The following is a 70144-nucleotide window of genomic DNA, read 5'->3' on the forward strand; positions in this document are numbered from 1 at the left end:
AAACCAAAATCTATTTTCTAAAAGAACCTCTGAACTACTACATGTTTAAAGGATATCATGTCTCTGTTTGACATTTTGTCATCTAGACTAGACTGAGTCATTGCATTCTCTTGGATCTTTATTGAGTATTAACTTTTTCATTTTGCATATTGTTGTGCAGGGCACAGCTGATGAAGTTGTTGACTGCTCTCATGGCAAGCAGCTTTGGGAACTCTGCAAAGAGAAGTATGAACCCTTATGGTTAAAAGGGGGGAATCATTGTGATCTGGAGCTGTATCCAGAATACATTAAACATCTCAAGAAGTTCATATCCACAGTGGAAAAATCACCTTCCCGGAGGAGCAGTGCAAGGAGAAGTGTAGACCGGCCAGAATATTCCAGGAAGAGTACTGATTGTTATGAGGCTCCAAGGAAGAGCACAGATCAGGCTCCAAGGAAGAGCACGGATCAGGCTCCAAGGAAGAGCACTGATAGGAGAGACAAACCAAGGCGGAGCACTGACAGGCCTGAAAAACTGAAACTCTATGACTACAAGTCTAATGATGTTGACAAGCTTGAGAAGTTAAGAACCTCTCTTGATCAGGTAGAGAGATCTCGGAGAAGCGTGGAATACAATGATAAGTCTCGGAGAAGCATCAACCAACAGTTGGAAAGAGCACGGAAGAGCGTGGATTGGTTGGACAGAATACGTGCCGGATAAAGAGCATTGAGTTTATTCTGTGGGAGGGGAAATTAAAAAAAGAAAAAACAGAATGAAGAAAGAAGAAATTACATGGCTTTTTTTTTTTTGTTTGTTTGTTTAACTTATGGTTTCAGGTTTGTGTGTATTTTTGCTCTGGCTGGTTCCAGAATGACTGTCATGGAATGCAGAGTTTGATATAAACGGATTCATTATCCATATGATTGTAGTTCAATGGAAGTACCCTAACCTCTGTCTTTCATTGTAACCCTTTTAGAAGTAGTGTCATTCTTCGGGTTCAGGGATGTTTTTGTATTTGAAGTGTTTAATTTTTTCCCATTTATCCAAAGACACCATGTTTGCTTCTCATTTGCAGCTGTCCATATTTGGTGAATCAGCATGTACTATAATGGTCATAGAAGCATGTGGCACAATCACTTATTTGGCCACTGAAAAATCTTCACCCATGTCTAGAGTGGTTCCATTTTGGGATTTTTTTCTTATGGGACACAGCCTCTGCTACATTTCCCCCAATGGTTCTTATCTCACGACCAAACTACCTGGAAATCCAAAACTTCTGCAACCTGAGCATCACACTAAACTTTGGCAGGAGATCTTTCAATATAAGAAAACTGTTACATCCATCAAAACCCAAGAAGATTGAAGCAGGGGAGGATATCAGGTAACGATAAAAAATGGGTTGTGTCTCGAAAGCTGAGTTTGAGTCATTTTGCATTGGTAAATTATTCTCGGAATTTCTGTTCATCTTGCATTTCAGTTCCAGCCTTTAATTGGGTTTCCTCTCCGGAATTTTGCTGAAGATGATCTGTAAGACCTGAGATGCAGGGTACTGCTGGGAGCATAGAAGTTGACCTCCAAACTAGCTCATGTTCAATGGAGAAGCAAGTTGGAAAGCTTGGTCAACAAGGTGTTGGATGTTTGCGATGTGTGCCATCATTATTAAAACCAATACTAGGCGAGTGCATAGCTGCCTTTACTTGCAGCTCATATGTATTATAGTTTAAAATCGTCTGTTTGCTTGGGGTCCAAGCCCACCAATTCTATATCTTCTCTGAAACTTCTGCTTTACCCATCAGGGTTGGAGCTCTTTCCCTTCCTCTGTTCTGCGTTTACTCAAAAGGGTTTGTTGCATTTTCACCTTTGCGAGAGTATCAATACTAATGCAGTTTTCGCATTGAGATGATGGCATTTTGATGTTTCAACCATTCTACATTTTGCAGCTCTAGTCTTAATTATATCTTAAAAAGTTGGTCATCAATCTCAACAAGCTCAAGGACAACGAGTCGGAGAAATGACTGACAACAGCAACATGGAAGGAATTCAAGATGACGTCAAGGATCCATATTCTCCACCAAGAAAAAGGATAAAGACCGATGATGAAGCCAGTGCAAGCCAAGAAAATGCTGTGAACTTCTCTGGATCCTTAGTTCCCACTGCACTCAAATACAAGATCCATGCCCATGAAGGTGGCTGCAGCTCCATTTTATTCCCATTTAATTCTCAAAATTTGATCAGTGGGGGAAAGGACAACACGATAAAGATATGGGACACAAGCACTGGGGCACTTACCAGCCTTCTTCAAGGCTTCCAAGGCTCAGTTTATGATCTTGCCATCAGCTCTGACAACAGCTTCCTTGCTGCAGCTCTCACATCCCGAAAATTGTGTGTATGGGAATTGAATACTGGTCAAATTCGCCAGACTCTCACAGGCCACAGCCAAAAGGTTTGTGCTGTGGATGTGGGCAAGGTCCTTAGCCGCTATATAGTTAGTGCTGGGAGTGATCAAATGATAAAAGTATGGGACTTGCAGCAAGACTATCCTGTCTGTTCTCGATATATCTCCAGTGCTTGCAATGCTATAAGCTTTTCCTCGGATGAAACCACAATTTGTTCAGGCCATGCCAATGGAAAGGTCATATTCAGCAAAGTCAATAGATTTTGGATGAATCATAGCAGTGAAGTTGAGGCTCATACACAGTCTGTGACTTCAATCTGCCCACTTCAAAATGGGAGTCTCATACTGAGCAGTGGAAGGGATAATTGGCACAATTTGATTGATACCCGGACAATGCAAATCTGCAGTAAATTCAGAACCAGGTGCAGCAGAGTGGCTTCTAATTGGAGCCGGGTGTGTGTCAGTTCTGATGACAATTATGCAGTTGTGGGCTCAGCTGATGGATCAGTCTATGTGTGGTCTATGCAGATGGGAAGAATGGTGAATGCTCTGAAGGGGCATACTGCTCCTGTTCTCGCTTGTTCATGGAGCGGTATGGGGATGCCACTGGCCTCTACTGATAGTGATGGAACTATTTGTATTTGGTCTTGAGATGAGATTTTGGAAAGCATTCAGAACAAAAAGACTGAAAAAAAAAAAAAAAAAACAAAGAATTGAATTAATGGTTATTACTTTTATGCTTTTAGCCCGGATAAATTAAGATCAGACTGCAATTCCTTCAAAATTCTTTCTTCTGAATTCCAGCAAAATGTCATCCCAGAACTGCCACTTATCATGAGTAGTGCCATTTAGCCATGAGAGCATGGGGACATGAGGAATGTTCTTCATGCCCATGATAGCATTTTGTGTATATTTCAATTTTCCTCTGATAATGGTTGATTCTGATATCTCACAGCTGCACTACCTGGAACTTCAAAGCTCAAAGCAGTGACCATTCCCATGGACGCTTCCCCTCAACTTCAGCTGCCTTAGCATATCAGCATGATCTTTTCACAAATCAAATGATGTATTTGACATCATCCTTGGTGTAAGTCATTTTGCATCTCTAAATCACTCCTGTTTTCCTGCATTTGAATTCCAGATTGTCAAATGGATTTATTAACAGTGGGTTAACAGAAAGAACTTTTCTTCTCTCTGAATGATGCTCAAGATGATCTTTGGTGGTCAAATTTAGAGGGTACATGCCCTATTTGGACCCATGATGCAGGGTACTCCAGAAAGCATAAGTGGGTGCCAGAAGCTGACCTCCAAACTGGCCCCACATTCATTGAAGAAGCAACTTGGGAAGCTTGGTCAACAACGTGTTGCGGGTGTACACAATAATTATTCAAACCAATGGTGGAAGAGTGGATAGCTGGCTTATTTGCTTGGGGACCAAGTTTACCATTTCCTCTTCTTCTTCAATATCCTTTGATTTGATTCTTAGACCGAAAGGCAAGTGGCAACAGCAGCATGGAAGGAATTCAAGATGAAACCAAGGATCCATCTTCTCCACTGAGAAAAAAAAAAAAAAAACCTACTCTTCCCTTTGGGCTGGGTGAAAAGACTACTTGTTCAATTTGATATTTTGGAGATATGATACCTCCTCAAATACCATAGAATCCTAGGTTGTCAAATAAATAAATAAATAAATAAAAAACCAATTAGGACTCAATAGCAAAATTCAAAACGTGAATTGACTTTAAGATAACAAAAATAGGCTTTATTTTTTTTATGGTCTTTAATTTAAAACTCACTCAAAAAGCCAAAATTAAAAATATCAAGTAAGAAAAATTAAGATAACATATAATTTCATATGTAAACGATCGAATCCTTAGATGTCTTATGAGGTGTTAAAAAAATGGTTAAAATAATTGAATAAGTGGATTACTATGACTATAACCCTTGACAAATTCATTAAAGGCGAAATTGATTTATTTGATGTTATGGATTTTTGGTTATGGAGGGACCATTTCATTTTTGTAGGTGGTCCTATCTATTGCTCTTTCCTTGTGCTTATATCACTTTAAGAGGTTGATTTACATGTATAACCCTTGTAACTTTATGATTGTCTATGAATTTACTAGGTCCTAGTTGGAAGGTTGCAATTTTTTAATTTTCTCGGTTTTTTAACTAGGAAATTTTAGTTGTTGGTGTTAAATAGATGGTTTGTAGACTTTTGTTACTCTTTATGTTATTTTCAAATTATTAAATATCATGTTGTGTTAATTTAAACTTGTTCAATTTGTTTCATTAGGACCTTGTAATGCAATCACACTCTTTGTTTCAATTGCTATTTTTGTTTAGGTATTTTAATTTATCTATTAGGTCAATTTGGTTAATTCTAAGGATTTCATAATTGGACATTGAACCCATTTTATATTATGGGAGTTGTCGATGTATTAGGCGTTACTTTGCCTGGCAATATTCATGGTGATACCACAAAAAATATCTTATTTTAAGATGATGATGACATAGACATTTTAAGCTTTTAATCCAACTTAAGGTAAAGAAGTTTATTCAATGGTCATTACTATCCGTTTTTTATCCCTAATCTTTGAGGTTACTTTTTCTAATAAGTGTTGATTACATTTCTTTATGTTATTTGTAACATTAACAAGTTTATGAGTGAGTGTTCTTGAGTAGTCAGCCCATCACACTTTGTTTCTAGGAAATATATGCTAGGAAGGATCTTAAATTTGAGACTTTATGCACTAAAAATAAATCTTAAATGTGTTAGAAGTTATTAATATATTTAGTTACTATATTAGAATTATATATTTAGTTACTATATATTTATTTAGTTACTATATTAGAATCATTTTCTTTCTTTTTAGAAGTAAGGGTAAATTAGTCTTTATTTTTTTTATTAAGTTTATTTAAATTCTAATGATGTTGTACATATTTTCAAGAGAATTGATAATAAGAAATCCTAGATTTCCTTTTCTTTCTTTTTCTCTCTTCGAATTTATTTTTGGATTTTAATATGGTATCAATGTAAAATTGATTTTTAATGAGACTTTTGATTTGTGATATCATGGAAGAGAGTTTAATTTCATACACTGATTTTCATATGTGTTTGATTTGGAATCCTTTTTTCGTCGTATTTGATCGTAGGATATTGTAATGGGTGGTTGCATTGTTCTTCTCCTGTTTGAACCTAGTATTTGATTTCATATTCATTTCCTTCTATTTATATTTGCTTTCTTTTGTTTGGTGGTTATTCATCATGACCCAAATGATTCCGTTCAAACTATTAGTGTGAGATTGGATGAAAAAAAAATTATTCGTGTTGGGGTTATGTGATAAAATTTTTTTTAAGGGGCAAAAAGATGTGAGGTTATATTATTGGCACTCTACGCAAACCTATGAATGAAAATGATGAAAAATATGAAGAACAATTAGATATTTGCGAAGTAAGCAATTTAAAAATTATTATTGGGATTGACAACTCTGTTGATAATTAGATGGACATACAATTGGCCAAGTATGAAACAACCAAATGAGATTTGTAAACATTTGAAAAGATTGTATGAAACTACCAAGGAGATATGGGAATATTTGGAAAGATTGTATACGCAATTGAATTCTTTATTTATTTGTTAGATATTAATCTAAATTCTTTGTCTCTATTTGTTGAATATGAATCTAAATTTTATCTCTCTCTTTGTTGGATATGAATCCAAATTTTGTTTTTCTTATTTTGTCATGCCCCAAAACCCACTCGTATGATGACCATTTCACACCTCAAGCCCGAATGCTCAAAGTGGAACAATATAAACATTCATATTGTAACTGAAAATTACCAATTACCAAATTCCTGTTCAGAATAGTAAAATAAATGCATTCTAAAATATTCAGATATCGTTTTTAAAAACTAACACATCAATTAAAGTGTTATTGTCCAAATAACTCCAAACTAAAATAATTCAAATGGGAATTAAATTTTAATATCTAAACAATGTCCAAAATAAAGTTTGAACCAAAATTCTAACAAAGAAAAATTCCCTAGTTTAGCCATCACTCCTTGTCCGAACTGAAAGTACTTGAAAAAGTATCAATGAAGGGTATGAACTTAAAGCCCAATAAGAAACATCAATATAGTTTCATGAATCAAACATTTTCAATAAAACTTTCTTATATCCATTTCAAAACAATTTCATATTAAAACCAAATAAAATACATTAAAAATATCTTTACTCTAGTTATTGAATAACAAATGGTGTCCAATTAGGTGAGACTTCACAAATAAGTGACTAGTTTCAAATTTGTTCAATTTAAGGTGAACAAAACCAAATGTCAACAATTATAATCTATTGACTAGGGTCATAAAATCAACTATTATATCTCATTGACTAGGGTCATATAATATCAACTATTATAACCCGTTGATTAGAATTGAAAATGTTAACAATTATAACCCGTTGACTAGAATCATAGAAACTAGAGTCAAATACTTTATTTTATTAATTCAAACTTATAAAACAAAATATCATATCTACATAATTTTCATTTTTCATAAACAAAGAAAATGATCAAACATTTTTTCCATGAAAAAACATATATTTGATTTATGCATAGAAATAAAAATAATATTTTTAGACATTTCAAAATATAATATAAAAAGAAAATTATTTATTTTTACAAAATCTACACTAATTTCCCTTTCATTAGATAAGCACTCAAAAACATTAGAAAATTAATCCCAAAGAATCTACTCCTCTTCTAACATAACATTAAAAGAAAAAAAAATCATCTATTACTATTAACTATTTATCTAAAATTATATATTTGAAAATCCTAATAATTTCCTATGTTATGTCACTTGTATTATTTTTAACTTAATCAATAACAATTTCATTTGTGAGTTTCTAAATTCTTATAAAGTTGGTTTCTTTCCAAAATTTATTTCCAAGATTCTATTAATTTATTATTATTATTTTCTTTTCTCAAACTCTTAACCTCCATACTCACAAATTTGATGTATTTTTCATATCCGAAACTATATTATATATATATATATATATATATATATATAGATCTATTCATTTGAGTAATCAAAATTTGTCAATCTCCATTAATAAATCAAATTATGTTAATAAATTTTTAATCTTTTTAACCTAGAAATTAATTAATTGAACCCTAATAAAAAATAAAGATCCTGCAACGAATTTTTTTAAGTATTCAATACTATTTAACGAATAAAAAAAATGTAATTTAAGAGTTAAAATCTTACCTAGAAAACTGATCTTACCTAGAAAACTGATCTTTAACCTTAAATCTCAAATTCTTCAGTCCTACCTTGCCCTACACTCTTTGATCTTTCTGATATTTGTGTAAGAGGGTTTTCTAAATAAATAAAAAATAGAAAAAATCTAATTTATACCTAAGGCTTCTAAAAGAGAAAAGACTTTTATATCCTTATTAATTTAATTTAATTAATTAATTAATTAATTTTAATTTATGATTTTACCCTTGGTTTTGGGGTATTACATATTCTTCTATGCTGATGGATATGAATGTAATCCAAATTCTGTTTGTCTTTCCTTCTTCTATGATTTTGTGTCTTCTTTTGTCTCTCTTCCTTAATCTTTTCTTGATAGTTTTATGTCGATTTCTATCTCTATTTCCTTTATGGTTTTAATTTTGTGTGTGTGTGTTTTTTTTTTTTTTTTTTTACTATTTCTTCTTCTTCTTTTCTCATTCTTTGATAGTTTTAGTTTTATGTCTTCTATTACTTCTTCTCTTGGAGCATATACCTTTCTATTCTAACTATTTTTTCTTCCTCGAGCATAAACTTTTTCTATTCTTGTTGAGTCTCATAATGTCTTTAAATCTGAACTTATTCGTATTGATCATTTCTTAAATGATACAAATAGTTTTGATGCAAATATTGATACTTTGGTTTTTGATTGTCATGCTCCTTCCTTTCCTTCTATAGCTACTCAAACACCTTCTAAGATTGTGGATTCTCCTCTCCCATGTTCTTCTCAATGTCTTTCAAGTTATGATTGAGGAACTTTATGCTTTGCATTAGATTAATACTTGACATTTGGTACTTCAATTAAATAGTACAAAACTTAACTGGTTACTAAAAGAATTTCTCAACAATATAATTGCAAAATTGTTTACCAAGTCACACCCACTTCCACAATTTCGGTTTTTGGTTGACAAACTATCGATGTTTCTTACAATCGCATTATGAGTTTTGTGAGAAAATGTTAGACGTTATTAATATATTTAGTTACTATATTAATATTATATATTAAGTTACTATAGCCCTGACCTGTAAATGGACCTTTATGAGCCTCTAAAATATCTTTTAGCCCATGACCAATGCCCTAAGGCACGTAAGTTCAAAGCCAGACTGACTACTCCAAGAGCACTCATCCATAAACTGTTAATGGTATGGACGAATCTGTTCCTTCATCCAAATGTGTAAAAGATTCTAGCCGCACTTAAAAGCTGAATACCGAAAAATACAATATTTTTGTTACTTGACCAACCATCAGGAGAAGCAAATACAACGGGGTACATTAATCAGTAAGATTGATGAAGTAGCAATTAATGCAAAAACAGCCAATTAGTTTATTTACTTACTATATCAAAATTATTTTATTTCTTTTTTAGAATCTTTTGGGGATTTCAACAAAATGATCATCTTTGTCCTTGGATGATAGCTCAAGATCAACATCATAAAAACTTTATATTCCCTTCGAAGGTTCTACCCTAATTTATAATTTTATTTATTTATTCTCAAATTTAATAACAAAAATTTTAAAAAATAAAGGTATAATTTCAACCTTTCTAAACAAAGAGTTTAAAATGGGAAATCGACATCTGCTTAAATTTTATTGGATCTAAAGCTTGGAAAGAAAAAAAGAAAAAAAGAAAAAAAGAAAAAAAGAAAAACCCTAAAAGCACCCTTACATATATGAATTGTCAAATCAATGAGAATTGTTTGATTGAACGGATTGAATTCGTTTAGTTAAGTTTGTTTGTTGTAACACATGCCTCTTTTAAAGATTCATCAAGTGGAATTCTGTTTTATTTCCAAATTTTAAATAAAATTGAAAATTAGTAAGCAGTCCATGAACTCAAAACATTTTCCTCCTGTGTAGCATATTCCTTTCGCAGCGGATGCATCAAATCGACGTGTCTTAGTATCTGTGGGCAGTTTTAAATATTTTGTTGACAGCCCTGTGACGTGATCATTTTTGTTTATAAAATAAATCTATTATTATTAATAATTATGATTATAATATTATTAATTTTCCGGACTTCTTTAAAAGCCCTCTCCGCACCCTCGAATCTGCTTGTGAACGAAACTATTCCTTTCTCAACACAATCTATTTCGATCGAAATATGTAAGTACAACTATTTCAGATTTGGTATCTCTTGTTTGGTTGCCGAGAAAACAAAGGAAAAGAAAAGGAATGGAAAATAGAGGAAAAGAGAAGGAATTGTTGGATTCATATGTTTCTTTTGTGTACGGATTGAAAAATCTTAAGTGATTTGGGTGAAGTATTTGTACTTGTGTTCGTTTTACCGGGATGTGATCCAAAATTTTTATTTTTATTTATTTTTCTTTTTTCCGGTGGTTTCTCGGCCACCAAACTGAGCATTAGATATACGATGGAGTCGTTGTTTGCTTGATGATGTTGAATTCTTCAGGTCACAGGATGAGGTGGCGGTTGATGCTATTAAACACGCTCTAAAGGCTCTGCGGAAGCGGCATTTGCTAGAGGAAGGCGCTCATGCTCCGGCTATCGTAGCTCTTTCCAAGCCTTTTATTTATCAGGTTCTCTGTGTGTGTGCATATTTACTATAGTGATTAATCAACTGGTTATTTTCCTCTATTGTCAGTGCTACTAAGTTGAAATTGAACATTGTATTTGTAGTGCAATCTAGGGTAGTCAGATTGTATCACTGTATGGATTGAGTTGTGAACAGTAGAAAATTAAAGGAAGGGGCAATCCTTATGCACACATGAACTATAGAAAATTATGCTCAAGTAAAATAAAACCTTATCCCAATTACTCAGGTTAGGGATGCAAATCCTTAATTTTCAACTTATGTAACTCCATAACATTATATACTACATGTCCCACTTGTAGAAATTCTCTTAATTTGAGAGGTATTTATTATCACCTTTTTCTGTTAGAAAAAAAAAATGTCATTCATCTTTCTTAAATGTATCAATTGCAAACCATTTAAAAAGTCGTGGACATACATTCATCCATCTCCCAAACTTGACACCGGTAAAACTGTTAATAGGATGTCCTTAAGCTTTGAAGAAGGCAGCTGTATGATACGGAAGGTTGTACTCCTTCCAAATTGTTTTACATCCTGTGGATAAGATCTATGCTCCAAACTGGCACATTTCAGAATTTTTAAGTGCCCATGATGGGTGTCACAAGGTGGGTATGGATTATACAGTTAGCTGGTAGCTGGCAGTTGCACTATTAAGCACATCACTGATTACATAGAAGTTCTCCCCCCCCAAAAAAATTGTCTCAATTCTTATGCAGCTATTATGCAGATGGCAATATTACATAGACCTTCATCCACGGTGTTAATAAGTTGATGGTATTGTAGCACATGGCCTAATAATTTGCCAACTCAGAATTACAATTGGCCATTACCAAACAAAATGCAACAATGGATAAGTTACATGGGTTAAGGTAGAAAGATTATGTATCGTAAAAATAAACCTAAACCTTAGTACATGTAACAAGGGAATTTGAGATGGGCCCACTTGGTTCTGTACATGACATGTCCAGATGGTAGCCTCCTTGCCTAAGGCACCTAAGGAAGTTACTTTATCCAGGGCATATGTGATGGCTTTTCCCATTTAGAGTTTCCTACATGCCCCGACTTACCTGTGTGCGTTACATGTGCTACCTAACTAAAACTGCACTATATGCAGACTTATCAAGAGTGCTTTATAGATGAAATATATCAAGGCCCAATGATGGCATTTTCCTGTGGACACTCCTGTAGCACATCAACTAGATGTCATTATCATTGGAAGTTAGAACATATTTGGAATTTCAATCAAATGACTATCAGAACCATGATTTTGGGTGTATGCCTCAATGTTAGAGAGCAAATTGCCTTTAGCGATGTGCTTATTAAATTGTGGCACAATCTTAGGAGTTGTAAGGCATATCTGCAATCTACATGCATGCATAAGTCCATGTAACATACCATAGTATGTCACCCAGAGCATCATAACCCAGAGTACCCCAATATGCCTCTCTGAATACTTGGAAGACTATGTTAATTCTCAGATCTAGTAAACATACCAAGCCTATCCGGTGACATAATTGTTGCTTGAACTAGTTGACCATCTTTTTCCTACCTCAGGGATTATTTTCTCTATTTGATCTGATTGTCTGGATTTGGTGCAGTGTATCTTTTTTCCATCTGATAAAGTTGTGGCACAAAATTTCTACAATGTGTTTATTTGGCATGGTTTCTCTTGATGGATTGTTCTGATGCTGCTGAATTTTAACAATATTTCTTAGTTTTGGATTCTTGGTTTTAATTCCTTTTGACTTTTTCTTGAATTACTTATAATTAGTCTGATTGAGATTGGCTGGTTGATGTCCTTGAAGGGATCTGAATGGAAAGATAAAGCAGAAAATCTTGAAGTGGAACTACAGCAATGTTACAGAGCTCAAGCTAGATTATCAGAACAGCTTGTGGTGGAAGTGGCTGAATGCAGAGCTTCAAAAGCCTTGGTTCAAGAGAAAGAAGCAATAATCAATGATATACAAAATGAGCTTACTAAAACAAGGTTATCTTTTATTCTTATGCTTTAGTCATGTAGAAGGTGTCTTTGAAATTTCAAGTAGTATGAATCGCCTAACTCAATTAAATGCTCCAGGGATGAATGCTTGCAACTAAAAGTTATTGTAGAAGAAAAGACTAAAGCTTTAGAATTAGTTATGAGTGAGAATCAGGAGCTTAAAGCACAGCTACAAGAGATGACTGTGAAAGCTAAGAATATAGAGGCTGAAAATAAGATGTTGATTGATCGCTGGATGTTGCAAAAGATGCAGGAGGCTGAACACCTGAATGAGGTATTTTATGTTATTGTTATGGTTGGGATCAAACACAGAATTAGGTCTAGATGATACTAGTACAAATTGGTATCACTAGGGAGTGACCCAGAGAAATGGCATGATGAGGGAAGAAAAACTTTGTTACCATTCTGTGCTTGATTTTACTGATGATTGGTTGGCTATTATTATAATTACTGGGCAATACATCATTGTTGTCAGATGTATTTTGAATGGGGATTTTTACTCTGCTTTCAGATTTGTATTGATTAGATGATACTCTCCTGATTTTGTTCACTTTTTAATCATCTGAAAGAGAAAAACCTCCTTCCCTTACCTTTTAACTTTTGGACTGAATTTTTTATCTGAAAATTGAAAAGAAAAGTCTTCTTTCACCAATTTTTCACTGTCCAACTGATAGGATATCAATTCACGTGGTTTATATGATTTAGACCTGGTTTGATGCAGCTTTTTGCTGGAAGCACTACTTGATGAAACTGCTTCATAGTCATACTAAAACATTTTAATCCAACATATAACAACTGATAAGATATCTATTTACCTGGTTTATATGATTTAGGCCTGGTTTGATGTGGCTTTTTTCTGGAAACACTTCCTGGATGAAAAATGACATTGGCTGCTTCATAGTTGTACTAAAACGTTTTAATCCAACTATCTAACAATAACATTGGCTGTATACAATATTGGTGGAGATCCAATGGATTTTTTTTTTTTTTCAAAGAAAAGAAAATGAAAAAGGAAAAAAAAAGAAAAGAAATAACAAATACTCCATAAACCATTCTTATACATTTTAGTGTAGGGAGAGATTTAAGTGTTTAATCCTCTTTCAGTTGATTAAGTTTGCTTACTTTTGAAAGAATGTTCATATATTTTTAGTCTCTTTCCATCTGATGGGTTGTCTAACTATATTTTAATTATTTTAGGCTAATGCTCTTTATCAAGATTTTAAAGATCAGCTCAAGGCCAGTGGTATAGCACAACTTGCTCGGCAGCAAGTGGATGGTGTGGTACGCCAAAGTGAAGAAGGTGCCCAGTACTATGGGGAATCAACTGTTCCGAATACATGTAAGCACAGGATCCATGCCCATGAGGGTGGCTGTGCAGCTATATTGTTTGAGTACAACTCTGGCAATTTGATTAGTGGGGGACATGACCGGGCAGTCAAAATGTGGGATACAAACACTGGATCATTAACTCGCACTCTTTATGGTTGTGTGGGCTCTGTTCTTGATCTTGCTATTACACATGATAACAGATCCATAATTGCTGCAAGCAGCTCAAATAACTTGTGTGTATGGGATGTGAACTCAGGTCGGATCCGTCATACTCTTACAGGCCACATGGATAAAGTTTGTTCTGTAGATGTGAGCAAAATTTCAAGTCGTCATGTTGCAAGTGCAGCTTATGACCGTACTATAAAAGTTTGGGATTTGCAGAAAGGTTATTGTATCAACACTATCATTTTCCACAGCAACTGCAATGCACTTTGCTTCAGCACAGATGGACAAACCATTTGTTCAGGTCATGTTGATGGAAATCTTCGATTGTGGGATATTCAGACAGGAAAACTACTTAGTGAAGTTGCTGCTCATTCACTTGCTATTACATCTATCTCTTTGTCTCGAAATGGGAGTGTGGTATTAACAAGTGGGAGAGACAACTTGCATAATTTATTTGATATGCGGTCTCTGGAAGTTTGTGGCACATTAAGAGCGAATGGAAACAGGGTGGCATCTAATTGGAGCCGATCCTGTATAAGTGCAGATGACAACTATGTTGCTGCTGGATCCACTGATGGATCTGTGCATATTTGGTCAATACTAACAGCAGAAATAGTGAGTACTCTAAAGGAACACACTGCTTCAGTTCTAAGTTGTTCATGGAGTGGACTTGGAAAACCTCTAGCCTCCTCTGATAAGAGTGGAATTGTTTATACATGGACATGATCGGTCTCACTTTGACAGTTGTAACTGTGACAGAAGATTCTGTCTCTCTCAATCTCTTTGCTGGCTTTGTGTGAGATACCAAAACCTTATAAGCCATTTCAGGTTGCTTGACCCCAAATCACACTACACAATGATAATGTCCTTCCACTGCTTGGAATCCAGATGTTTGTGGGCTTCTAGTTGTATAGGTTTCTAGTTCAGGAGATGCCAATAATGAACATCTAAAGTCCAGGTGTACCATGACCAGAAAAGGGTCAATATTGTTGAAGAAAATGAGGGTTACTAAAAGGAATTGTTGTGACAGTGCATCAGTGGAGTATTTCATTATTTTTTAAATAAATAAAGGGAACTTGTTTGGTTCTCGGTTGGTAGAAATGCATGCAATGTTCAATTTATATTTCCGTGACTGATAATTTTTTTTGACAGGTTGTTTTCACTCTTGAAGATGTGGGAGTTTCTTGAATTTTGAACTTTGTCCAGCTTCTTCTTATAGGAGCTGTTAAAGAGTTTATATATTGATTTTATGTCTGTTCTTTAATTTTTTTTATTTAGACTACTTTGCTTTTTTAGTTCTTCTTAACTACATTAATTTCAGATTCATTTTCTTTGGGGTATAGATAAAATTTCTGACTATAGGACCTCAAAACAAGGTAATCTGACCAATTGATGCAATGTGTGATGTTACTGCTCTCATATTTTATTTAATGCCCCTCTATTTCCATTTGTTATTACCATTCCATGTTAATGCTAACATTTTATTCTTAAACTGTTTCCCATCACATCATATACAATATGGTAAGAACAGGGTAATCAGTCATTATTAGAAAAAACCAATTCCATGGGTGCAATTGGCAAGAAAAAAAGATGAACTTCAGGTAATCAGTCATTATTAGAAAGTTCTTAATGAGCACTCTTACAAGAATGTAATTGTTCTTCATGAAAGTTTGGGATTTCTTTGTGCTTCTTTATCAAGAATATTGCTATCTGCAGAAATAGCTTAAAGTAGAAGATGTCATCTCTTTTGCGAGAAATGGTTTTTTTATTTTCCAATTAATTTTTTCTCCTTATGCTTGAGTTCCAAAACTATTAGGCAACCAGATTTTCTGTATGACTAACAAGTTGGCTCCCTATGCAATAATCTTGAATCCAAGGGCTTGTAATCTACTTCTGCTGTTTGACAATAGATTTCAATATTGCTAATATGGCATAAGTGTTCTATAATTTTTTTGATAGACTATGGCATAAATGTTCAATAATACTATGTAAGAATCAGGATCATTGTAAGACTGACTTGCAATTGGTCTTATTAAGTAGTTACCATAAGATTGTTATGAGTGGAACATCCACTCTGGAATGCTTTTCAATAGTATCCAAAAGCTAACTCATCTGTCTTTGCTTCCAATAATTCATATTTTCTCATCTTTGTTGCAGAATTCCTTTGAAATGCTGTCAGTCGATATATGAATCTGATATTGAATTGGAGCCAATGGATTCATTGCCTATTAGTTTAATGCCTATCTAATTTCTCCATTATTTAGCTGCTGTGGTTGAAATTAGGGATTATTGGATGAACATATTGAAATGATTATTACAGAAAATACTTTATTTTCATGCATGCTGAGTTTACTATGACTATTTTAATTGCTGATTGGTCCAAAGTTATATATGCCTTTGAATAGATTAATAATCTTTGTTGACCAATATATTCTATCTTCTTTAATGATTGTTTGTGGTTTAAGACTTTAACTTTCAAACCTTATCAGTTCTCCAAACCCAGTAGGGTGACTTAAACCTGAAAAACATTCAACATAAAACTGAACGATTAAGGTCATTTGGTGATGGAGAAAACCTGTCAAGTTTTACTTGACTATCCTATTTTATCCCCCAAATTTCCTCCTGATCCTCCTACATCTGAAAGAAAATGAATCTCATGCAACATTCTACAACTCATTGCTTTACTCTTACCTAGTATTCTTTCCTTTCCTCTCCATGACTACAGTAAATACTCAACATTGAAAATTTGACTTCTACAAGCACAACTTTTGGGAAAATGTAGATTTAGGAAGAGGCAAGATGTTGTCAAAGTTGATTGGTGGTTTTCCATGTAAGGTCTGGTAATCAGTCCAAATCCAGTTTGGGAGTTGAAATGGTTGTAGATGGTTACAGATGGTTGCAGAAAGATGTTTTGTTAACCTTGGCATTTATTTTCATCCTTCTAAGGAATGTTCGTGCACAGCTTTGCATTCCCTCCAGCGTATCCCCTCAATCTGAATTCTGATGTATTTGTTATTGTACTCCATGTGCTGCACCTTATGCGTAGAATGTGCAGCTTGTCAGCTTTAGTACCATTGCGGTTCTATTGCATGAGAGGACTTGAGATGGTACCTTGTGCACATTTCTTGAAAGGTGAAGGCATGAGATGGGGTTCAAAACTTGAGCAGCTTGCTACTTTAGCTCTATAGGATGATGCAGAAAGTAATTTTTTTTAACATAAAAGACACTGTTTGTGCTTCATCAGCTTTCATTTTTAAGAACTTGAGATTTCATGAATCGGAAAAATCTATGGAATGTTGGCATGAGGTTATCTCGAGTTCAGTTTAGTTGAATAGAATACCCTTAAGCGTTGGTACAAGCCAACAACAAATGAAGACAATGCAGCAAAAAGATGTAGATCACATTGATGAAAACTACCGAAAGGGAGTCCAACAAAAAATCTATATTGTGCAACTAGAAGAGCTAATATCCCATGTACTTGACCTAGTTTTGTCTTGATCTTAATTAAGTAATCGAGCTTACCTGCTTGAAATTTGTGAAAAGCAATTCTTAGCTTGTGGTTATGGAGTCATTCATCCTTGGATGGCTCGATGTTCCTACCAATTAAATTGAGCTCTCTCTTCTCCATGGTGGCATGCTGTTGGAGTTTTACAAGTGAAAAATATGCACCTTTTTCTCCCTTTGCAAGTAGCTCACCATGCGACCCCTCTTCCACAATCTTCCCATCATCAATCACTGATATTTTATCTGATTTTTGAATTGTGGACAGTCGATGAGCTACAACCAGGCATGTCCGACCAACCATGGTCTTCTCCAGTGCATCTTGAACAAGGCTCTCCAATTTGACATCCAATGCACTCGTTGCCTCATCTAAAAGCAATATTGCAGGATTTTTCAAGATTGCTCGAGCAAGAGCTAATCTCTGCTTTTGCCCTCCTGATAGTTGCACACCTCTTTCCCCACAATAGGTTGCATAACCATCCTTCATGGAACTGTTCATTGAAGACACATTTGACACAGAATTTAGAAAGTGATTGTGCTCTGAAAAACATAAATAGCTAAATGAATAAAACATAAATAAAGATCTTGGCAATAACAAACCTTATAAATTCATGGGCATTTGCTACAGTGGCCGCTTCAATAATCTCAGCTTCACTTGCATTCTCTTTCGCATATGCAATGTTTTCCTGGATGGTTCCTGCAAATAGAGTGGGCTCCTGACTTACCAATGCAATATGTAACCTTAAAGCTCTTAGATTGTAGTGTTTGATGTCAATTCCATCAACTTCAATAGATCCTTTTGATGGGTCATAGAATCTCTCAATCATTCTGATGACAGTAGATTTTCCAGATCCACTTTGGCCAACTAATGCCACTACTTTTCCAGCATCAACCTTTAGGCTTACACCCATCAATATCATCTGTTTTGGTCTTGTTGGATAAAAGAAATCCACCTCTTTAAATTCGATATCTCCAATAAGCTTTTCTGGTTTTATCCCTTTGATTTCATCTGGGTCCATTTTGCTCTTTCTTTCTAGAGTCATAAAAACTGACTTTAATGCATTTGTGCCCTTTGATAAATCAGCAGTCATGCTCCCCGTTTCTGCAATAAGTCTCCCTGTTGCCACCAGGATGAAAAATGTCTGAAACAGGTGCTTATATGAAATTTCTTTATTGTATAGCAGCCTCCCTCCATACCAGAAAATTAGTCCTGCACTACCAGAAGTGAGGAACTGTGAGGTAAATAGCCCAAGCCCAGCATACCAAGATTGTTTAAGGCTCTCATTCTTGGGATCTTTCTGTGTAACCTCAAAAAGTGACAAAACCTTTTCCTGAGAATAGAATGCAGTAATGATTCTGTGGTTCCCAACAGCCTCACTTGCTAATTCACTGCTCTTATTCTGCGCTTTCAAGATTTTCTTGGACATACTCCTCATCATTACTGCTCTAGTATAAAAAGCACCTATGATGAATGGTTGTAAAGCGGTAACTACAATGGCAAGTTTCCAAGCTAAAACCATACCCAAAATAACTGCTAAAGCTGCAGCAGAGATGGCTTGAGTCAACAGTGACAACCGATCAGCAACAAGAGTTCTTGCCATGGTCGAATCCACAGATAATCTCGAACAGAGAGCCCCAGTGCTGTTGTGTTCTTGATCAAACCATTCGATCTCAAATGTCAAGATCTTTGTGAGGCTTGCCTCCCTGACCCTTCTTGTTAGGTTCTCTCCCATAACACCAAAGTGGTAATGCTGAATGACATTGGTGATGAAAGCAAAGATAGCAAAGGCTAAGAAGGCAAAACAGTACATTTTTGTTTGTGATCTAATCTCATCATGGTCATTGATGAAGTAAACAGCTAGAAGTGCACCCATGCAGAAAGAGCTCATTGGCTGAACTAATCCAAAGATAAGAGCACCAATGCAACCGACTAGGGTTGGCTTCCACTCTGGTGTTGTCATCCACATCAGTTGCCATATAGATGGGGGGCTGTAATGATCTTCTGACTGTTGGTTGCTGTTTGTCTGATGACTAGGTAACTGAGGACTCAATTTGTTTGCTATTTCTGCAGTGGGGGCAGCTTCTTCAGTGGTGGAGGTGGAATTGTGACTTTCATTTCCTTTAGGCTCTGATATGATTTCATCTTTCATGAATGTTGTTTTCTGCAGCTGCACCATTGCTGAGTATGGCCCGTGCCTGTTTTGTATAAGTTGGTCATGGGAACCAGCTTCCACTACTTCTCCAGATTGAATAACAGCAATCAAGTCAGCATTACGCAGTGCAGACAGGCGATGTGCAACAATTATAGTGGTTCTTCCTAATGATGCCTGATTGAAAGCATCCTGGACAGCCTTTTCAGACTGGGAATCCAATGCACTAGTGGCTTCATCAAGCAGCAGGATTCTTGGATCTCTTAGCAATGCCCTTGCAATGGAAATCCTTTGTTTCTGCCCTTCAGACATCTGAATACCCAATTGTCCTACCTGATAAACATTAATCCTACGCATTAGTATCTTGTTCTTTTTAGTCAGTCATAGAACTATATGGCAGAAAAGCAAATGATAGATTGTCATTATTAGGTAGATCAGCAACAACAACCAATATTGGAACAAAATACCAAAGCAGATATTGTTTAATACTTACCAGGGTGTCATATCCATTGGGTAGTTGTGAAATGAAGTTATGTGCATTGGCAGCTTTAGCTGCTTGAACTATCTCCTCCTGTGAGGCCTCCTCTTTTCCAAATAGAATATTCTCTTTGACTGTGGTTGCAAAAAGTATAGGCTCTTGGGCAACTAGACCCATCTGGCTTCGTAACCATTTTAGCTGAAGGCTTTTTATGCCAATCCCATCCAACAGTATCTCTCCCCCAAGAGGATCATAGAATCTTTGGAGCAAATTAATCACAGTAGATTTACCTGAACCACTGCTACCCACCAATCCAACAGTCTGGCAAGCAACCACTTTAAGATTGAATTTTCTTAATACTAAGTTTCCTGGCCGTGATGGATATGCAAAATCAATTTCCTCAAACACCAATTCACCTTTGACTTCGGTGATGGTTTTGCCTTGTTGATCTGCAGAATCTATGCTTGGTACACGCTCAATCATTTCTAAAATAAGTGCAGCTGCTGCATTTGCTTCAGTAAAGTGCTTCACATTGAGGAAAGAACTGCCAAGAGCACTGCAAAAAAAGCAAGTAATTAACAGCATTGATCGCTAAGGGCATATTGAGTGTGGAATTCAAGGATTTATAGCTTCTAGTGACCTGTAAAATCAATTGCCACTGACTCTTTGGAGAAATTTAGAAGGTTTATATTAGAGGTGTAGAGGAGTATGTTCTAAATTTTACATTTCCAAGCATAAAATTTTCATTTTGCTATTTCTCCTGAAGAAGGTCCTTAAATTTAGGATTATTGTCCTTTCTTACCTATTCTGTTGAGTAACCTTTAATCATAAAACAGAACCATTTTTAGATGAACTAGATCCTGTATTCCTAATGATTGGCTTGTTCCGCTTAGTCAGTGTGGTTACCAAGAGTGATCTAGAGAATATTTTAATGAAATAGGCTTTAGATATCCTTTCAATGGCATTACGAGTCATTCTTCTATCAACTTGCTTTCAAAGACACCTGAAATGAATCACACTGTTTAAGCCATACCACTTCGGAGGGAAATTTCATGTTTTAACAGTAGAAGACATTTCTATTTTAATTAGTCTTGTCTTCTTTTTGCAGCAATATATAGACCAGGGTTTTAAGTGTCATGTCTTGAGATAATAGGGTTACAGTTTAAAAGTTGCAGCTTCTTGAGGAAGATTGTGAGATATTATGAATATCGCTAGAGATATTTCGACACCTCAAGATCTCTCTGCTTATACTGCTTAACTATCAAAATATTAAGATTCTTTTTCTAGTTCTTCTGTTTCATTTTGCCACTGTGGAATCTATTTTCATTTGCAACCTTGTAATGCAAAGCCAATTTAATCTGCTTCTGAGTCACACCTATGTTTACTAAGTAACTCATTGTCTTCTTGATTTTCTTCTGTGTTCAGTTCTTCTCTCTATTTCACCTTCAGTTCAACTAATCCTAAGTAGTATAAATTTTAAGTTATAAGCTTGCTTGTGCTGTAATACCTAGAGAAGATTGAAGTAGCAAAGTTCAGGTTTCGTTTGTGAAACTACAAAAACTACATTTTTCTCTCTTTTTATGCTTTATCTTGCATATTTCAATGTTTATGAGTTTACCTACATGAATTGATCTTCTGTAATTGTTTTAATGTTTATGTTGCTTATGGTGTTTGTATCTACATCATTGTCAACATAAATACCCTATATGTGAATTATTTCTCATTTATGCATTTTATTTACAATACTTTGACTTTAAATGGTGCACACTGTTTCTATAAGTACTTCTAAAGTTTTATTTTCAAATTTCATTTCTTCGATACTGATTTATGTCATTTTTCTAAATCAAAGTTGCTATTTGGTATATTCTTATTTTCTCTACAACATCTCTGTGGTTCTTGTCATGAAGACTTTGATATTTAGGACCTTAGGTACAATGCACAAAATGTACCAGGATTTTCACTATCTTGGCTGGTGCATAAAAATATCTAATCCTTGTGATTTTCCCTATCCATAAAGAGATCAGATGAAGAAAATATTAAAGTTTTTTCTTATTATAGGGAGTGTTATATGCATGTGCAGGATTTTCTTTTAGGGGGTTTAGGGGAATGGGAGGTGGGTAGGAAATAGTATCTTATGTTGAACTTACAGTCCTCCGTATATTATGCACACTCCTGTAGTGAAAACATTGCCACCTTTAACTCCTTTGTCAGTGACCAAAATGCTCCCATACCACCCCTGTAGTGCCCAAACGGCATATGTAACTCCTATGCTGCCAATGGCCATTCCCTTCATCAGTCCTTGTTTGATCCCTAGCTTTAAAATCGGTTCCAGTGCAACTGAATAGCTTTTCACTGTTCTTTCCTCTCCAACATAAGAATAAACAGTCCTGATTGATGATATTGCCTGCTCCACAATTCCTCCAGCAACAGAATAAGCTTCTTGTATCTTCTCTCCAAGCCCTGATAACAGCTTTCCATATACTATTCCTGGAATAATCAACATGGAAAGTGCAGGAATGGCAACAATAGCCAGTCTCCAACAGAGGTACAGAGCAGTCATTTGAGATGTGATGAACATTGCTATATTCATGATGAAATTTGGAAGCTGTCATGAATGCTAAAATAAGTTAGTATGCTGAAAGTGAAAGATTAAGTACTTAGTTAAAGTACAATTGTTTTAAAAGTTTTCTATTTAGTGGAGCAGGCAAGTGACCTTCTCACTGAGAACTCCTTGTATGACAAGAATGTCTGTTGAAATACTTGAGACTACTTGGGAGGTCATGGATGCGCCATGAGTTCTCTCGAAGAATCCAACATCTTGCCGCAGAACTGCTTGTAAATATTTCCTGCGCAGTCTAGAAGTTTGCCTTTCTGCGGTGCGTGCCCAACAAAATCCTTCTGTTAAAGACGCAAACATAATGGCCAGGAGGTGAGAGATTCAGTGGGATTGTTATGGAATATTACACATCAGTCAGTAGGTAATTATGCGATTTTTAAGGTCATACACACAGACTCATGTATATATCATGGTTCAAACTCTGTTATCAATTGGATGAATCATGGGTCCTGAGTGCTGAAAATGAGGATGGTTTTTCTGTTTAGCAGCCAGGTGCATGCCTTTTTAATTTTGATGTCTCAAATCCTATCTTCCTTTGACCTCCAATCATTAGACAGCCAAGAGCAAAATGATAATTGCATTGAAGCTTGAAGAGAGAATTGAGGATATGACATAGATGTGAAGATCTCCTAGAAAGTGTGTGAAAATAAAAAAAATAAAAGGTCTGATTGTCGACCCTGAATCTAGGGAATCAAAGAAAGGAACATCCTAAAGAGGAAAATATTAGAGATATCTCCACAGATTTTGTTGGACCACTAGATGCTTCTATATGATATTGAGTCACATCAATGCATGCCTTACCTGAGTTCCATATGTTTTCTAGGAACTCAACCTAACATGTACACCCAACCCACAGAACTAAAACAAAGGCAAAAACCATATCTCTGGTGTGGTATGCACATAAGTCCATTTGACTGGCTTTCCCAGATAGGAGCCTTCTGTCTTCAAACCATATAAATTCTCATGCTCTGTATAAATTTCTTGCTTTGATTATTTCTCATGTTCTCATGGGGTTTGTCGACCCAATTCCACAAAACAGTTTTCGATATTCATGAGATGAAATGCTAGTGCAATCTCCACTGTTCTGTGCAGGCTCTGATTAAATATCTTGTTTACTAAATCTACTATATTGTTTGAAATATAAAGAAAAGCAAGGTTGTCTCCTTGATAGTATAGAGATGAAAGTTCAGACCAAATACCTAGAAATGAACCCGCACCTATGCCAAGTGCTACATAGAGTAAGGCCAATGCGTACTGCAAAATGGGGAAAATAACAACTGCTTCAGTATATGCTTGTACTTACTGCAAGAAATAGATGGTTGGTTATGATTGTCAACCCTCATTGCTATTAATTAATAGGGGATGTGGTATTCTATGAATCCTCCCAGTTCATTGATTGTTTCTGCATCTCCAGAAAACATGGGTGTCTTCTAAATTTAGATATGCTATGGTTCAAAATTTCTCTTATATTTACAAGCAGAAAATGAACAAAATGGAACTTTCATACTTAAACAGAAATTGAACGTTAACTTTTGTCTATTAACCAACCTTATCTATGTCTGCAAGGGAGAGAGATGTAACGGCGTAAGCATTCATCAGTTTGCTGATAACCAGCATCATAGCTGACATGGTTAATCCGTCTGCAACACAGCCAAACGTCCCCAGTGTCATCAACACCATGTCCTTCCAGTCCGAGTATCTCAAAATCGACCGTAATGACCCAGATGGAGTTGCAGGTTTCCCACTTTCTTCAGGTTTGGTTGATGATACATCATCCTTCTCTATTTTTTCATTTCCTTCTGGTTTGCTTGTTAATGTATCATCCTTTTGTGTTTCTAAATCGAGTTTTCCCATGTTTCAGTGACTACTGTCTGAGTTTCGACTATGAAAAATTGTGTAGACAATCCATACTACATGTTTATATGGACAACATAATAGCCCTGGAGCCAATTTACTATTACTATACCGAGCTAGGGACAATCGTTTTAGCTGATGTCATGGCTTACAGTTAATGCATCCAGGGATGTAACAATCCTATTGTGATCTGTTAGTATTAAATCAGATCAGCATCAAGATTGCCATATTATTGTGCCTTTGAAAGTAACTTTATCATTAGAATGCTTAAATTATTGTAGTAACATTGACTTGGTCATGAGGTCTGGGCTACATGTCAATTCATTTCTGCCTTATTATATTGTGAGATACAGTTTCCTGTCTCTCTTGGTGTTTTTTTTTCCCATTTCAAGTAGGAGATACACTCAGTATCACAGGCTTCAACTGTGGTGCATTATATCAGGAGGACAAAGGAAGCTTGTCAATACCATTTTTTTTCCTTTGGAAGCTACTATTGGATCACTTTCATGCTAATAGAATCAAACTATTACTATATTTGGGAAGTTTAATCTTACTTCTAAAATTTGGCCAGTCCTGTTGCCATTATTTGCGCAGGAGCTGGTTGCCTTCTTCATCAACGTCAAAGAGAATAACACCATCTAAATGTGTCAAACAATGTCTCTGATGTGTGTAATTGAATCAGCATGTCCTCCCAGTTAATCCATGTACTCTGCTCCAAATCTTTTTGTATGCATTTTCTTGTCCAGAGCATGACTGCCAACGCAGTTCAGCCAGTTTTCGCTCAATTTCCAGTCTCTTTCATTTCGTCATAAATCATTTTTCTTCTTCTAATCTCTTAGGCCAACAGATTCGCTAAGATTCAAAACCGTGGTCTGCTCTGCTTTTCCAGCTACTGATAAGAAAATACTTTTGGTCTTAGTGGTCACGAGGTCTCAAACTAGTAGCAAATTTTGAGAAAACCCTCCCAGGCTTAGAACAAAGAAGGTAGAAATCTTTAACTATGAATGGGGTTGTGAGATAGTTGAGCTCTTCCAAAACCCTGGGCACAAGAACTTCTAGAAAATCTCTAAAACTATCTCATTTCAGTTTGTATCAACACAGGTCTATTTTGTAGCTATTGGAGTTAATTCTGAAATCTCTCTATGTGAATCTCGCTGTCCTCATTCTGCTACACTAATATCATGTTCCATACAGGTGGGATTTATTATTGTTAGTTATGCTTTCTCTCTGTTCTCAGGTTACCAGAGCAAGCAGAGGAATCCTTGATGCTGTCGGGCTTGTTCATGGAACACCAATCCATAATATGCAGCTCTGGCGGGTTGGTCTAGCCAACCTAAATCTGATATGACATTTGGGCAGTTGGTAGATAGTTTAAGCTTAATTTTTTCAAAATTTAGTTGAGGTTGGCTCCAACAAAAAGCAACTTGAGCTTAATCCAAGACTGGTTTAGCATTTTTATAATTTATATTACTACACATAAGTGTTATTATTATTTTAAAAGAAAAAAAAAATGAAATAGTCTAACTCTACCTTACAACTTGAGCTTGACTCAAACTTGAAAGAGTTGTATTAGGCTGAACACCTCAAATTAAAGCTCGGGTTGAATTGAATTTGGGTTGAACGTTTATTAATTCGGGTTGGGCTGAATTTCCTCGAAACCAACCAAACCTGCGATGTAGCCAAGCCATGATGTCTGTGACATGTAATTCAGTTTTTCCTTCAAAAAGAGGATGAAAAGCTTGGTTAGAGAGAGCCACAATTGGTAAATGACGAAGTGGTTAGTAGGGGTGGGTGTCACGTAATTCAGTAGCAATTTAACAAGTGAGAAAAACAAAATCACTTTCCAATAGAGTTGAGAAAGCAACAGATCCATTTCCTATTAAGCAAAAGCCTTTAACTTCCACCCCAACAGAACCTGTAATGTCTAGGACACGGCATTTTCGAATTAGGAAGCCAAGAATCTAGGGAATTAGAACAAAATTTTCGTTTCAACCCAGGACCAGATATTTGGGAAAATCACCCCCACACCCCACATCAACAAGTAATGCAGATTGGGTTAAAGCAGGTAGGTCTGGGTCCATGCTGTCCTTTGGATAACTCCCAATGATAAGGCAACAAGGCATCACCAGCTTGGGGGAGGTGTCAGTTATAGAATTGAGACCATGAGACGCCTCAGCAAGAGCTTCCAGCCACACAATAGAGTGCAAGCATCCAAGTTGGTTCCCAACCAAATAAGTCACGCATCCATTTCATGGGAGAACAAATAATTTGACAAAAGCTAGGCCCAAACAGATAACTGTTTTTTTTTTTTAAATATAAAATAAAAAATAAAAAAAGTACAATGTTTTTATTATTTAAAAAAATAATTATACAAATGTAGAGAGAGATTAAAAATAAAATATTAAAAATAAAAATTAGTTTTAAAACATACATATAATCATATAAAACATGTTAAAAATATTTTAAGTTTTTAAACAAATTTTTATTATATAAAAAAACGAAAAACAATTTTCAAAAACTGATTTTTGAAAACACTTTCAAAATTGAGCATTTAGCCCTACATACCCCAACGCGAATTATGCAAGGAATGAAATCAAACCCAAAATTAACCCAAAACCAACATAGTGATTAGAAAGCGAAAAACATAGGAGTTGCCCATATGTCTAAGTAGGAACTTAAGGATGTGTTGGAAAGAAGATTGCCCACAAATTTCACCCATTTCATTATTATGGGCTTTTTTGCTTGGCGTCGAAGCATATTTGGCTTTAGGTAAAAGACAAAGTAGTTACGATGACTTCATATTCCACTTGCAGGATATCGTGGCTCCAAGCCTCTTACTACGTAGCATTGCTCGTCACCTTCTTCCCTACTCTCTCTCTCTAAGATTCTTAATAACGTGTTTGGCATGCAATCTTCCTAAACTGCACAAAACACTCCTAGTTTTCCAGGTTAACTGCTAAAAGAACTTCCCCCCTTCTTTTTTGGTGTAAAAGCTTTGAAAGAGTTAACTGAATCAACCTTATATAAAGGATTGCTTGTATGGTTAAATCAATTCAATCACCAGCTAGCTTCCTTGTTCTCCATATTCCTCACAACCCCATCTTCACATCCTTCATTATTGTTGATATAGTTGATGCCCATAAGGAACCTTCAACTTCTTCATTTATTATCACTTGTTTTGTTCCTGCACTCCCATCTCTTATCTTCCATTTGGTTATTCTTTCATTCTTCTATATATACCTGGTTCAGAGTCTCTCAGTTGCCATCCAAGTATCAGAAAATGAAGCGGTTTTTCGTGGTTGCTCTCTCATTGGTTTTGGTTGTTGGGATTGTTGAGAGTTTTGATTTCCATCAGAAAGAGTTGGAGACTGAAGAAAGTTTGTGGAATTTGTATGAGAGGTGGAGGAGCCATCACACTGTGTCTAGGAGTCTGGATGAGAAGCACAAGCGCTTTAATGTGTTCAAGGAGAATGTGAATTTTGTCCATGAGTTCAACAAGAAGGATGAGCCTTACAAGTTGAAACTCAACAAGTTTGCAGACATGACTAACCATGAGTTCAGAAGCACTTATGCCGGCTCAAAGGTGAACCACCACAGGATGTTCCGAGGGAGCCAACATGCAGCTGGGAGCTTCATGTATGAGAAGGTAAAGAGTGTCCCACCATCTGTTGATTGGAGGAAGAAAGGTGCTGTCACACCCATCAAGGATCAAGGCCAATGCGGTAAGAGATTTTGCCAATTTGACTGATCATTTTCAAGTGTTATGCAGATACACAGTTTTTTTCGTGCTTGTGTGTGCCTGTTCTGAGTCTAATTGTTGTTGATGGTGTTACAGGTAGTTGCTGGGCATTTTCAACGGTTGTGGCGGTTGAAGGAATCAACCATATTAAAACAAACAAACTAGTTTCTTTGTCTGAGCAAGAGTTGGTGGACTGTGACACTTCAGAAAACCAGGGATGCAATGGAGGCCTAATGGGATATGCCTTTGAATTCATCAAAGAAAAAGGGGGTATAACAACAGAGCAGAGCTACCCTTACACAGCTGAAGATGGAACTTGTGATGTGTCAAAGGTACATGGTTAGCAACGTTTGGTTTCATTTAAATTAGGTGTCTTCTAATAATGTTCAGTGAATATGAAGTGAAGATTATGACGATGAAATTCAATGGTTTTACAGGTGAATTCGCCAGTAGTGTCTATTGATGGCCATGAAACCGTACCTCCTAACAATGAGGACGCTTTGCTAAAAGCAGCTGCAAACCAACCGATATCCGTTGCCATAGATGCTGGGGGTTCTGCCTTCCAGTTCTACTCTGAGGTATACTCCTGTCATCCTGACTCATCTACAATCTGCATGAAAAACCTAGCATGCAGATTCCAAACCTATCTACATGGCTTCTAATGATTGTGGAAAACAACAAAATAAAACTGTAATCATAAACAAAAATCTACATATGTTTAGTAGAATCTCAGTTTAGCTTGACTAGTTCCTAAGAATCATTTTCTCGTATTTGAAAACCTAGACACTCAATATAACAACTCGGATTAGAATATCAGTTTAGCTTGACTTGTTCCTCAGAATCATTTTCTCATGTTTGAAAACCTAAACACTCAAAATAACAACTGGGATTGTCCCTGAATTTGGTGTTGTTATATACAGGGGGTGTTTGCAGGAAGATGTGGTACAGACCTAGATCATGGGGTGGCAATTGTGGGCTATGGAACAACTCTTGATGGGACCAAATACTGGATTGTGAAGAACTCATGGGGAACTGATTGGGGAGAGAACGGTTATATCAGGATGAAGCGAGGCATCTCTGCTAAGGAAGGACTCTGCGGTATAGCAGTGGAAGCTTCATATCCCATCAAGAACTCCTCAACAAACCCTGTGGGAGCTCCATCCTCTCTCAAGGATGAGCTCTAAGCGACATTCACAGTGAACTATAGCTTTTTTCAGCCTTCGCAGATATTTTGTGTTAGAGTTGCATGCAGCAGTCCTCATGGTAACATGACCAAATAAACTTTGTCTGACAGATTTATAATAGCATCGTTATTTTAATGTATCTGCTAAGATGTGTTTCACGTATCAGAATGAAATAAAGTGCTCGATTTTACTCTTTTGTTTTACGTATGTTTTAGCAACATGAAAGGTTGTGTATTGGCCTAAGGAAGAATCGACTAACTACTACATAATTATACTTTAACTAGTCTTCCATATGAGTTTCTAGCTCATGCTTCAGTTTAACAGGTTGCTAGATGTTATATGATTCCTGGAAGCATGAGGTACTGCTTGAATTTTGTAAGAACATACCATTGATCATTTGCAAGGTTGGTAGATACTGATATCTAATTACCACAAACAAAAATCGCACCATTCTTCCCTGCAGTTCTAATATTCATAGCCATGAGAAGTTTTGGAAGTTATCATACCAGTAAGTCCTAAAGTAAACATCAAATGATCACAAACACAAAGAACATTGCCCACTATGTTAAATTGCCCCTTTCCAGTTGTTGTCAACACAACCCCAGAAATAGAGAGCATGAAATGGATTTTCAGTGCGGTATCATGAACATATGCTATAAAGGGTATATGATTTCAACAACTACCCATTGGCTATTATATTCTTGCTCAATTGTAATGATCGATCAGACAAAAGCTCAACATATCATAGAAGCATTTTATTACTAAAATGTTTCAAAGACAATCTAGGATGGAGTAGTTCTTAATTATTAATTCTGAAGTACCAAGCAAGAAGCCCAAACATAGTGGAAGCTTCATCCATATGACAAATCAGATTGTTTCTAGAACGTGCTTCAATCATAGGTTCCCTTAAGATTTAATAACTAGACTAGAGTAGTTTGTAATTATTGATTCGGAACTAAGAAGCAAGAACCCCAAACAGAGGTAGAAGTTCCAAACATAAAATTCTATATAATTCATCAACCATAGCATCTGATGGGGTCAGTGCAGCCCTTTTCAGCAGACTGGCGTAAGCCTTTACCTCCACCCTTTTCCAGATATTGCTGATGGTACTCCTCTGCTCTGTAAAACCTCTTTGCTGGAAGAATTTCAGTGACAATGTTCTTATCATTCAACTCCTTCTGCTTAGCTTCCAATGATTCACGAGCTAAACGAGCCTGGGCCTCATTGTAGTAGTATATCCCCGATCGGTACTGTGTGCCCACATCAGCACCCTGACACAAATGCACCATAAACAATTTAAAGGTCCCTTAGTCCCTTGTCCATCATGACATATCTTTTGTTCCGGTTGCTTGGGGACTGGGGACGACCAGAAATGAGACCAAAAACATTCTTAGTTATAGAGCCATACCCTACTAAAAACCTGAAATCTCAGGAACACTTTGGCCAGCATGAATTAAGTCCGAAGCATTTTGATCCAAAGGGAAGTGTTCTGATGTTATTTGGGAAGCAACTTTCAACAGAAAATCAATCAAAATGCATATTTACCATAGCAACTCTTTAAACAGAGTCATCAAGTACCAGACATAATGGCAAGAGTCTTTAACTCAAGAAAGCATGATCCTAAAACTCAAAATCCATTGGAAACCAATATGTTGGCAAAACTGCAATCAACAGAGATCTCTCGCTCATCAATCTTAAATTCTCAACAGATTTTCCAACAACCAAACAGTTAAAACCAAACCCTTTTCTTTAATCAAGAAAATACAAACACCCTTTTATGCATATTGCACAGGGAAAAAAAAAGGCAAAAAGGAGGGTGGAAAACGAGAAAATTAGGAATGTACCAAAAAGCTGAAGGAGGAAAAGGAGGGTACCTGGCGATTGAGGCTGGTGGGATCGTGCCGAGACCAGAAGAGAGAGAGGAGGTTGGAGTAGGGGCACACATCGGGGTCGAACTGGACCCGAACCACCTCCACATGGTTGGTGGTTCCGGTGCAGACGAGCTTATAGGTTGGGTCAGGGACGTGGCCCTGAGAGAACCCCACCTCCGTCTTCACCACCCCAACAAGTCGCTGAAACGCAAGCTCCACCCCCCAGAAGCACCCTGCTCCGAATTGAGCCAACTCCAGACCCGGGTGGTCTGGGCGATCCGGATCCCGTTCCAGAGCCGGGTTAGTGCTGTTGGCCGCCATTGATAGTGAGAAAATGTTAGAAAAAGCTGTGGGGGCTCTTATAGAGAAGCCACAACATTGAAAGTGAATGAATCTTAGCTATAATCCAGTCCAGACACAGAGATCTTGTTTCTTTGCACGGAGATGGAGATTGGTGGGTTCTAATATCTTGTTTTTCTTTCCCAACATGGAGATAGAGATTGGTGGATTCAAATGCCTCCTCACACGTGAGAAATAATATGAAATTAGGATTCCGCAAAACAAATCGAGGCATGCGAAAAAAGGAAAAGCATAGAAAATATGCTCCTCTTAGCACAAAGTTAATCAACGTTCTTCTTCCAAGATACAACGAAAATAATAATAATAATAATTTTAATTTCATGAACCATGTATCACAAGTTGCTCATAAAAAAAAAAAAAAAAATTAAAGATGTATTATCACATAAAATTCAAAGTTATCTCTTTTTATAACTCTTTAATTTATTTAATATAATAAAAATAGAAGAAAAATGGAGAACGCGATTCTATTACATCATAACTCCATTTTCTCTTCAAATAACTCACTCACTACAACAACGTTCACAATAATTAAGAATTAATAATAAAAATTAAGATAATAAAATATAAAATTAAAATAACATAAATATAATAACTATAAATTTTAATTTAAATATAACAACCCCCACATAAATTAAAGGGATAATTGTGTTTTCAACTCATATAGGGTTCATAATTAAGATAAGGTCCTCCAACCACCCATAACTGATAATAAGGATATGAGATAATAATTGATAAAAATACTCACTTGACTCATTTTTGTCTTTATTCTACTACTTGCCACTATTCTTTCTTATTTAATTATTTTTGGATTTTTCATTATTTTTTAAAACTCTTTGATAAATAATTAAAAAATTAACATTATTTTTTATTTTTAAATTATAAAACAAAAATATATTAATGATTCAAAGACTATTTTGGAAAATACTTTCTAAAAAAATATTAATTTAAATAAATAAAAATTATCTTTTACATTTATTTTTATCTTTTACATTTTAAAAGTAAATAATTTAATGATTAAAATACCATTTAAAATAAAAATATTCACTATTTTAATTTTTTTATACTAAAAAGTATTTTAAAGTTTTTATACTAAAGTCAATTTTTAAAAAATTTAATATAAGGTTAATGTAGAAAATATAAAAATAATTAAAAATAAGAGAAAAATATAAATGAAAGGGTAATATAAATTTAAAATAAAAAATGAAAATTAAACTAAAAGATAAATACAAAAAGATAAAAAATATTTGGATGAAAAATCCCAAAATTTTTATCATTGCTTATAATAAGAGCAAAAAGATTCAATATCTTTAAAAATGAAAAACAAAAAAACATTATTGCTTTTTATTTGATATAAAATAGAAATATAGATGGGAAGAAAAAGAAAAAAAAAAGTTAGAAATGAGTAATATTTAATAAGGAATAAAAGGGAAAAAAAACACAAAAAATTGAAATTCACACTCACTTGTGCCTATATAAGGATTAAGGGTATTTTAGGGATTAATGAAAGACAATATCTTCATTTTAATTTTCATAATTTGTTTGGATCTTGGGCTTAAATATGCATGATATATGAACCAAACGTTAATTTTTGGGCACAGCTGGGCCCAAAACACAATTCTCCCTAAATTAAAATTTAGTATCGTAAAATAGCCAAATTACTATGTAATAAGGGTAGGTGTTTTCTTGTATTTTGAAGTATATAAGGAATTCATTGTTTTGCTTCATTACACGTCTTAGGATCATCTTCAACTAAGTATGTGAAAAAGTCAATACCAAAATTCTTTTCAATTCTCTCTTTTACTTCTTCTAAGTTCAAAATTTTCTTGATTTTCGAAGTTTAAAATTGAAGTAGTTTTTACAACAAAGCTAGAATTTTTTCTTCATAATTTAACGAATATCCAATAAATACGCAATTTATAGCTTTTGGACCTAATTTTCTCCTTTTATTTATTGGAATATTTGCTTTAGCTAAACCCCCCACACTTTAAAATATTTTAAATTAGGTATCCAATTTTTCCAAATTTCATATGGTGTTTTTTTTTTAACATTTATAAGGAATTCTATTAAGAACGTGACAAACAAAGTATAAGGCTTCACCCCATAAATTATTTGGTAAACTTGAACTAGTCAATATAACATTTACCATATCTAACAAATTTCTATTTTTTTTCTCTCTACAACTCCGTTAGATTGAGGTGAATAAGGTGTAGTAATCCCATGTTGATCACAAAAATCAGACATTTCTTTTGATATATATTGACCCCTCCATCTAACCTTTAAGTTTTAATTTTATTTTCAACCAAAGTTTATATATTTTGAATTTATAATATAATTCATTATTAGAGTTAATAAGATAAATATAACAATATTTAGAATAATCATCAATAAATGTAATAAAATATCTTATAACGGGTAATAATATTGTTCACGGTGAATTAATTCTAATAATTTAATTTCTCTTTTAACAAACTTAAATGATTTTTCTAGGTTGTGTATCTTGTATCCAAACTTCACATTTTGTCTTAGCATTAATTTCAAACTTTGGAATAAGATCTAAAGTTGTCAGCCAAAATTTCATTTGTTGTTGCCAAAATCTTAAAATTTTGGCCAAGAGAACTTCTTTAGACTACAAGATCCAATTTCTATAGAAGTCATATTCATAAGGAACTTAAGTTTAAAGAAAACCATGTATTTTCTCTTAAAATGTTGGAGATAATATCAAATTAGGATTCAACAAAAGAAAAGTTATTAGAATATACTCAAAATTCTTAAAAATTGTGACATGATAATAATAAATCAAAAAGTGTATCAATAAGAAAATGATAAAGATTGTGAAAAGCTTTATTGAGGTACATTGATGCGTTCTCCTAAAAGAAAATACATCATTAAAATATTGCAAAAAATTTAATTCCGCAAACCAAATGTCATATGTTGCTCATCAAAATAAAAAAGTAAAGATGTATTTTTATCATAAAATTCTACTCTGTAAAACTTAGAGTTCTTTCTATAGAAAGAGAGATTTTCTTGATTTTAACATAAGTTATTTTTACAATAAAATTCTACTCTTTGTAAAACTTAGAGTTCTGTCTGTAGAGAGAGAGATAGAGATTTTTTTTTGACTTTGACATATGTTCATTACTCAATTTTAATTATGCATATGTTCAATTTAAGATAAATAATCAATTCTAAATTTAGGCTAACCAATTAATCCCCCTATGAACGTACTTTTCGGAGAAAATTGTGTTTCTAGTAAATGAAAACGGCGTCGTTTGTTTAAGTGTTGAAGACGAGGATGGGTTGTTATTTATAAGTTATATTACTTATTAGGCATGTAATGTAATCAAGCGGGGATGAGCTGGGCCTGGCCCTCTAGGCTTGGACTTCATATGGGCTCCAGGCTGCCAAGCCCGACCTAAGGCCCATGGTCTGGGTTGGGCTTACGAAAGCCGTTGTCTATTTGTACGAGTCACGAGTCGCGAACCATTGAATTGGAGTGGTGTTATCCATCGTCTGTACTAATTTCTTTCAAAATGGGGAGCTAATGTAGAAGCCACTTGAAAGAAGGACCCATGGTGGAGCTAGCTGCCCATGACACGTCTATGCTTTTCACAACTTCAACAATTTCCCTGTCATAAAGATTGGGGGCATGCCCACCCCCAATCTTTTTTAATCATGGTCATAGTTTTACCACCATCAACCTTGAAGTGAGCGGTGACTCAATTAGATCCCCAACCCCACCCGTCAATGAAACACCATCAATGCACACTCATAAAACAATGTTTTCAAAAGCGGATCGGATGGATTGATTAGACCAGTAACAATTCCAATTTGATGCACTAAATTGGGTTGTTTTTGCTTTGGGTCGATATGAGATCGTATAAATTGACGTTCAATGGCCAAACCAGATGAATCGACCAATTCTTAAGGAAAGTGAGACTCATTCTTTACTAGATATTGTCCTATTTAAGGACATAGTAGGTTTATGTCATCAAGAAAAGGTAAACCCTTCTCTACATTCACTTTTCAGATGATGTGAGACGCTATAATCCAACTTTTTAATTGGTATGTTTAATTAGATATTTGTATATCACAAATATTTCACGATCTTTCCATATAGGATCAATAATTTATTAGAAATTAAAGAGACTTTTGCTTTGCACTAGGGATAGGCTCAACCGAACTATGCATCACTTTTTGTACAATATACACATATAAAAATACAAATGTGTTTTTCAAATTGTTATCATATCAAACCATTAAATATTGTGCAATTATTTACATTGACATTTATTTTTATAATAACTATTCAATATGAAAATAGTATAAATTAATTAATATAATAATTTTTAAAATTTTAAAATAATAAAATATCTAAACATATAAATAAAATTAAATATTATAATTATTTTTCATCTCAAATATATCTTCAAACTTAAATATTATACATGTTTTATTAATAAAATTTAATACATTTATATTTATATTCATGATATAATTTGATATATCAAATATAAAAAATAAAATATTATTAAAAAATTTTAATTACATATTTTTAAATTTATATAATATATAAATTATATTTATGTCATCTTTGATTCAACCGCGATTCAACCATCAGCATGACTATTGAATCATGAATTAGTAACTTATTCGATTTAGTGACCGATTACCCAATTTTAAATTTATGAAAATCGATGGATTCAAAATGGATCAAGATAGTAGGAGAGCCGAAACCCAATTTATATATATATACATAAAATTGATATGGTATCAGAGTGAATTCCAAGTTTTAATGGGTTAATGGATCAATACAAATAACATCTACAGATTCAATATCCAACCTTTTATTTAGTATAAAATTAAATTAAATTTGATGGTATAGTATCATTACCATAAACCTTTTCAAGACACAAAAACACAGCCCCAGTACTAAGGCAATCATCATAGTCTCTTCTAGTGGGAAGGTAAGGGCACAAAATCATAGGATCTCTTTTGAATTACCAGTGGGGGATATGCAGGTGCAGGTTGCCTTTTAAAAAAGGGGCCCTTTCCGCCAGGAAGAAGCTGAAGGCATGATGTTGCATGCCTCTTTCCAGGAACATTTCTGACCCTTTGGACTAAAAGAATATGTGGTATTTTTAAAGCCAAATGCACTCTTTGAAATCCCACCACCTGTGGATCAAAGTAGGAGAATGAAGGCCTCCATTGTCCCCCACCACCATCACTGCTCTGCTCCGCTTTGGAAACAGAGCACTGCCTTTTTCCTCCAAAACAGAAACATGCAGCAACTACAATGACTTTAATTGATGTTTTCTTGGGGGAAAGGCATAATTCATTTGCGGTATACTTAACCTCAGTTTAATTAATTAAGAGTTCATGTGGCAAGATCTCTACGAAAAACAATTTTTTTTTTTTTTTTTTTTTTGTTTAAATTCAACTCGGCATTCACCAAATAAGGAGGTTAACTCATATTTTCTTCATAGAAGGCGTGTCAAGTATTCATAGCCAGCCAAGAGAATGGGACATGTGACAACGTCCTTTGGGAATTGTCAAGCTATAACAAAATCAAATCATAATCAAGGGACCCTCAATACTTGGATTCAGAGGGAAAAAACTAGAAGAAAAATGAAAAAAAAATTAACCTTTTTTATATATTTATTTATTTATTTAAATATTTTTTTTTCTTTCTTGCAATCAAAGGAAAAGTAAAGTAACTTGAATACAAAAGTATAACATTGCTCCTCATTTCCTTAGTAAAAAATTAATAGTAAACAAGTCACTATCAAAAGAAGCTTAAGCTACAATCTATTTCGTGACCATTTTTGTATGTGTTTATAGAATGCTAGTAATGAAAAACACATGCAGTGTTCAAAATCTTGCGAATACTCAGTTTCAAAGCTTATAGTCTGACTAGTATTTTGATTAAGAAGTGACGAATTGTAGGAATGAGAGAGGCAATTACAAAATGAACTAAGTAACTTGCATTCCCACTAAAAGGAAAGTTGTAGGTTGACAGACAACGACTCGACTGACTTACCCTACTTCCTTACTCTTTCACTCACCAACCTTTAAAACAGGGGTCCCACACTAGACAACAACAAGAGAAAAAGCCAAAGGACACTTCACTTCATTTACAAACAACCAGTAACCCAACGCAATTCTTTGATGAATAAGCAAGAACCGCATGCGTACTAACAATTACTCCTCACAGTCTAAAGCTTCCAAGTCCATGGCGGTGATCCAGGGTCTGTCTTGGCTCCTCTTCCCTTTTCCTCTTAGGCAAGGACAAGGAAGACATGGCTTTGGCTGACACCACCTTCCTTACAAGTAGCTTCCACCTTGCATCCTCACCCTTTTTCACTTGTTGTGCTTTCAATTTGAATTGCCTGTCAAATCCACAAAAACCAAAATGATCAATTCGAAGGCATATTCATAAATAAGAAAAGGGTGGAGGAAAATGGTATCTTAGAAAAGGCCATAGGTTGATGGAACTTGGGACCCACTCTCTTGATATTTATAAATACACGAGTTAGAGGTGAGAACTTGTAACATCATCTTTTTCACGGTAGGCCACAAGCAACCATGACTCTTTCAGAGGATATTTCTTATCAAGATAATACCGATGAGATTTTTTTTTCCTGATAGTTCTGAAGTATATGAGATGATGGTTAAAATGACAAACTACCAAACACTTGGACTATAAAACAAACTCATAAATCTTTTTCAAACCAATATGAGATGCATTAAAGGATGGATTCTCTCATTTGAGCCACAAGTTAAAGAGGGTCATTCAATGGGTTGGATTCATTGAATCATCGTAAGCCTTAGTCTATTCACATTTGTAATCACCTATTGATGTGAATGACCAGATTTTGGCTGATATATGATTTGTGATATTGACTCTTTCTGCCAGTCTTGTCTATGGGGGCTGCGAGCGTGGGTCCAATCGAATGGATGAGAATTGAGAACCAATGAAGCATGACTTAAAGATGCAGGGGACCGTGTCCTTTATGGAGTAAGAAAATGAAATAAAATGAAATGAAGCTATGGACCACTGTTTTTACCTGCAAAGAGGAACTCTGCACAAATCGGTTTGGTCACAGATGGAGGAGTGAAGGCGGAGGAGCTGCCACATGCGCTTGCACCGAGAGCAACCTCCATTGACCCTCTTCTTGCAGGTCCCGAAGTGTTTAATTAGCATCTGCAGACCATGACACGTTGAAAACTTCCCACATGGCCCCTTCTTAGTTGTAGGCTCCAGATGGTAGGGCCCAACGCTCGTGCACCCTTCTGTGCATATATGCTCCAAACATTCCATCGCCTCGCTCAGCTGCAGATACAAACACCTTTCCTCCCTACGCCGCCTACTTCGCTTCTTCCTCTGTTTTACGTTAATTATTAAAGCAAAAGTGAATATTTTCCCATATTTTTAAGGGAATCCAAATAGAGGGATAAAAGGACTCTGTTGCGGTGGCCTTACCGATTCAGATTCTTCCATGAACTGCATAATCTCGAGCTCGAGATGGGGGTCGTGATCTTGCAAAAACATCCAACCCTCAGTCTTCTCCACTGTCTTGAAATGATCCGAGATCAACCTCATGCACTTAATGTAGAGATCTGGGGCATCGCAGAGCCTCGCGAGCTGAAGCACGTCCACTACATTGTCGTTTGTCAGCCGCTTAGCCAATCCTTTGGTGCATCTCTGCTTCAGCTGTGGGACCAAAAACACATGCGACAGAGCCAGCAGATGAATTCCATACGTCTCCATTTCATCGTCTGTACACCTGCAGACCAGGGGTTTTTTTAATCAATTAACACCTCGATTAAGCTAATCCCGATCCAAATCCTTCCACTAATACAGGGCAAATACTCTAATTTATGAAAACCGAAAACCGACCACTGAACCGTGGGGCTCTCGATGCGCCACGTGTGATAGATTGTAGGCGGACGGCTAGCATCCTTGGACGCTTTTTATTTTTAATTAATATTGAATAACTTTTTTCTTTTCCCAAAAGTGTATGAAGAACGCAAGTGAAGAATATCTAATTCTGGTCCACCGCTCAGATCGGGCAAAAGAGCCAATCGTTGGACCAGTGGCGGCCAAGATTTCAGCAAGTCAGAAATTAAAAATGGAGTGCGGATGGCAACTGACCACGACGAATAGAGGAACCGAACGAACGCCAAAACGGCGTCGCAGGGAACGCCGAGGATCGGAATGATCTTCTCCGATCGCCGATACTTCCGTGGCCGATCCAGAATATTCTCCAGTACCGGTGAAACCGAAGCCTTCAATTCCAAAGAAAAAAAAACCAATACCAAAACAACAAATATAAGAAAAACAATCAAAACTCATCGAAAAGATTCAGAAAACCAAAAAAAAAAAAAAAAACACCCTAAGTTCAAGAAAGAAGAAGAAAAAAGGCAAAATCCAATTGAACGTTACCAAGACGGAAGCGTTAGCCGGAATGCGAAGTCCGCCAGACGTGACGATATAAACGTCCGGCTCACGAATTGCACCGGAGATTTGATCGCAGTCAGAGGCGAGTTCCATATGTTCGTACATGTCACCGGAAAAGTTAAACGGCGGCGATGCTGTGGTGGTGGTGGTGGTGCTAATTTCTTTCCTCAGAGAGAAACGTGTCGTTCCAGAACGTGCGAGGGGAATGAGGTTGCTCCCGATTTTATAGGCGCGACGACAGAAATGCGAAGCGCTTCTCATATCCCCAAGTGCTCTACCAGGTGCGTGAACCACACTGCCCGATATTTTCACGGCTAGATATCTAAAGTTGGAGCTTATTTATTTAACTACATTAGTTTGACCATTTCCTTTTTCAAACCTCTTACACAATCTTCCTTATTTAATTATGCACATGGATGAAATGAAAAGCAACACTAATGTCTAGCACGTTACAAAACTTAAGAGCATGTTTCACATTGTGATTTCAAAATATTTTTCAAATAAAAGAAAAATTTTAAAAATAAAAATAATAATATAAAAAGATCAGAAAAAGTAAATAAAATAAAATCGATCTCTCAATTATCTACAATTTTTTTATAAATTTTATTTATTTATTTTTTAATTATTAAAAAATGATTTCAAATCTAATCAACACATCAATTATTGATTTTTAAAAATAAATTAAAAGTAAAAAGTGTAACGAACCAAATGAAAAAAGGTATTTTCAAGCATTCAAAAATACTTTTAATTTCTTTAGAATTACAGTCCACATCAAGTGAAAAAAGCTTTTCATGGTAGCTTACGGGCGCGTGGGTAACACAAAAATGAGTTGTGCAGCAACTAGGAATCCAAATTTAACCCATGTTTATTGGGTGTCCATTTTAGGGGGAGGTGGATGAGTTTAGAAGGTGAGGTGGAAAGGATAAGCCACCTCGTCAGCTGGGGGCAAGGCCGAGTTGAAATAAACGGCTCTTGGGGCCAAGAAGCGCCGGTTCACCAGGTCTGACGGGTCACTCGTTCTGATCCGTTTCATCCCTACTTGTTCCTTTGTTTAGTGACATGGCGACACCTAGTGTCCCATGTGGCATAAAGCGAATCACCGCTAAACGAAGCTGGATTGATCAATGACTGGTTGACACGTATGAAAAAAGAAGAATGTGGGCCCACGACCCTTTTGGCGTGATCAAGGCTCCGGTGGTGCGCCGCGAGAAACTACTAGAAAATGCGAGAAAGTAGGTGTTTTGTTTGGTTAGAATGGATTGGGGTGAGTGTGATTAAAGAAGTGAAGTTGGTTGGGATATGAAAAAGGTTAGTGGATTATTCTGATTAATTTTTAATTCAACTTGGAAGTGGTCCCCTTTCTTCAAAGAAGCTTATCCAAAGGTAGCTTTTTCAGTGTGTTTATTTTATTTATTTTATTATTTTAAAAAGATAAAAATGAAAACAGGATTATCGCACTCTGAGTATGTGAGTTAATTACATGTATCCATAGCTAAAAGGAAATGCAAAAGCGAGAGAGAATCAACACGTACAAGTCTCCCATTAAAGGGATTTCATCTCATTGTCCTCTTATCCAAGAGACTACCTAATTGATGGTTTTATCCATTTTGGGCGACTCTCGAAGTCCATAGTAGGTAGGATGTAGGATGGTAAATTCGCAACTCTCTCTAATAAATAAATTAATATCTTGGTCCATAACGATTAATGAAAATAAATAAATAAATAAAAAACAGAAAATCACATGGACCAACATCACTCATCTAAAAATATCTCGATATGACCCAAACCCACTTACTTACATTCAACCAAACATCTCTACTCTTGAAATTATTTCAAAAGCTAAGTGTGCAACATGAGTTATCAAAAGTGAGTATAAAACTAGGATATAACACCGCATAGTCTTTCCCTAACCCTCATGCCATTCAAATTTAGCCTAGTTGATTTTTTGATAACATCCCTTATGCTTGCATCTAATTATGAATATAAATTTGTAGACCCGAATTCTTGACATTCATCCCCACTCGACTGGGCTTTCTATTTATAAAAAATATTTTTTTTTTTGTAAAAAGTTTGGAGTCATCATTTATTTTTTTAAGGGAAAACAAAATAATTTCTTATTTTGGAAAAATTTATCCTCGAAAACTCGAGTTTAAGTCCAAAGGTCAAGTTACACTACAATAATGGTAGCACCTCTAAGCCCTATACCTACCGTTTCTATCAAACGAATAAAAGGAATTATGATAATTAATTAATTAATCATTAATAACAAGATTAAATACATAAATCAATATACACAAAAATAATCATGAAATCAAATTATAAGAATGTACAAGATAAATGACATGAAAATTATGCATATTGATTTATTAAATAAATTGAAAGAGAGGTTTAATGATTTCAAAGATCAAACATATTTTCAAGAAATTTCAAAAAAGGTTTGTTCACATTAAAAAGAATTTTGAATTAATTATTTAAACTAGTTTATTTAAAAAAAAAGTTTCAATTTATTTTTAATAATTGATTTGATTCAATCTTATTTGTATTCAATTATTATTCCCAAGAAATTTATTTATACCTCTTACTGTTAAAAGAGTTTATCAAGAACAATAAAAAAAATGAGTTTATAAGAAAATGATTTTTATTTACATAAAAGAATGAATTTTTGTAATTTTATTTAATTATTTCATTTTAAATTTTATTTAAGAAAAAGGGATTTTTACAAATTATTTAGAAAAAAAATATTTTTTTTACAAATTTATCTACAAAAGATATTTCTTTATTTTCAAAACCCTTAAAATCCAATCCAATTTTATTAATACAAAAAAAAATATTAATAAGAAAATGATTTTCTAAAAAATTATTTTAAAAAAATGTTTCAATCCTCTCTTTTATTTACAAAAAATTATTTATTATTTGATTTTATTAAAAAAATCTTATCTTTGTTTGATTTTAAAAAAAGGTTTATAACATTAGGACTTGAAAAAAAAATATAAACAATGTTAAAAAAAGGAAGATGTCAATTCAATTTTATTTAAGAAAAGTCCATTTACAAATTTATTTATGGAAAAAAAAAGGTCTCTTACAAATTTTCTTTAAAAAGATGATTTTTCAAAATTTTAGTTTAAATAAGGAAATTTGTTTAACTTTTATTAAGAAAAGAAATTTGCCTTTTATTTTAAAAAAGAAGATTTTTTTCATACGTTTATCTAAAAATAAAATTTAATTTATCTTTTATTCCAAAATAAAGACCTTTTCACAATTACAAAAAAAAAAAAAAAATCAAACAATTTTTAAAAGTTTTTTTAATTATTTACAAAATATCTTGCAATCCTTTTTTATTGACAAAAACCAATTTTTATTTAATTTAGAAAATATTTTTTAAGAAATATATTTCAATTTATGTTTTTAAAAAACTCTCAAATTTATATAGAAAAGCTTTACAATTTATTTTAAAAAAAGTTGTCCCCCTTTTATTCTAAAAAAAGAAAAAGAAAAAGAAATTATTATTTGAAATTTGTTATAAAAAATTAAGAGGAAAAAAAGTTCAAATTTATTATAAAAAAAAAAGTGATATCATATTCTAAAAAGAAAATCTCAATTTATTAAAAAGGGAAATTCGATTTTATTAAAAAAAAATATTTTTCCTTTTCAATTTTATTCTAATTTTTTTTTCTTAATTTTATTTTATTTTTTAAAAAAAAAACTGTTTTTCAATTTTTATTTCAAAGAGTTTTATTTTTCTTTTCTTTTTAAAAAAAGTTTCTATATGATTTTAAGAAAATTATTTTTATTTATTAATAAAAAAATCTTTAAACAAATCTAGATTATTCAACAAACGTTTCTTTAAAAGGACTAAATTTTTATCCCAAAAAGAATTTCGGTTCATTAAAGGCAAGAAAAACAAAATAAAATATTTTTCAAATTAAAACATTATCGCAGGATTATTCCACCAGCGGAAAAATAAAATATAAATAAATAAACTACATTTTTCATTAACAAATAATAAATAAACAAAGGCTAACAAAACATATTAAATATGGTTAACAAATAAAACAAAACAAAAATAAATTAATAAATAACAAATTAAACAGATATGTACAATAAAAATCTGAACATTAATAATCCATTGACATATGTGTAAGGTAATACCATTCTTTCTCTACCTCTTTTTGCCTACAATGCAAAGCCAAGATACCAGCAAGCCTAATCAACAACAAAAAGGCAAAGGGTTAAAGGTATTATAAAGCCCAAGATAATATCCAATAGCAAGCCCAAGCAAAAATCAAAAGAAAATAAATTGAAGCCTAACAACCCAAACCAAATAGCAATAAGCTCAAAATTACACCAAACTTAACCCAAAGCCCAATCTCTTAAACTAAAACCAATAATCACAAGCTTATGAGCCAAAACGTAAAATACAAGAAACCAAAATTTTCAAACAATGTATTGTGAAAATCAAAAGGAAAAAAAGGAAAAGAAAACTTACCCATTTGTGTTTCGGGAAGGCATGATTGACAATGAGAAAGCATTTGTAGATGACAACAAAGTTAGCCATGGGTGGCAGTGAGCTGAAAAAAAAAAAGAAATAAAGTGAAATAAAATAAAATAAATATAATTAAGAAAAATAGAGTGAGATGGAAAGAGGTAGAAAGAGGAAGAAAAATAAAGAAAGGGAAAGGTAGAGGATTGGCGTATGTTAGAGTAGGATGACAACGATAGATGGTCAGCGTGGAGACGTTGTGTTGAGGCCTTGCGTCCCAATGATCCACGTAGCTGCCAAGTGGATGCACGCTTTCAACCAAGATTGAGTTCTGGTTCAATTGTCCCTGCAAAAGATGTCCGAACAGGGTGTCCGGACACACCCTCCGATGGTTTTGTCAGCCATGGTTCTAGAGATTAAGCAGTTGGTCTTTTTCTAGGTATAACAAGCTTACCTTCCTCCTTGTGTGAAGGTCCATATATATAGTGACAGAAACTCTGCCTTCCTCTTTAATGGTGGGAAGACTTTTTGGTTTATTATGATGCCTCTAGGTGGTGGCAAGGCCATCATCACCCTACGGGTGGCTGTTAGAGATCGTGGGAGGCGACGTGGCTATCAGAGATCGTGGGAGGTGATTTGCCATCATTCCTGTCCTTTCGCTCTGCAAGTGGCGGAACGTGGGTTGTGGCAGGCTGTCGGAATGACGTAGTAAGACTTGCTCACTTTAGTCAATGATCCGGACAACATATCCGGATAGGATATGCTATAGTTCGGATGTGATGTTTGCGAGTGTCGTGTGCTTCTCCTTGAGGAAGTCCGGATAGGGAAGCACGCCACGTGTCCCTCTTTGGGGAGTCTAGATGAAGTCGCTCCGGACAGCGAGGCGCGCCACGTGTTATCAGGGGAAGGGGTCCCTACAATGCCCCCCTTTTAACTTGCAGATTTTGCCCGAGCAGAATAGGCGGGTTAAAAATGATTGTTTTTGAAACTGAGGTTACTTTTTGTGCTCATTGGGCCACGTGGTGCGCTGAGGCGAAGAGGAACAAGAGCATTTATGATGAGCCGCCGTCTCTGGGATTTCCCAGGCAATGTGTCTTTTCAATAATGGCGCGGCTGAGCGGTTAGAATACCGAGGGGCTGTCTTTCGTTTTAAATAGCAGACCGAGTCCTTCACTCTTGCATTTTTTTCTTCTGCATTTTCTGTCGGTAGTGTTTTCTCTTCAGCCTTCTGCGTATCTTCGTTTGTGAGTGAGGTTCTAAGGTTTTCTGCTAGCAATACCCGTATCATGACGGTGACTACATCGCGGACTTCATCTCCATTTTCCCATTTTACACTCGGTATGTTCTCTATTCCTGTTTTCTCCTCGTTGTGTTTGCTTTGTGGTTGTTTCTGGCTTGTTAGGCAAGCTACTTGCAACTGGGAGTCGGTATTGGTTTCTAGGGCTTTTTCAGGGGGTTTTGATCGTGTTTTGGGTGCGTTAGGGTTTTTGTTGCCCCCCTACGCCCTTTGTGGGCTACCGATTCTTGTTTGTGCTAGAGCCAAGGGTTGGGATGGGTATGTTGGTGATATTTAGGTTTTCTGGGCGTTTTTGCTGTTTAGAGTTGTTGAGGCCTGGTCTTTGTTTTTTACTGTTGGCATTCTGCCATGCAGGTTCCGTTTCAACCCCATTCTCAAAAATGTTTGCGAACAAGGACGCTGCTTCGTCTAGCGTGGCCGGGCAGAGCGGCAAAGAAGCGTCTGGAGAGGTCCATGCGAAAAAATCCGTGGACAAGCTGAACGTGAGGGAGTTCTATGAACGCTTCTGCATCCCGAATGGCGTGTCCGTTCAGCTTGTGGACGGAGAGGCTGTATCGACTGAAAAATCTACAGACAACTCTATCTTCTTTACCAAGGAACAATTCAATGCTGGGCTCCGATTCCCCCTTCCATCGCTGTTCAGAGAATTTCTCCATTTCACCCAGATTCCCCCAGCCTACATCCATCCTAACATAGTCCGGGTGCTGATGAGGTGTAACATTCTAAGTATGCTGTTACCTGGACCTTTCATTGTTGGAGGTCCTTTTCATCTACTCCATCAAGAAGGGGAAAAATGACATCTTTAGCCTGGCTGCCCACTTGTCTTCTCTCCACTTGGTGACTGATTTTCCACACTCGACGAAGGGAGGAGCCAAGGGGCATGTATTAGTCCGAGGTGTCTGGGCTGGGCTATCAGAGCATCCGGAGAGACCGTTTTCCCTAAATCGTTCGCTAGTGCTTCCGAGTAAGGCAGTTTATGGGGTTTGTCCGGCGTTCGTCTATTGTGCTTCTTATTTTGGGGTTATCAGATGGCTAATATCTTTGGTTGCTGATAATACAGGTATGGACAAGAGGGGTCGCGTAGTCGAGTGGGTGGAAAAAACGTCCTTCGATCGATTGAACAAGCTATTTGAGATTACTGCCGCTGAGAGGCATCATCAGACGCTGCTTACTGCACGAAACTTGCTGGCCTTTGTCCGGGAGCCCCAGGTGTACGTCATCAATATTCTCCCTAGGAAGTTGCCAAAAAAGGTAGTGCCTGGGGAGCATTTCGTTTTCAAAGATCTCCCATTCTACAAGGAGGTGCGCAAGGTAGACGCCCAGGCACGTCGAGCACGTCTCACCGAACGGGAGGAAAGAAGGCAAGAGAGGACTTTGCGGAAGGCCCCTGGTGATAAACGCTCCGTGCCCTCTCCTCCTGCTGGCGCCCCAGCGGGAAAGAAGAAGAAGGTTCCCATAAAGGGAAAAACAATAAAACCTCCAACTCCCACAAAGGGAGTAGTAATAAAATCGCCAGCTCCCACAAAGGGAATAGTAGTAAGTTCTCCAACTCCTGTGAAGGGAATAATAATAAGATCTCCAGTTTCCTCCGGCTTGCCCTCTGTTTCAAGCGGTTCCGGACATCTCGTGGGTCTAAACGGATCGGGGCCTTCAATGCCAGCGGCTGAACGGATGGCTCTTCTGGTTGAGGAAGCAACCTCAGTGTATCAGCCTGGCTCTTCCCTTCCGGACGCGGGTGTGGCCAGGGCCTCTTGTGCTGAAACGTTGCCTCCTATGGCGCCTCCAATGGAAGAAACGGGGGTTGAAAAGCAGGGTTTGCCCCTTTGTGAGTCGAGCTCCCTTACCCTTGTACCGGTGAAGGGGCCAGCTACGAGGAGGTCTCGTCCGGCCCGCGATTTAAAGTCTGGCATCAGCGGGCGACTTTAGGATATTCTTCTGGAAACCATCGAAGCCAGCTGCTCATCCGCCCAGGAGGATCATCCGGAGGAGAGTGAGACGGAGATGGCGGAAGAGAACCCAACCGACCCGATGTTGGTCCCGGATGAGGGTTTGCCCGAAAAGATCCAGCCGGCCATGAATGATGGGGGCCCGGAGCCGGGGGAGGAGTCACACCCTAGTGCCTTGTCAGGGGGGAGTCCCGTTGATGAGGCAGTTTGCACCTCCACTAGCCCTTTCAGCTATGCGGAGTTGGGAGAGATGTTGAAACAGATTCCATCCTGCTCAGATGTTGCTGCGCCTTTAGCGAAAATGTTTGAAGCGGCGGAAATGGTATATCTTATCCTCCTTTGATTTTTCTTGCCATACTGGTGTGCTTTTTACATGGCTTGCAATTTGAACTTCTTGTTGTGAGTTTTTCTGCAGCTGGTGAGAGGTATTCGCGGCATGGTTCGTCAACAATATCTTTTTATAGACCTGCTGCAGATTTCCGATTACATGAAGGCCTTCGTCTCCCAGCGCATGAGCGATGAAGAGGAATTGCGCTCGAGATTGGAGCAGGCCGAAGCTAGCTTATCCGCTGTCCGAAGAGCCTCTGAAGAGAGTGCTGAAGCCTTGAAGAGGTCCCAGGATGACAACGAGGCTCTCCAGATAGAGCTAGCAGAGGTGAAGAGCCGGGAGGAAGCTACAGACGCCCGCCTGTACGAGGCGGAAAACGAGACGGCCCAGCTGAGGGGGGAAGTGAGACAACTCTGGACAGAAGTGTCAATTGAGAAAAAACAGAAAGAGGATTTGCAGTTGCGCTTATCAGCGCAAAAAGAAGAGTTGGAGGCTGAGTTTGCTACGGAAAAGGAGGAACTTGAGACGAAATACTAGAAGCAGGTAGACGAGATGTATCTCTTTGGCTACCGTTGCTGCATGAAGAAGCATGGCATCAAACGGGACGTCCCTTCGATTTCCCCAGGCGAGGAAGAAAATTTACGTCGCAAGCCCTCCCAATGAGAGCTTTTCTTTTTGTAACTTTTACTGCTATTTCTCTCTGTATTAGTAGTCCGGAGAACCTTTTTTGTATACAATTTTCACAAGTATTAATAAAACATACTCATTCACATTGTACTTTGTATCTTTCTTTCATTGGTAATACTGCTTTAGATTGGATATATTCCATGGTCGGAGCAATGGGGTTCTGTCTAGCTTCTATAGATGATAGGCTCCACTTTCACTTGTCTTGACCACTATATAGGGGTCTTCTCAATTGGCTTGAAACTTTCCTGCTCCTGCCTCAGCAGTGTTTTCGAAAACCTTCCTAAGGACCAGCGTTCCACTTTTGAAACTTCTGGGTCTTGCCTTGCGATTGTAGTGAGCGACTGCCCTTTGTTGATAGTTTGCCATCCGGATGGATGCGGTCTCTCTTACTTCGTCTGCCCAGTCCAAGTTTCTTCCTAACTCCACATTTGCATCATCCTGCCTTCCTACCTCGGTCCGGATAGTGGGTAGCCCTATTTCAGTAGGAATGACTGCATCCATATCGTATGCGAGGGCGAAAGGAGTGTTTCCTATCGGACATGTGGGTGTGATTCGATAAGCTCACAGGACGCCGGGTAGCTCCTCCACCCACTTTCCTTTGGCTTGCTCGAGCCTATTCTTTAAGGCAGTTATTAGGGTCTTGTTTGTGGCCTCTACTTGCCCATTACTTTGAGGATAACGTGGTGTGGAGTATGAATTCCGGATGTTTAGTTCCGAACAAAAATTCCGGAAAGCGATGCTATCAAACTGTGGACTGTTGTCGGCTATAATGGTTTGGGGGATTTTGAAGCGGCAGATGATGTTATTCCATACGAACTTGGTGACATCTTTGTCTTTGATGCTAGCGTATGCTTCAGCTTCCACCCATTTACTGAAGTAATCCGTGGCGACGAGCAGAAATTTCTTCTAGGCAGCTGCGGCTGGTAGGGGTCCTACTATGTCCATGCCCCACTGCGCGAAGGGCCAGGGGCCTGAAATTGGCTTCAACGTCTCCGACGGCACATGTGGTATGAGGACATGCTTTTGACATTTGTCACATTCTTTGACATAGGCTGTCGCATCCTTTTTCATCGTGGGCCAGTAATACCCTTGCGAATGGGCCCTGTGCGCCAGAGATCAACCTCCGAAATGGTTCCCACATACCCCCTCATGCAACTCAGCTAAAACGTATAAGGCCTCTGAGTGGTTTAGGCACCTGAGATAGAGACTTGTAAAGGACCGCTTGTACAAGTGCCCCCCGATCATGGTGAAACGGGCAGCTTGCACCCGGATCTTGTGTGCCTGCTTGGGCTCTTCGGGCAGAGTGCCTGTCCGGAGGTACCTTATAATGTCTTCCGTCCACTCTTGGCCGTCTGCTTGGCTTGCCTCAATGATATTGCAAGTGGAGGCTTTCACGACGGAAGGGTTGGTTTGCACATGTATAGGCAATAATATGACTTCTTTGATGGGGAGGGAAGCAGCTATGCCTGCCAGGGCGTCGGCACGTCCATTTTCAGTTCGTTTAATTTTTTCGATTGTCCATTCGGTGAACCGTTGTAAGGTGTCCCTTACTTTAGTCAGATATCGCGCCATGCGCGCATTTTTAGCTTCGTATTCCTTCTGGACGTGCCTTACCACGAGTTGGGAATCACTATAGACCCAGAGCCTGGAGACGGATAGAGCCATGGCGAGGTCCAATCCGGATAGGATGGCCTCATACTCCGCTTCATTGTTAGAGGTGGGGAACCCCAGTCGGATGGCTTGCTCCAGATGTTTTCCTGTTGGGGATTGCAATAGGAGTCCTACTCCGGATCCTGATGACCGGGAGGCCCCATCGACCCGCAAAGTCCACCACTCTTTTTCACTTGGTTCCTTGCACTGAATAGGCTTTCGGGAGTATTCCAGCACGAAATCAGCCATCAATTGGCCTTTCATGGATAACCTGGGTTGGAACTCGATTCCATATTCGCTCAACTCTATGGTCCATTGAAGCATTCTTCTGGTTAAGTCCAGTTTGTGCAGGATGTTGCGAAGGGGTTGGTCAGTTAGCACGACCACCGGGTGGGCTTGGAAGTAGGGGTGGAGCTTCTGGGCTGCACTTCGAAGAGCCAAGGCTGTTAGCTCCATCTTTGAATACCTAGTTTTTACGTCCGCCAACACTCTGCTAACATAGTAAATAGGTTTCTGCTCCTTGGGCGAGGGGCAACGGAATAGAACAACGCTAATTGCCCACTCCGATACAACCAGATACATATACAATTTTTCTTCAGGAAGGGGGCTACTCAGGATGGGCGGTTGCATGAGGCAATGTTTAATTTTTTCAAAAGCGCTCTGACAACTGTTTGTCCATCCGCTCGCTCCACCTTTTCGAATTACCAAGAAGAAGGGTCGTAGTTCATCAGTGAAACGGGCTATAAAGCGTCCTAGTGCGACGAGCTTGCCTGTGAGGAGCTGTAATTCCTTTTTGCTCTTGGGGGGTGGTGTTTCCATGACTGCCTTCACTTGATCTGGGCTAACTTCTATCCCCTTTTGGCTGACCATAAATCTCAGGAATTTTTCAGCACTTACGCCAAAGGCGCATTTAGAAGGATTCAACTTCATGTCATACTTCCTTAAGAGGTGGAAGACTTCTTGCAAGTGGAGGACATGTTCCTCTCAGGTTTTGCTTTTAACCACGATATCGTCAATATATACCTCTATTGTGCGGCTGACCAGAGGTTTGAAGATCTTCGTCATTAGTCTCTGATAAGTGGCGCCAACGTTTTTGAGTCCGAATGACATGACTTTGTAGCAGTAAAGACCGTGTGGCGTTATGAAGGCTATTTTTTCTTCGTCAGCCGAGGACATGGGGATTTGGTGGTATCCGGAGAAAGCATCCAAGAAGGAGAGCATCCCTTGCCCAGCAGTGGAATCCACAATCTGATCTATCTGTGGCAAAGGGAAACTGTCTTTTGGGCATGCATTATTGAGGTTGGTGTAATCGACGCACACCCGCCATTTGCCTTTCTTTTTGGGTACCACCACTACATTTGCCAATCAGTCTGGGTACTCCACCTCTCTGATGAATCCGGCTTCCAGCAACTTGTCAACCTCATCCCGGATAATCTTTTGTCTGTTCGGGTGAAAACGTCTAACCCTCTATCAGACGAGTTTTTCTGTTGGCAAGATGTTAAGCTTATGGGAGACGATGGAGAGGTGAATTCCCTTCATATCAGAATGCGCCCATGCGAAAACGTCATGGATTTGTCAGAGGGCGTCTTGGATGTTCCAGGTCTTTTCTAGCATCAAGAGGGAACTGATATACGTAAGGTGAGTTCCCTCTTCCGAAATTTGAATCGTTTGCAAGGGATCCGCTACTGGGGGATCTTTGTCCGCCGGACTTAGTGATTGCTATTGGTCCAGCGCGTGGGGGGACTCAGGGAGGGGTTTATCCTCCTGACTGGTTCCTACCTCTCGTGCTATCTGGTAGCATTGGCGAGCAGCTAACTGACTGCCGTATAGGTCGACTTGCCCATCCTTGGTAAGGAAGCTTACCATTTGATGATACGTAGAGTGGATGACTTTCATGTAGTGCAGCCATGTGCGCCCCAAGATGACATTGAAGGGTGATAAATCTTGTACCACCGAAAATTGTACGTTGAGAGTGACTGGGCCAACTTGGACCGGCAGTACAATATCTCCCAAGGAAGTAGTTGACGCCCCGTTGAATCCGGACAAGATTCGCCCAGGGTTTTCGAGGCCTATGAGACTGTGTCCCATGTGGCTAATGACCGATGCTTGTACAAGATCGGTCGAGCTGCCCGGGTCAACTAGGATGCGTCTTACGTCGAAGTTTCTTATCTCCAAGGATAGGATGAGGGCATCGCGGTGCGGCTGCAATATCCATGTGGGGTCTACTGGTGGGAAAATGATTATCCCATCTATGGGGTGAGGCCCCCCCCCCCCCAGTTATCCCAGGTCGGATGGAGTTGACATGCTCACGCACCGATGCTACCTGCAACAACCTCTGTCTCTTTCGTTTGGAGTCGTACTCCTCGTCGAATGGACCTCCGTTAATATAGTTTATAATGGCTTTGGGGACGGCTAGAGCCTTGGGGGTTCTAGAGTTGTGATTTCGGGAAGCGTCTCTACCTTTGGCATCTGAGCGGAGGTATTGTTTCAAATGTCCCGCCCTTATGAGCCTTTCGACCAAATAATGGAGGCACCTGCACGCCTCCGTTGTGTGACCATGCTCTTTATGGTAGGCACATTTTTTACTATGATCTCTTTTGGATGGGTCCGTTTTGAGGGGTCCAGGCCACCTGAAGTCGAACATGTCTTGGATCATAGGGAGAAGTTTCTCATAGGATATGGAAAAGGGTGTGAGGGGCGGCATTTCCAGGTGACTTGGCCCTTCCTGCCTTCGATCGGACGGCCTTGGCCGGTCCGGAAGTTTGTCACTTCTTTCCTCACCACTTCTGGATGCTTGTCAGGCAACCAAGATTTGTTGGGTGGCTGCTCGCACGTCATCTTCGAGCATTGAGCATTTGCTCGCACGTCGGAACAAGTCATCCATCGTCGTAGGAGGCTTCTTAGCGAGTGATTCGAAAAATGGGGTGCCTGGACAGATGCTTCGCTTGAAGATCTGCATGACAACATCTATGCTGTAAGCCTCTACCTGTAGCACGGCTTGACCACACCGCTTCACGAACTCCCTCAAGGACTCGTTATCCTACATTTTTATGTTTTGCAGAGTGCTGATGTTCTGCTTATGCCTAGCGGAGCACAAGTATTGTCCCACGAAGGCTTCCGACAGGTCCCTGAGATTATCAACCGAGTTGGGAGGTAGGCGGTGAAACTATGAGAGGGCCTGCCCTTGTAGGTTGGCGGGGAATACTTTGCATAGCAGCGCGTCGTTTCCTATATCGAGAGTCATGAGCTGTTAATAATGCATGATATGGTCGAAGGGGTCGTTGGACCCATCGTACGTGGAGAATTTAGGTACGAGGAATCCCTTTGGGGGCTCGTAATGAATAATATGAGAGCAAAAAGGCGTAGAGAGCATGTCGTCCAGCCTTTTGCTGATGGAGCCACTGGGTGGCTCGTTTGAGAGGTTTCTCCCAACTTGTCGTACCGTTTGGTGCGGGGGAATGTTCTGCACCATAGGGCTGACCATAGGGTCAAGGTGCGGGGGAACGTTCTGCACCATAGGGGTGACTATAGGGTTAGGGTGCGCTCCCCAGGTTGTGACTACTGGCGGCCTTGGCCTCCCAGTCTCATGCGGGCCTAGCCTCGCGCGCATTGCGTCTGACAACTCGGGTTTTTTGTCGCGTTGTCTTTTTGCTAAGAAATGAGTAGAGTCTGAGCTTTCCTCATGGGGAGCTTGGTGCATGGGCGTGTGTCGCTCATGTGGTCTAACGTTGCATGTTTCAGGGATTGCTCCTGCTATCCCAGGGTATATTAACTTTGGGTCAGGCATTGAGTTTGCTACCTGGCCTCTTGAAAGTTGACGACGGGGAGGCCCTGTCGATGAAGCCTGGATGCGCATAACAACGTTTTCTTCTCTCAATCTCGTTGTCTCCTGGAGGAGAGCTTGCATTTGTCGCGAGCTTGCCAACTGTCTTCTCTCGATGGCTTAGCGCCATTTAGAATTATCTTCCTCTTCCCTAGCAGACGAGCGGCTTCTGGAAAGTGTGGCCATCTTTGCCGGTGACTGAATCAGCGAATTTCCCACAGACGGCACCAATGTTGAGGCCTTGCGTCCCGATGATCCACGTAGCTGCCAAATGGACACACACTTTCAACCAAGATTGAGTTCTGGTTCAGTTGTCCCTGCAAAAGATGTCCGGACAGGGTGTCCGGACACACCCTCTAATAGTTTTGTCAGCCATAGTTCCAGAGATTAAGCAGTTGACCTTTTTCTAGGTATAGCAAGCTTACCTTTCTCCTTGTGTGAAGGTCCATATATATAATGACAGAAGCTCTGCCTCCCTTTTTAATGGTGGGAAGACTTTTTAGCTTGTTATGATGCCTCTAGGTGGTGGCAGGGCCATCATCACCCTACGGGCGGCTATCAGAGATCGTGGGAGGCGACGCGACTGTCAGAGATCGTGGAAGGTGACTTGCCATCATTCCTGTCCTTTCGCTCTGCAGGTGACGGAACGTGGGTTGTGGCAGGCTGTCGGAATGACGTAGTAAGACTTGCTCACTTTTGTCAATGATCCGGACAACATATCCGAATAGGATATGCTATAGTCCGGATGTGATGTTTGCGAGTGTCGTGTGCTTCTCCCTGAGGAAGTCCGGATAGGGGAGTGCGCCACGTGTCCCTCTTTGGGGAGTCTGGATGGAGTCGCTCCGACAGCGAGGCGCCCCACGTGTTATTAGGGGGAGGGGTCCCTACAAGTTGGATGACGGTGATGCTGCGACGGCAAGGTAAAAAAGATAGAAATGGGTAGGAACGGGTTTGTGAAGAGAGAGAAAAAAAATATTTATGAGAGGAAGTATGATAAAGGGAAGAATAAATAGAGAGACCTACAATGGGAGATAATAGTGGTAGTGGGTTGTTAGACAGTAGTGGATGCAAGGAAGAAGAAAAAGAGAAAAATTGAAAAAAAAGAAAGGAAAGTAAGGTAAGAGAAAACAATAGAAAACTATGGGAGAATATGATGTCCTTGAGAGTTTCTCTTATGGTAGGGATTAAAACAAGGATATCAAGGGCTAGGATTTGATCTAACTAAATTGGGCATAAAAATTAAGATAAAAGGAAAGAGCTTAAAAAAAATAATAATAATAAGTAATGAAAAGAAAAATGAAAATAATGTAAAAATTAAAAATGAAAATAAATAAACAAAAACGTAAGAAATAAAATAAAAATTAATTGAAAATAAAGATGAGGACAAATTTTAGGGTCTACAAGATTATTAGGATATAACCCTTAAGAACATGACATTATGTAATAAAATTTTGAATTTTTATGTATTAATAAAGTTCCAATTCACTTTTATCTATCCTAATTTCATGCATTATACCTTGAAAATATTCTGACCTGCGTCTTTTGCATTGTACATGACTTGGGTGCATTAGGAGTTATATGAAAGATTCAAATCATGAGTTCCTTGCAAATAGATGACTAGTTCACCGTCGGTTCATGGGCTTAATTAGGCAACCCATTAAATGTTGTAGTGCACTACCTCATAATTGGAGGGATGACTAGTCTTGGCCATCGAGATGAGTTTTCCATTATGAGTGCACTGATGTGTGTGGTTACACATTGGATAGAACCTATGATGAGTTACTAAGCTATTTCATTTGTCATCTCTCAACCTTGAGAGGATATTGAGCGTGTGCTAAAGTTAGTAGTGGTTTTGACCTACCAGTGAGATCGTAAGATGATCATATATTCCCTATGGATTTAGTCATTATTGATGGAATCTAGTAGTAATAAGTATTCTCAATAGAGGCATCATGATATCTCATGAAATTGAGATAGAGTGTCCCTTTGGGTGATCATTAGGAGATGTGTTCATGTAAACTATGGTCATAGTAGTTTTTTAAATGGAACTTGACATTGACTTTGTGAGAGCTAAAATATGTCAGTTAAACACACAATAGGAGGATTCGTAACTCAAATATAGAAAAAGTAGTCTTGAAAAACTTATAGATTTCACCTTGTTAAACTACAAACACATGGGAAGACTGAACACAATGGATAACAGGTCACAAACCTAAGCACATAGTGTCTCATTATTATTTACATAGAATACTGGAGTTCAGTCAATTTTCTATAGTGGGATGTCAAATCAACCTCAAAATTGGATTATGAGGTAGCTAATACTCCTATGAGTCCTAATGATCCATGCTTTGAGTTTATATACCATGATAACACGAGTTATAAGAGTTAGATTAACCATGGTTTTAAAAATCGGACCAGATCGATCGGTCTGACCGCTGGCTGGTCAAGGTTCCAGTCCAGTCTGGTGAATTGGGTCGAAAAGTAGTTGAACCAAAATCGAATTGGATGAATCGGATGTCTGACTAACAAAATAGTCTATGCAATCAATTTTATTTATTAATTTTTTTCTCAACATCAAAACAACATCGTTTTGATGAGTATAAAACCTTCTTTTCTCCTGCCCCCTATCTTCTGCACGACTACCCTAACTCCAATTGTCCACTGGTTGGACCTCACTCCCCTGATGACACCCTTCATTGGCGGCAAACCCCCCAGCGTGGCTGCGCTAGCTCCACCAATAGTAGCAGCAACTCCATAAGGTTTCATTTTTATTTTTTGAAATTTTTTTTTTATGTTTTATATTTAATGTCTTTTTTTTTTGTTGATTATAATTTTGATGTTATGTTTAATATTTAATTTTTATAATTTTTTTTCATTTTTTTGTTTATTTATTGTATATTTTTATTTATTCAAACTATTGAAAAGTTAAAACGTTAGGAATTAAAATAATTTGTTCATTTTCAAATAAAATTTTGATTTTTAAATTTTAAATAAATATTTGATTTGAAAGTAAATTTCTCATTTTGAAAAAAAAATCTTTAATAAATTCCAAAATTTTTAATTCTTGAATCTTTTAAATTGTTGTTGACTTTGATTCTCTAAATTAATGTGGCGTTTTTATAAATTATTGATGACTTGATTTTTTTTTTAATTAAATTGTTGATGGCTTGATTCTTTAATTTTATGATTAAAATTGTGATTTTTGTTTACAATTTACTAGAGAAATAAAAAATGAAATCAAACTTTACCCTATTCTCTGGTTAAGATTCAACTGCTAATTCACAAACAACTAGAAACAATATCAATCATGCATGAGAGCATGTTTATGAAGAAAGATATAAAAATGGAAGAAAAACTCTAGTTGTTTGTATTGTAAAAAGGTTGCAAAAGGTGGGAATATTCATAGAATGAAGCAACACCTTATTGAAGTGAAAAGGGATATTGGTACATGTAAGTCGGTTCCTCCTAATGTTAGATTTCGAATGGAAAATTCTTTATAAGAGTTTGTGAATTCCAAGAAAGCAACCCAAGAAACATATGAATATAGAAATCCCTATGGTCCTAATGTATTACAATTTGAAGGGGATATGGCAAAAGATGGTGAAGAGGTTCAAGAAATGCAAAATCCTATGGCAGCTAGTAGTGGAAAAAGAAAAAAAATCAATAGTGGATAAGTATTTTGCACCAAGAAATACTAAAAGAGCTCAACCTTTCATGAGGAGTGTATTAGCTGGGAAAAAAAACTATTTGAAGAGCAGATATGATAGTTGGAAGATTCTTTTATGATGCATGCATTCCTACTAATGTTGTGAATTCCTTCTACTTCAAGCCAATGTTGGATGCTATATCTGCAATTGGTCCTGGATATAAGAGTCCAAATTACCATTAGCTGTGGGTTAATCTTTTAAAGGATGCCAAGAAGGAAGTTCGGTTACTTGTGGACTCTTATCATGCAATTTGGGCAAAAGTTGGGCGTACAATAATGGGTGATGGTTAGACAGATAAAAGATAAAGAACACTCATAAACTTCCTTGTATATTGTCTTAAAGGAATATCGTTTATGAAATTTGTTGATGTTTTAGACATTGTCAAGGATACAATTAATTTGTTTCAATTATTTTATGAGTTGATTGAATGGGTGAGTTCACTCAATGTAGTTCATGTAGTGACTGATAATGCAACAAATTATGTGCTCGTAGGAAGATTGATTTCTCAGAAGCATAAACACATCAATTGGTCACCTTGTGCAACTCATTATCTTAATTTGATCAAGAAGGATATTGGTAAGATGGACCATATTGCTGAACTTGTAAGACATGTATCAAATGTGACCATTTTTGTATATAATCATGTTGCTTTATTAAGTTGGTTGAGAAAAAGAGAATGATGGACAAAGATTATCAGACATGGTGCAACTTGCTTAGCTACTACATTCATTGCACTCAAGAGTCTTCATAATCATAAGCATGACTTGCAAGCTTTGGTGACTAGCAAGTTCTTTGTGGACTTTAGATATTCAAGGGATAATAAAAGCAGAGTTACAGTTTCCATGATCTTGGTAATAGATTTTGTAATGATTTTTTGATAGTTATGAATCTTATGTCTCCACTAATGCGCTTATTGCGTATTATTGATTGTGATGAGAGGCCTTCAATGGGATATGTGTAGAAAGGCATGTATAGGGATTGTTTGGGTATCAAGAAATTATTTAACCACAACAAAAGACTATAGAAGCATTATACAAAGATCATAAAGCAACGTTGAGATCAACAACTAAAGAAAAGCATTCATTCAACAATTTATTGGTTGAATCCATGTTTCCAATATGATCGGGAAAACTTTTGTAATAAGCCAACTGTTGTTGGAGGTGTCATGGATGTTATTGATCATTAAGTTCTAAAAGGCAAGCTTGATACGATGAATGAAATGAAATTGTTTCGTGATCGATTGAGAAGTTTTGGAAGAGACTTTACTTATTCTTCACGTGAAGTACTTCATCCTGTTAAAAGATAATTTTAATTTATTAGTGTGTTTGTTCTTTTTCATTATTTACTTGCTTACTATTTAATATTTTAAACTTGCTAATTCTTTTTTTCTTATTTTTAATGTGAACATGGTAACTAGATGAATGGTGGAGGCTATATGGATACAATGCACCACATTTGCAAAAGTTAAATATTCAAATATTGAGCCAAACTGCATCATCTTCTAGATGTGAAAGGAATTGGAGTGTCTTTAAATGTATACATACTCAAAGAACGAATAGATTGGAACATCAAAGGCTTAATGATCTTGTATACGTTCATTATAATTTGCGCTAAAAAAATTTTCTTAGTTGTTTTGAATTTAAATTCTTTCATTCACAATTATGAATAATTATATGTTTTTCTTTTTTAGGTTCTATAACAAGAAAATAACCTATGATCCCATTGACTATGCATCCATTGATGAGACCGATTTTTGGATAGTTGATAAGGATCAGCCAATAGAGCTAGATGTTGAAGAATTGAAAAATCTTCTATATGAAGAAGGGTCAATTCCAATAAATGAAGTGGAAGGTTCAAGTTATCACATTCGTTAGTAGATTATTTAAACTCATAAAAATTCAATAATTATATTTTTTTTCTTCAAAATTGATTTCTTGTTGATATATATTCAATATTTTTGTGGATGATGAGGATGTTAGTGGTGTGGTTGTAGAAGGGCTTGATGTGAAAAAATTTGGTTTTCCAGATGCTCATTTTCAATCTCCATATTCCAATTTCCAAAATGAATGAAGACATGAATTTTTATATTTATTAGTATGAAAAAATTTTCATGAATATTCAAACAATAACATGTTATACTTTGAGTAACTATTTAAGTGTTGTGGTTGACGTTTGTATTATCTATTGTAGATAATGTGTTAAGTTAACAACTCTTTGATAATTTGGTCATTGTTGGTTTATTGCTCATATGTGAACATAGGATAGCAATGGTTTGATTATTGGATAAATGTTGGGTTTATTGACATTATGAATGTATAACATCTTATATTGTATTATAGATAGATATATGATGATTAATGACTTCTATAAGTAAAAAATTCAACAAATAGAATAGATGTTGTCAAAATTTAGATAGAATTTATTATTATTTTTTATTTTTAATAATATATAACATGTATTTTTATGACGTCACCAATTTGATTGCGATTTGACCATCAATCCGACCAATGAACCGTGAATCGGTAACTTTTCTGGTTCAATGATTGGTCCAATTATGAAAACATTGAGATTAACTCTCAGTTCATTTTTATGCATAAGAGCGTTTAGGTAATTACATAAAGTTGCATAAGGGTAATTGCACAAGGTCTTTGGATTGGGTTAATTGATTAATTAGTATGTCTTATTGGGTTAATTAATTAATTAATTAATTAAGACCCATTTGGGCTAGATTAAGTGACTCAAACCTTTAGCGAGCTCAAGTCACTTAAATCCAATGGGGAACTCTATAAAATACCTATTCCATAACTTTTCCATAAATCCATCTCCAATGAGAGAGAGAGCCATAACCTCCACCTTTTTTTTCCATCCCACCAAAAGTATGTCAAAGACATGGTTCGAGTCATCAGGTGAAAGACTTCAAGTCTACGAGACTTCCTATGACAACGATCTTTATATTTACTGCATAGAATAGATTTGGGAATGTCCAAATCTCAGGTATTATTTTCATTAGCATTTTCTAAATCCTGTTTAAGTTTAAAAGGTAAATTTTCCAATGTGCATAGGACCCTAGGAAGTTTTTCATGTTCCTAACTTGATTCGGGCATAGGAAATGGAGATATCTGAGTTTTCCTACATAGGTACCATAATATAGCATACACTTAGAAATTTAGTTCCCTTATCATGCTCATCTCAATCTTATTTTGCATACACTTAGAAAAATCTTGTTAAAGGAGTTCATAGTGGATCCAAAGATAATATCATCTACATATATTTAAACAATTAGTATATCATCATTATTTTTTTTTTTACCTTAGTGAATAAGGATGTATCCATTCTTCCCATTTTAAAACAATTTTCTAAAGGAAATTTAGTCAACCTTTTATACCATAATCTAGGTGCTTACTATCAATGTTAAGTCCTCATCTTCATCACTTTCCTCTTTTTCTTGATTATCTTAAGTTGAAGTTGTTTTCAAGGTTATGCTTTTTTTTTTTTTTATTCTCCTCCATTTATTGATGGCTCTTCTAATGGAAGCTTTGAAACGTCTTTTGCTTCTTGGATTGTTGTTACCTTAACTTCCTATTGCATAGGTAAAGATCTTAAGCTTTTCATAACTTTCTGTTACTCAACATACTTCTTCCATAAGGCTTAAAGGTCATTGATAACATTGATGAACATCCCAATAATAGATTCATTATCTTTCATGTTAAACAATTTATAAATATGCATAAATATGTTTATTTTCTATTCCTTTACTTAGGGGTGGAAGGGAATAAATCAAGCGTTGGTTGATTTTTCATAAACTTGATTAATTTTAACAACTTAAGAATGAGATGAATGCAATGCAATAATCAATATCAACAATGAGTAAAGGGAGAAGGGAAAAGAGAGAAGAGAATGCAAACAATATTAATAGTGATTTGACATTCTACCTATATCTACTCCCTTTAATTCCAATCCCAAGCTAAAATGCAATCCATTATCTCTAAAAGTTTTCTCAATCAAAGCGTTTTCTTCTTTACACTAAAATTCTAAAGTTCCAATAAACATTTATAATACTCTAAGGAGCTTCCCTCTACTCTTTTACAAAAAATATTAAATTACATTAAAATGATATTTATAAGGCTTAACACTTAAACAAATGGAAGATAATAATGAAAATTGTGAGGATCTCAAGGGCATAATAATTGATTTGCAAACTTGAAAATAACTAGACTTTTATATGATTTTGAAACTTTTGCAATGATTATTATTCAATGTTGGGTCATTAAAAACTTATAAATGAAAGTTAAGGAGCCTTCATATATGAAGTGAAAGCCAACAAATTATTAAAAACAATTTCTTAAAGCTCTAGTTGGTTGTCGAGTCCACCACTTAACTAGTTGTTATGCATTAATTGCAGTGACAAGTGACCATTGAGAAATATATTTGCTCAATCAATTAGTTGCCCACTTAAATTGGAAAACCCACCACAACTCATTTCCAATGGAAAACTAATTAACTACATTTGGGGGGCATTCCCATGGGTAACTCCAATTGACTATAATCGATAGACTGCTATTTGGTCCCTTAAGACTCATTAGAATATCAAAAGTTTGAAAACCAATCTAAAGTTGAAACATAAAAAAATAAAAATAAAAATAAAAACTAACTTCTAAGAATTGTGAAACAAGGCTAATTAGTATAATAAAAACACCTAAGAGTGGAGAAGAGGGGTGAATTGGGTTTTAAAAACTTTTCGAATTTTTTTTCTCCAACAACAATATAAATAATGAGATAGAGAGATTGCAAACGCTGATTTTATAATGGTTCGTCCAATTCCACCTACATCCACTCTTCTCATTTGAAAAACTTTTCTCAAGTAACAAGGAAACAATAATAAAAATAAAGAGATAAGGGATAGAGAGACTGCAAACATTGATTTTATAACGATTCAACCAATTCCGCCTATGTCCACTCTCCACAAGTTCCTCTCGAGTGAGGGTTCCACTAATTTGAAACTTCACACAAGCTTTCAAACTCTTACAATTGGATTCACTAGTTCCAATGAGCACTATAATTAACCCTTCAAGTTTATCCTCAACTTCAAGCTTAACACTTAACCTTACTTTAATAAATAAGAATTTAAGATCACTCAATCTTAGCACAATTAATGAACAAATACAAGGAAGGTAGGATGAACAATAAGGGTGCACTAGATGAGTTTGCAAGTGAAAGATTCAATATAACAAAAAAGAAAGAGAGTTTTGAATGTGAGAAACTAATAGGTATGGAGTTTAATGTAAGTGTTCTTTATGCAATAAATGAACAAGTGCTCTCTATTTATAGGTTTCCAACCTCAAACATCAAAAAGTACTCCAATAAACCTTTCTTAGTCAACTTTTGGTCAATTGGTTGACTAGATGTTAGGCATTAAATGTTTGGTAGATGACCTTTGGGAGCTCGACTGAACCTCAATTGGGAAGGGGCTATCTTTGACGAGAAAAGGGCTGGGAAGACAAGGCTACTAAATGAGAGAGAAATTTTTTGTGCCCCCTTAACCAAACCTCGATCAAGAAAGGATAACTAATTAACTAATTCCCTAACCAGTTAAGTCAATTGAGTTTGTCCTTAACCGGTTGTCCATTTTTTTTCCTCAAAAACCTATCTTTGTCAATTTTAAAACTTTCTACTAGTTAGGGCAATATCTTTAAGCAGTTTTATAAAACCAATATGAGAGGTTTTTTTGCCTAAGGTTTTGGGTTAAACCTCGTGTTTAAAAAAATATCACTTTTAAAGCTCAAGATGAGTACGAAAATGATGCATAAGTGAATTAAAACTCCTAAGTGCATCTAAGTGAACATCTTACATTAAGTTTCTAGAAGTGAACGTCCTCCATGAATACTTGATCTTGCACTCTTGTGATCATTTGATGGATAACTTGATTTTCCAATTGAATTTTGTAATTGCCACCTAAAATTGATCTTAATTTTAACTCATTAAAGAACTAACCATGTTTTGTTTTCATCAAAATCTACTTATGAGAACCCTTGGACTAATAAGAACACTTGCTTTTCAAAAAAAATTTAGACAAGAACTTCCATGAAAAGTTCAATTAGGGTTCATCTTTTATCATTTTTTTGGAGTGCTTCCGAAAGGTTTTTGAGATAATGCTTACAATTGATTCCACATTTTCCTAGTCTTGCATAAACTGAAATGTAAAAATTAAATACTAGACTTAACTAAATATGCTCTTATCTTATTTTCTTGATTTGAATTACTTTTTTTACTTAATAAAATGCATGTTATATTGTAAAATCATTTTTCCTACATCTAATTTATTGAAATCATTAAATACTAATCCCTTGTTTTATTATCATAAAAACATTAATCAAGCCGTTTAAAAATCCAAGGGTTAATAGAAATAAAAACACTAGACGACCATGACGCTTGCATCGTTGGTCACATGGGTATGGCCAGTGGTGGAGCCAGGTAGTGCCCAAGAAAGGAAAATGCCCCCCCTGAAATTTAAAAAAAATAAATATTAATGCTAATGGGATTTGATCCCAAAACCTAAGGTTTTTAAAAAACTAATTGCCTTATCATCAAGCTACATCACTAATTTGATGTTATTTTGCCCTCCCTAAAACAAGTTTCATATATTGCCCCCTTAACTTCTTTCTTGGCTCCGCCCTAGGTGTGGCTACCACATGCAACAACGGTAGTTATGAGGCTTTCCGCATGCTATTGAGCCTCTTAGAACACATGTGGGTTATGACATACCTTGTTGGTACAACCTTCTCTCACCGTCCACACTAATAACTTCCTCTCATTGTCTAGATTTTGATGGTGACCTCTACTTTCCATTTTGATACCTCAAGGTGTTTGTTTGTATTACACACTCTCTTTATAATAGGAGGCTTCAAAATTTTTGTAAAAAAAATTGTTATTTTTTATTTTTATAATTCACTTGAAATTTAAAAAAATTCCATATCTTTTTTTTTTGTAATCAAAACATTACAAATCATATACCCTTGGAAAGCTTATAATAAGTAGGGATGATAATGGGGCAGATTTTTTTAGGTACCTCCATTACCTCATCCCTAATGAGATGAGTTTAAAATTTAAATAAATATGTTTGAGAAGGATTTGAAATTTATTTTAAAACCCAGGACCGGTTCAAGGCAGGTTCAAGTATTGCCTTTTCTTGTCCTATCATGCCCCGATTATATATAAAATTAATTTAATTTAATTTTTATTTTCCTATTTTTAATATATAGATAGTAATAAAAATAATAAAACACTTTTCAATAAAATAAGTTATAAAAATTATAATTATTTAATTATTTATAAATTTAATATAATTAAAAAAAAAATTAAACTGGGCAAGCAGAGCCAATCATACCCACCCTCATTTATTTATTTTTTTAATGGGATGGAGATGATAATTAATTTGAATGAATGAGACGAGGATAGGATGAAGATGACCCATCCCAAACCCTTCCTATTGTCATCCCTAAAATTAATAAGAGGAATTTTTATACCATTTTGAGATAATTTTGAGAAAGTACGAATTTTGAATGTTTTTTTAGAAGACTAGTTTGTGTGGAATGTAAAATACATGGGAAAAAAAAATTGAAGTGTAATGTGACTCCGATATCACTATTGGAAATTTGCTGAAAATCTCGCATACAAGTGCAACATGTAAGAACTTTTCACTAATCACATCCAAATATGTAATTTAAATGAATTAAAAATATTTACACAAAGTTTGCGGGAAAAAGGCCTTTAAAGATCCACATTTAAAGGCCTTGACATGTAGACTTTGTAGTGAAAGTCTTCTTCTCTATTCCCATGGACGTAGGCAATCTGCCAAATCATGTTAAATCTGTGTGTGTGTGTGTTTTTTTTTTCTCTAATTTCTTCACCAGGAGTTGTTGCACGAAGATGAACAGTAATATAATTATCTTATGTATAGTTTATTATTATGGTTGGATAAAGATATTATTAAACAACTTAGGAGTTATTGCATACATTATGAAACTGGTCTAGTTTCCATAAGGTTCATGGATTGGGCCCAGTTTGCTTGTCGGATTGGGAATTTGAGAGCCCAAACTACGAAAATGGGTTGGGCAGTCTAAGGCCTCAGGGTGAGTTTGCTATTCCTAAGACCTAGTATCTTCTTTACTCCTGATTTCCAAAATAAGAAAAGTACTTTCAAAATAATATCGCTTGTTATCATTTGACTTCAAGTAGAAGCTAGTTTTGAAAGGTATTTTAAGGGCCATTTTCTTTCATACAGTTTGTGAAAACTGCTTTGGACATGGTGCAATTTTGTGGGATAATTTTCTAATATGTCATGCTAATGCTGTGATTTGAAAAACTCAGGCTAGTGTTTGGTTGCTGAGAAAATGCCTTCTTCTTTTAGGGAGCAAGTGTCTTTAGGGGTTTGGAGTTAATGGGGTTCTGTTCAATTCTTCATTGACTTGCATGCCAAAACAGAAATTTCATCAGCAATGTGCCTCTCTGCAGAGTCTTCTCTCTTTGTATGCATGAATGCTGATTTTTACTAGCAATGCTCCATTGAATTTTATTTCTTCCATGCTACTTTGATTTTAGGTATAGCAATGAGTATGCTGCAGTTGCCTCCTGGGTATAGCTCAGCAGTACTGCCCTCTGGCAATGAACATGAGGCCTCGAGCTTATCCTTCTTTGTAGTTAAGCAGTATAAGGTAGAGGGATGGCGCAATTAGTTGCAGAACACACTTAATGAGGCAAGTATTTGGAGTCACGCGGCTATGCAACTCTGCCTAACCATCAATTCATGTTTTGAAACATCTTGATGGAGAATGTGATGATTTTTGGAACTAACCGCTATGCTTCCAGTAAACAAAGGATTCCTAGTGCCTAAATTGTAGAGAATTCTCAGAAAAATCTGGCAGGCCTCACCATCTGCGTTCTGTAACATGGATAAGGCATGATTGATTTTTCTTGTGAGTTATTTTTATATCTATCCAGTTATGATGTGTTACATATGGTGCTGCATTTGTTTATTCTGGCATTAAGCTTCAGTGATTTTGGGGTTTTGGTATGAGTGGAAAATATAATCAACCTTTCAGAAGGGGAAGGGGAAGGGGAAGGGACCATGTGTTGTATTGAATAGGTTATGCAGCACTTGACTCACCAGCCCTCTTGATCAAATGGATTTCCCACAAATTCAATGTGGTCTTACCTGCATATTCTGGCAGCAAGATGGTTACCTTTCATGGAAAATGGTTCGGTCACATTGACCCAGAAGGGCTGACTGTAGAAAATTGGCAAAAAAAAAATAATATTCAAAGTTGAGCTGCTTAAGCTGAAGAACCTGATGCTTTAGCGCCGTGACGAGTGCCCAGTAGTAGGGCCTACCGATGGCTGAGGGGAGTAATTGGTTAGGCACAAGGTTGGTGGAATCAACACGGGAGTTTATGTGGGAGAGGCCAATTAATGAAGTCCATTGCCCTCATGAAGAATGGTCAAACTCCCTGGTCTAGATGAATCAATTCTGGGTCGTGTGCTGCACATGATCAAGGCCGCCATTGTGCCTTGTGGACTATGGCTCCGTCATCACCTAGTGGTACTAGTCGCATTTCAATTGGGCTGCTTTCCACTACTTTTCCCTCACATGGTTGGTTCTCACATTGAACTCTGATGGATACATACCAGATCGATACTGAAAGGAACTGTCACTCTCCCTTGTTAATGGATCAAAAAGTATCTCATTCCGCAGTTTGTAATTTGAAACACTCATGGACATTGAATATTTCAATTGGTCATGTTTCTATGCCAAATGCAACAGTCATCCTCGAATTTTTCACCCCTCCATGACTTGCTCCCAGTTTATCACAGCTTTTACGGATATTTATAGGGTTAAGAAAAACTCATAAATATTAATATTGCTAAAATGAAATACCCCTAAAAGGGGTTAGTTGTCATAAGATACCCTAAAAGGGGTTAGTCCGCCACTTAACATGCTAATAATGGGGTATCTTTGTGATTCGTTACCTTCAAGTCAAACCAAGCACATGATCTGATCGTTAGTGATACCGTTCTAACAAATTGTATTGCCACTTTGACACTTGCCAAAAAATTCTTCAAATCAACCCGTGATCATGCGCTATTTTTATGCTTCACACTACTGCAACCATATAAAAGGAAGGAGAAGAGGGGGAAAAGGGACAAAAGAAAAAAAATTAGAGTATAACGTCAAAAACTTTTTTCCCCTATCTTATATGTGAAATCACAAATACCTTCAGACATAATGTTTTTATTATGTCCCATAAGTTCATAAAACCAAATAGATAGACATCTTTTATATAATCAAATAAATTTTCACACCAAGATTAAAATTAGTTTTGATACTATTTGTAATGATTCATTACCAATGGTGTAGATATATATATATATATATATATTATTTTTATTTTTTTCATCTTGGGTGCCATAACCCATATATTGTGGACTAAATGTCAATATTACAACTGGACAAGACCTTATAGATACCTGCAAGACAGCTTATATGAAGTAAACATTAGTTATGGTAGGTGTGTGGGGATTGGGGGAAGCATATTTCAACATTGATGGGGACCTGACCCTAAACGCAAATGACCCTTGGAGATAAAATCCTCTAGGCAGATGCCCCCATGAGCTTCAAGGTAGACAAGACTGTAGCCATGTGGGAGCTCTCTGCAATATGTGTGTGGCATGAGAGGAGTCTTGGGGGCTCCAAATCAAGAAATGGTTGTTGAACGTTGAGGCATCTTTGTCAATAATGTAGTTGCAACCAATTTTGGTCCTCAGAAGTCGCATTAAAAGAAGATTAAAGGCATGTGCTTCTCTTTTTGTCCCATCAGCTCATAATCACCACCCTAGGTCACTTGTTTCAAATGCCCAACAGGTCCCCCACCGCCGTAGACCTACGCCCAGAGGGGTACTTTCTCTCTCTCTCTCTCGGGTCAAGTGATGTATTTTTGCATCGAAACAATACCTTAGTAAAACTGCATTTCCCCACTCTGGAAAATGGAGCAGAGAACTTGACAAGTGGCCCACACTTGGTATGGACTGCTTGGCTCGATTCATTTTCATGGTATCGGATTCCATTTGTATTTTTGTCTTAGTTCTTAAAATACGAAGAGCCCCATGATGATGTGTTATAGCCTATTGTTCTTTTGCATCGAGCCCAATAACAGTTTGAAGTATTAGTTGAACTTTCCTAATCACTTGAATCACTCGATTGGTATGTTTTGAAGATCACTCTGTCTTCTATATAATTTTCTGTTTCTTTTGTCTTCTGGTACTCGGTTCATTGTAAGTTGCACCCAACAATATAAAATTGAGAGAGAGAGAGAGAGCTTTAATGTAAATCTAAATATATAGATAATTGAGTGTATCAACACTTCTGAACTTGCTTTTCTCTAAACCCAATTAGGATTTCTTCAACAGGAATCACCAAATGGTTTTGAGAGCAACATGCAGAGGTTGTAATCATGCTTAGAAGAGTCAAAAATAAGAAAAGGGCCCAGAAGAAAAGAGAGAGAGAGAGAGAGGAAAGAAAAAGGATAAAGGTAAAAAAAATGGGGGCAAAACTAAGAAAAGTAGATCCTAGAGAAAGACCATAAAATTGTGGCTTGGACTAGTGCTCTTCTTTTCCCAACCTGACCATTTCTTGCCTTGCCTAACTTCATCTTCCCGCTCATGTATTTTGCAAATTGTAGTTGAATTAGACCAAGCGAAGTACTAAGAAAAGGCCTTTCAACTGTAGTGATCAGCATCGAGAACCTTTCTTGCAGCTAAGTGCACCTGCTGACCCAGTGATGGAAGCCACCAAGGAAGATGGTCTTGCCCCCAAGCTTGATGCCCTGGCATAACTTGATGAGGCTCCTGCCCCTGATGGTGTGAAATATGCACCATTTAACATCAAGTCTCCCTCTGACCTCCAATTCCAGTTCTTCCATTGACTTTCTGGTGCATCCTCATGTTTGGTCACCTGCATTAGTACATATTATTGTAAGGAAATTTTTGAAATAGGTTTCAAAAACTTACAAAAAAAGAAAAAAAAAAGGGTAATAAATGGGGACTCACCTCTTTGCTGAATCTATCATTGGGTGCAAGAAACCTATTGCCTTGGCTGTTGATGGTTGGGTCAGCACTCCCTCCAATGGCATACATTTCCCAATGGGTGTAGTCATTGTTTACCACATGGAAGTATCCATGTCTACATCTGCAAGTGTGAAACAAATACTTCAGTACAATCAAAACCATGACTTCACCTCCA

At 36.6% G+C, this 70144-nt stretch overlaps 9 protein-coding genes and 1 long non-coding RNA gene across 10 annotated transcripts in view; 5 read left to right on the forward strand and 5 right to left on the reverse strand.

Annotated features, from left to right (window-relative positions):
- The window catches only part of LOC100267319 (uncharacterized), a 6382-nt gene extending 5334 nt beyond the window's left edge, over window positions 1–1048 (forward strand). The window contains exon 5 of the mRNA XM_010664762.3: window positions 161–1048. Within this exon, the coding sequence (XP_010663064.1) occupies window positions 161–700 (540 nt within the window). The 3' untranslated portion in view covers window positions 701–1048. The remainder of the gene's footprint in view (window positions 1–160) is intronic.
- A 943-nt stretch (window positions 1049–1991) lies between these two features.
- LOC100251886 (autophagy-related protein 16-like) lies at window positions 1992–3026 on the forward strand. Its single transcript, XM_019226645.2, has one exon. The coding sequence runs from the start codon at window positions 1992–1994 to the stop codon at window positions 3024–3026; it is 1035 nt and encodes a 344-aa protein (XP_019082190.1).
- Window positions 3027–9654: 6628 nt separating this feature from the next.
- On the forward strand, window positions 9655–14823 carry LOC100245008 (autophagy-related protein 16). Its single transcript, XM_002278467.3, has 5 exons — window positions 9655–9781; window positions 10089–10215; window positions 12035–12216; window positions 12307–12502; window positions 13426–14823. Coding segments are annotated over exons 1-5 (1530 nt in total). The 5' UTR covers window positions 9655–9779; the 3' UTR covers window positions 14449–14823.
- A 2278-nt stretch (window positions 14824–17101) lies between these two features.
- On the reverse strand, window positions 17102–24388 carry LOC100257018 (putative multidrug resistance protein). The gene is made up of 7 exons (XM_002275933.5): window positions 24017–24388; window positions 23668–23722; window positions 22565–22749; window positions 21999–22456; window positions 19867–20407; window positions 17824–19706; window positions 17102–17714 (listed from the first exon to the last, which is right to left on the reverse strand). The coding sequence occupies exons 1-7, from the start codon at window positions 24320–24322 to the stop codon at window positions 17291–17293; spliced, it is 3852 nt and encodes a 1283-aa protein (XP_002275969.2). The 5' UTR covers window positions 24323–24388; the 3' UTR covers window positions 17102–17290.
- On the forward strand, window positions 24137–24732 carry LOC109124365 (uncharacterized). Its single transcript, XR_002032342.2, has 2 exons — window positions 24137–24222; window positions 24330–24732. It is a non-coding gene; the product is annotated as an uncharacterized LOC109124365 (long non-coding RNA).
- A 2630-nt stretch (window positions 24733–27362) lies between these two features.
- On the forward strand, window positions 27363–29448 carry LOC100250141 (vignain). The gene is made up of 4 exons (XM_002278287.4): window positions 27363–28044; window positions 28158–28393; window positions 28499–28639; window positions 28982–29448. The coding sequence occupies exons 1-4, from the start codon at window positions 27456–27458 to the stop codon at window positions 29243–29245; spliced, it is 1230 nt and encodes a 409-aa protein (XP_002278323.2). The 5' UTR covers window positions 27363–27455; the 3' UTR covers window positions 29246–29448.
- Window positions 29449–29974: 526 nt separating this feature from the next.
- On the reverse strand, window positions 29975–31851 carry LOC100255310 (peptide methionine sulfoxide reductase). The gene is made up of 2 exons (XM_002278222.5): window positions 31120–31851; window positions 29975–30516 (listed from the first exon to the last, which is right to left on the reverse strand). The coding sequence occupies exons 1-2, from the start codon at window positions 31435–31437 to the stop codon at window positions 30262–30264; spliced, it is 573 nt and encodes a 190-aa protein (XP_002278258.1). The 5' UTR covers window positions 31438–31851; the 3' UTR covers window positions 29975–30261.
- A 5583-nt stretch (window positions 31852–37434) lies between these two features.
- Window positions 37435–40187, reverse strand: LOC100260390 (BTB/POZ and TAZ domain-containing protein 1). The gene is made up of 5 exons (XM_002278156.5): window positions 39920–40187; window positions 39629–39762; window positions 38957–39260; window positions 38541–38857; window positions 37435–37862 (listed from the first exon to the last, which is right to left on the reverse strand). The coding sequence occupies exons 1-5, from the start codon at window positions 40037–40039 to the stop codon at window positions 37682–37684; spliced, it is 1056 nt and encodes a 351-aa protein (XP_002278192.3). The 5' UTR covers window positions 40040–40187; the 3' UTR covers window positions 37435–37681.
- Window positions 40188–49578: 9391 nt separating this feature from the next.
- LOC104882379 (uncharacterized) lies at window positions 49579–51252 on the reverse strand. The gene is made up of 2 exons (XM_010665523.2): window positions 49868–51252; window positions 49579–49774 (listed from the first exon to the last, which is right to left on the reverse strand). Exons 1-2 carry the CDS (start codon window positions 51250–51252, stop codon window positions 49579–49581), a joined length of 1581 nt encoding a protein of 526 aa, XP_010663825.2.
- Window positions 51253–69222: 17970 nt separating this feature from the next.
- Window positions 69223–70144, reverse strand: part of LOC100243265 (probable pectate lyase 5) — a 2221-nt gene continuing 1299 nt past the window's right edge. The window contains exons 3-4 of the mRNA XM_010664760.3: window positions 69952–70090; window positions 69223–69856 (exon numbers count right to left, since the gene is read on the reverse strand). Of these exons, the coding sequence (XP_010663062.1) occupies window positions 69635–69856; window positions 69952–70090 (361 nt within the window). The 3' untranslated portion in view covers window positions 69223–69634. The remainder of the gene's footprint in view (window positions 69857–69951; window positions 70091–70144) is intronic.

The sequence above is a fragment of the Vitis vinifera genome, chromosome 17 (assembly GCF_030704535.1).
Source record: "Vitis vinifera cultivar Pinot Noir 40024 chromosome 17, ASM3070453v1".
In the NCBI taxonomy this organism is placed as follows: Eukaryota; Viridiplantae; Streptophyta; class Magnoliopsida; order Vitales; family Vitaceae; genus Vitis; species Vitis vinifera.

Excerpts from the sequence above, each read along its gene's own strand:
- LOC100255310 (XM_002278222.5), bottom strand. The coding sequence starts at position 31,437 with ATGGCGGCCAACAGCACTAACCCGGCTCTGGAACGGGATCCGGATCGC. Across the intron at positions 30,517-31,119 it reads CCACCAGCCTCAATCGCCAG|GGTGCTGATGTGGGCACACA; the intron begins GTACCCTCCTTT and ends CATTTGTGTCAG.
- LOC104882379 (XM_010665523.2), bottom strand. The coding sequence starts at position 51,252 with ATGAAGTTGAATCCTTCTAAATGCGCCTTTGGCGTAAGTGCTGAAAAA. Across the intron at positions 49,775-49,867 it reads TTTACAAGTCTCTATCTCAG|GGCCCATTCGCAAGGGTATT; the intron begins GTGCCTAAACCA and ends TCTGGCGCACAG.
- LOC100250141 (XM_002278287.4), top strand. The coding sequence starts at position 27,456 with ATGCCCATAAGGAACCTTCAACTTCTTCATTTATTATCACTTGTTTTG. Across the intron at positions 28,394-28,498 it reads GAACTTGTGATGTGTCAAAG|GTGAATTCGCCAGTAGTGTC; the intron begins GTACATGGTTAG and ends ATGGTTTTACAG. Across the intron at positions 28,640-28,981 it reads CCTTCCAGTTCTACTCTGAG|GGGGTGTTTGCAGGAAGATG; the intron begins GTATACTCCTGT and ends TGTTATATACAG.
- LOC100257018 (XM_002275933.5), bottom strand. The coding sequence starts at position 24,322 with ATGGGAAAACTCGATTTAGAAACACAAAAGGATGATACATTAACAAGC. Across the intron at positions 22,457-22,564 it reads AAGGAGTTCTCAGTGAGAAG|CTTCCAAATTTCATCATGAA; the intron begins GTCACTTGCCTG and ends CATTCATGACAG. Across the intron at positions 19,707-19,866 it reads CCAATGGATATGACACCCTG|GTAGGACAATTGGGTATTCA; the intron begins GTAAGTATTAAA and ends AATGTTTATCAG.
- LOC100260390 (XM_002278156.5), bottom strand. The coding sequence starts at position 40,039 with ATGTACGAACATATGGAACTCGCCTCTGACTGCGATCAAATCTCCGGT. Across the intron at positions 39,763-39,919 it reads CGGCTAACGCTTCCGTCTTG|GCTTCGGTTTCACCGGTACT; the intron begins GTAACGTTCAAT and ends TTGGAATTGAAG. Across the intron at positions 39,261-39,628 it reads CGGTTCCTCTATTCGTCGTG|GTGTACAGACGATGAAATGG; the intron begins GTCAGTTGCCAT and ends CCTGGTCTGCAG.
- LOC100251886 (XM_019226645.2), top strand. The coding sequence starts at position 1,992 with ATGACTGACAACAGCAACATGGAAGGAATTCAAGATGACGTCAAGGAT.
- LOC100245008 (XM_002278467.3), top strand. Across the intron at positions 10,216-12,034 it reads CCAAGCCTTTTATTTATCAG|GGATCTGAATGGAAAGATAA; the intron begins GTTCTCTGTGTG and ends ATGTCCTTGAAG. Across the intron at positions 12,217-12,306 it reads AATGAGCTTACTAAAACAAG|GGATGAATGCTTGCAACTAA; the intron begins GTTATCTTTTAT and ends TAAATGCTCCAG.